Raw genomic sequence first — 60,948 nt, forward strand, 5'->3', positions numbered from 1 at the left:
GCCATGGACCGAGAGGGTGCTGACCAAGAACAAAGCTCCTGCTCTGAAGTCAACACCGTCAAGCTTGATTAAAATTTTCAGCATATGGATTAGCCAAATGCCTTCTGAGGAAAAGTTTTTTGGTCAGACGAGACAAAGATTGAGTTATCTGGTCACAATGACAAGAGATATGTTTAGAAGAAGAAAAGTGAGACCTAAGAACACTGTACCAACTGTAAGCATGGTGGTGGTAGCATCATGCTCTGGGACTGTTTTGCTGCCAGTAGTACTGGTACATTGCACAATTTGGATGGAGCAATGAAGGAAAACCACCTCCAATTTTAGCTCCACCTGATATCAACAGCACTGTTCCAAAAAATAGTAATGTCAAAGTATCTTACTGTATATTTTACAGTTTTGTACTGTCTTTCTAGAATATCATGAAATTTACATAAGTAGACTGTGATTTTACATGTCAAAGGTAAAATAACATAACATCACTGTAAATATAGTAAAACACAATTTACTTGTTTTTTAAATATATTTTTTTGTACATATGCATATTTAGATTGTTAAAATACATTCACAAATGTATCATGATTTCACAAATATCTGTCCGTTATTTGAAAGATCGAACTGTTGAATTCAAATGTAATGCTATGGAAAAGTATAGAACATGATTCCTATAAGCTTGTGTTACATCACATAAGTATTATTATTATTGCTATTTAGGGCGGTCGTGGCTCAAGAGTTGGCAGTTCGCCTTGTGATCGGAAGGTTGCCGGTTCGAGCACCGGCTCGGACACTCTCGGTATTGTGTCCGTGGTCAAGACTCTTCACCTACTGGTGAGGGGCCGATGGTGCGATATGGCAGCCTCGCCTCTGTCAGTCTGTCCCAGGGCATGCAATACATTATTATTTAAACCAACTGTTAACTGTATATTTCTGTACATTTACGTATTATGATTCATATTGCCACATTCATTGACCTTGTTTATAGGTAATTTCATTGTTTGATCACGTTAAAATGTTCCTAATTTACTGTCTAAAAGCACTTGGAAAAGGCAAAATCCCATGTAAAATTAGCGCAACAAACTGTATTTTCATTACTGAAAATGACTGTATTTTCATGAGAAAGTTATTTTCTGTTATTTTACGGTAGTATTTTGGCGCCCCAGCTGCTGGAATATTACCGTTTTTTTAAGATGTTTTTTGTAACAGCGAGCCTAATAGTTAAAACTTGGATACAACTGGGTGCTCCAGCAAGGCACACACATCAAAGCGTGTTTTGGAATAGATAAAAAAGGCTAACATTAAACTTCTGAAATGGCCTTCCCAAAGCCCCACCTTCAACTCTCTTTTGACCCTGCGTGGATTGGAGAAAATCCAAAATAAATTCAAACTTGTACATCTAATTCTTGTTTTTAAAGCTATTAAAGATGTATGCTGTACAATCCTTCCACTCTGGGAAAAGAACAGTTCAAAGAAATCATTGTGAATGGGTGCATGACTGGATGTGTAAAGCACTTTGGGGTCCTTAGGGACTAGTAAAGCGCTATACAAATACAGGCCATTTACCATTTACCATTAAAAGCTCAAAATTACTGTGACATTTATGCCCATGATGAGTGCATCTGCAGCTCTGACCACAACTATAATGTGAAAACTGCATTGTACTTAGAATGTCTCTTACAGTTCTTTTAATGCCCACACAGACTCCATAGTGCTTACATCAGATGTCTCTACTATAAAGCAGGAATGGGGTTTAGCAAGGTAACTTTAGACTTGGGTTTTCAAAGTTAAAGAAGAGGAAAAATAAGTCTCTAATAAGGATTTTAATTGCCTTGCAACATTTTGAGCTGTTCCTCAGACTTCAGATGCTTTAGAAGTCTTGACGCTTTACTTTGTGGATCTGTCTCTTTTTCTAATAGGCTAGATCTTTTTTTTTTTAATCTTTTTTTATTAAGTATCACTTCAGCATTCATAAAGCTGAATATTGGGATATATTGGTTGACTGTTCAAAAAATGAACATGACAAACACAAACTAATCTATAAAGTGATATCATATGCACAATGTAGAGCAGTCTCAAAGAAAGTGGATTCTACAGTGTAGTGGTTTACATTTTCACCTAAAATAACAAAAGCTCCCCAGTTTGATCCCACAAAGAGAAACCAGTCCCTTTGGCATTGTCTCAAGAAGGGCATCTGGTGTAAAAAATAAAAAATAAAAATCTGTCAAATCAAACATGTGGAGCTGCTTGCCATGATGAGCCCTTGTGTGCATAAGGGAGCTGCCGGGAGCAGCATTCATTAGAAAATGAAAATGACCTTTTTCTTCTCACTTCCTACGTCTGACTGCTCCCACCTTTACCCCAAGGGATCACATGCACCATCACTTGATTAACTGAAAGTACTTCTGTAGTCAACCACAAGCCCCTTGTGATTTCATGGTTTATTGTATGAGTCGTCCATCATAGCATGTGCTTTGAGGAGCCTTTGCATTAACAATAGCTTTATTTGTATAGCACTTTTTTAAAACACGGAGGTACAAAGTGCTTCAGAGTTTGAATGAAACCACACATTATATATAAGTGTACGTGTTCCAGTAGTCACACATATAGACTTTTATAGATACATCATATGGAAAATATTTCCAAAAAGAGTAAAACAAAGGATTGAGTAGATGCTGACATAATTAGTTTTCAGCAGTCATTTAAAGCAAACCAGTTCACTGAGTGCATCATTTGTCCAGTGGAGGTTCTGAAGTCTCATCAGCTCTTAAAGCCTGTCTCCATTTATCAAAGGCTGTCGGCTTTTTAAATAAAGGTCACATAGATGCATCAGATTCCAAGAAAGACTATTCTTATAGATTCATCGCTGTCAGTATTTACTGACTCATCATTATAAAAGTACCTCTTACTCTGTAATTTACAGTGCTGATTAGGTGAAAGTTAAATGAAAGAATCTTTGAGAAATTGGTGATTTGGTGATAAAGAGATTTATTATCTTAAAAATTATTTAAGTGTCTCTTATCCATACATCTAAGGTTGTTCCATCCATTCATTTTATTTCTGTCTGATTATAGCACATCAAGGAGTATTTTCCAAAATCGAGGGGGGAAAAGAGCAGCTATATTTCAGACAGAAAGTGTGTAGGCAGAAACAACAGCGTATTTGTGCCTACCTCTCATACATAATGCCATGTTTAGCCACCAGAAACTGACAATGCAGAAAACAATATGTCACAATTAAATTCATTTGAAATAAATCAAGTAGTGTTCTTAACTGACACATATTTAAACTGGAAAGTGCCACTTAAATTAAAGTCATCACTGGTATTATTCCATACATTTATTACATCAACAGAAAACCTTTTCCCCCCTTTCTTTTAAATTAGTTCTTATCTTGAATTTTAAAAAAAAGGCATATTCATCCTAATTCACAATTGGTTGTTATTAACTGGGACATATCCCGGACACCTTGAGCTTTTTTACTTTAAACACAATCAGCATAATTTTGAAGTTTTACCCTTGTAGTAGTGAAGCTGTTGATGAATTTGGGGATGTTTCCCCCCCCCAAGATGAAATAGATGGTCCTCGTTAAAGGGCACAGTCGTACTTAAAGGTCACAGATTGCAGAAATTTACTCCTACATCTGTCTTCCTGAACTGTCTGAACAAAATGTTACTGAATGACACTGGCAGTGCTTCAGTTATAGCCTATCCACACTTTTACTTTACAAAATAGCACCAAATAACCACATGCAGCCGAAGCTTTGGCCCTGACCTCTTTTAAGGTGAATAAACTTAACAAGATGACATTGTTAGGTATTCTTAGACACAGCAGAGGGAATATAACACAATTCTGGCCAACACAGTACGGCACGGTTCACAGCCGGCAAAGAGTTTGTACATTTCAGGCCATGGTTCACCATTTGAGTGTATGCAGGCAAGCGTGTGACGACTGTAATTAAGCCATCACAGCCAGGTCATTAATCACACCCTTAATCCATCCTTTCAGATGACTTTCTGTAGGCTCACTGCCAATCCAATTAATGGAAAATTAATGATGAATTATATCTTATCCTCAGTCTGGATAACACATTTGCCTGAAGCTTTGTTTTTTCCGTGATCCATGTTTATTAATATTCTGTCACACAGTGCATATAAACAGTAGGTTGCATTGTATGGAGCCCATTAAAGTGACTCTTGATCATGGCCAATTTTTACCCTAAAGTCAAACTAAAATAATCTAAAAATTATTATTCATGATTGAAATCGAAAGCTTGGAATTTATTCAAACTCTACAACATCAGTAAGAAGTTCCGGGTTTGTTTGATATATTTTTGATGTTTCCTGGCACCGTGACAAATGATCTGGAGGATAGATGGACAGGTGCCTTGAATTATGCCTTTATTTAACAATGAGAATGTCAGTGTGTAGCACAGTGATAATCCTTTCATCATTTCTCGAAGATCTCTCGGTAAAGAGGCAACTATGAGATGGTACGTTAATGTTTAAAACAGTTATGGAAAAAAAATAACATGAAATTTCTCTCTAGGGTATATTTCTCTCTTTGTAAAATTAATCACACATCAGGAAAAGTGCTCCAAAGAGCACAAAACCACAAACACAGTCAAGAGATCCAGTCCATTCATGTGAAGTAGCTGAGATGAAGCAGTGCATAGTTCTCTGCCTGTGTCATCACTCATCTGCTGACCAAAATGAAACACAGACTTAGCCCTAATCAAGTTTAGGCAGATTTTTTTTTTTAAATCACTTCCTGTACTGTTGTTCGGGTAAATTTTTAGACCCAAAAGCATGAAAGAAGACCATGGCATCAGCTGCTAGTTTCTGAAGTCCTGGTTTAAAGCCTTTCAACCCTTCTTCGTTTTTCAGTTGCTCCCTCTTGGTTGCAAAAAAAAAACTGGATGTGATGAGAAAGGATTGGTCTGTCTTTGAAACTGCATACTCGTTGGCTAATGACTTGTGGTCGATAACTCATTAGTCAATGAGCGTGCAGTCCCAAAAAGATGGACTGAGACCAAAAACCCAACAGGAAAGTGTTTGTGGAGGTCATGACAGAAAGCTGTTTTCCCATATACTTCCATAGGACTGGAAGTCTTTTTGCACTGGGTTAATTGTTCCAACCTCAACAATTAAACCATGTTTTATTATGTCTAGAGGGTAAATTAGAGAAAAAACAATGTTCTCTTAACATGGCATCCTTGGGTAAACATAAATGTCCCGTGACGCGTATTTTAACTGGCACTTGTCCTTTATATGAATCTTTTAAAGACTACCAATATGAGTTCAGCGCTTCCAAACTGCCTTTTTTTATTTGTTTGTTTTTAGGTTAAAAGAGTGGTGACTATTAAAGAAACAGGCGGTCAAAGTAAATTCTCCTGAGCCTGTTTTGATGTCTTGGAGATTTGATTAAGACCACATGAAAGACTTTTTCGTGGAAATGCTAATAATTCACAGAAATCTGAATCAAGCGGTTTAGTTAATCAAATGCTATGCTGTTTTTTTTTTTGTTTTTTTAATCACTCAAGATGTTTGGAAACCGCTTAATCTTGATGATATAATATGTTGCAAGAGAAGTTCAGCTATGAGATAAGGGGCATGAAATACTATTTCAAATGAATTTAAACTCATAAAAAAGAAACAAGTACAAATAGCTCAGGATTTCCTAACTTCATTTAATGTAATTGTTAGCATTTTATTCTGGACTGGACCTCTGGGAAGTGGTACATCACTCCAGGGTGTCCTGTCACGCTGCTTAGCACTGATTTGTCCTAAAAGATTAATCCAGTGGCTTTATTATAGAGATGGGGACTTATACATACTGGGGACAACTGCTGGAAAATATACTTTCAGGATGAGGTCTGAATGGTTGAAGTACGAACAAAGGATGGTTTGTGTGTTACTTGCATGCAGACTGCGTGTCTCCTGGTTCATATCCTCTGATGATACACACAAGATGCTAATTTTGAGAAAGACACTTAACTTTGAGACTGCCCTTTAGGTAGCAGCCTTAGGTAACTGTAACTGCCAAGTATTTAGAGGTCACAGCATTCTAAGACATTCTGCTATATCTAATGTCGTCATCCACACTTGAAGAGCTTGACAATCAGCCTTTTTTTTTTTCTTTACTACAACACCAATAAAACTTGGCTCCATTAAGCACATGATGAGATGGTGACAGTAAGAGAGACGGTGGATCCACACAACAAAGTAAAATTCCCAATTGTTATTTATAATGTTTACACAAGAAGTGATTTATATAACCTGAAATTAAAGCAGGGATGGAACTGAAACTAAATGGTAAAGAAAAAAGGAGATGTTCCTTAAAATAGTAGATATGAAAGCAACAGGGGTGATGAAAAATGTAACAATATTGTAACAAAATAAACTAACAAAAAAGAGAATTAACTTATTCTGACCAAACTATGATTAAACTGAGATTAAAACAAAATCAAGAGGTTTGGGGAGGGGGTCAAAATAATACAAAAGCACCTGAGCTGCCATTAGTGCTAAATTAATATTGATAATTATGGATTGCAGTTATAGGGATTTTTTTTATGATATACAGGGCTCTAGACTAACTTTTTGCCATGGGCGTACAGGTACGCCTAACTTTAAAAAGTTAGGCGTACCGGCACAAAAGTTAGGCGCACACAAATTTTATAATAATTTATATAATATAATGTGTTTTTCTGGATACACTGTGCTTTTTCAGCATTCAAAGATTGATGACACCGTGTCAGAGCACTGGCTATGAATTTCAGAAGGATCAGGCCTTAACTTAACAGAAAAGTTAGCAATAGTTCTTTTCCTATTACAGCTACATCCACTTCTGTCGTGCCTAGGCTGCTCACTAGGGCTGGGTATCATCACTGATTTCTATAATCCATTCGATTCCGGTTTTCAAAGTCCCGATTCGATTCAACTTAGCCTCAGACAGTCAGAAATATTATAATTCTGATCATTTATCAGTACTGACTTCATCAGAATTGTGAACATCACAGCAGATGCCTTTGTGTGAAAGTAACTGAGAATAAAACACAGAAAAACATGAAGGAGATTTTCCTGGTCTGGCTTTTTATAGCAGATAACTTTAAAAAATATTCTACAATGTTCTGCATATAAAGTTTAAATTTCTTCAGTATTGAACAACAGAAAAAATAGGCTTTCTTGTCCGAGGTCATTTAAGTGAAAAAAAGAAAAAGAAAAGAAAAAGACAGCAGCCGACAGCGCTGTAAACAACGGTAGACTGGTGGGTAATAAGCGAATGAATAATACAGAAACCAGAGATTGGAGACGGGAAACTGTTCTTGAAGTACAGAGAGAGATAGAGAGAGAGCTAGCTGTGCATGAAGTGTGATTTTAATAGTCGTGGAAGCAAAACAGCAAAATTCATGACGACAATGCTGCTGGCTCGGTGAATTTTGGTTGGAGAGAGACAAAACCTGCAGCTCAGAATCAGCGCAAAAAGACATAATCACAGCGCGGACCGGACGCATCAGAATCGCTAAGCTCCGACAGCGTGTCCGTCTACGGGCCGTCGGGTGAGAAAGCCGAGAAAGACAAAGTTGATTCTGATGCGTCGGTCCGTTCTGTGTTTACGTCTTTGTGTGGAATCCGTGTACCTGCTCTCATTTACTGTTTGGTTGTTGTTGAAATGGTTTTGTGAGCTTTAATCTGAGAATCTGGCGTTTCTGGCAAAACACAGTTATATTTAAAAGTCGATTCAGGATTTAATGAATTGATATCGCTTTATTCAAGCTACTCACCTCCCACTTCCACCTGCACTTTCAACTGGACCACGGCCAATCAGAGAGGTCCCGCCCCTGACTATCTCTGATTGGTTTAGTCCACGATAGGGGCATAATGTGTGTCTGTGTCTGTTGTTGACCACAGGGAAGATTGCAGATTTTTTTTTTTTTTTTTGCTACCGGAACAGTTGGTCGCACATGTGCAACCAAATATTTTTTTTAGTCGCACCACTGAAAAATTTGGTCGCATTTGCGACCAAATTGGTCACACTCTAGAGCCCTGATATAGTAGTGAGGACAGTGTTTAATGATTGTAATGGTTATACAAAAAACCCTAATTGAAGATTTAAGAAATCAAATCTATTTATCATGGCTGCTATGTCTTAAGTAAAACAGCACATGATATCATGTCATAATAGGCCTTTTTCTCCAAGTGTTTCAAAACCACCCCCATGACTTGACATTTATTGATGTCAAGTCATACATTTTGTGTATATTTATTCTAAATTGATCTGTAGCTCAAAATTTGGCATACACATGAGGCAATAATACTGTGGAGGCATGAAATATAACCAAAATGCAAGAGTTAACCGGTAATGTTACAAAGAAAGGCTGCTTAAATGTACAATTACCACCCCTCTCCTTACCCTGCCTCCAACCAAAAACTGAATACCTGCACAAAATGACATTTATTCAGTTTTGAGTTGCATAAAAAATCAGTCAATTAAACTAACCCCCTAAATTAGATTTGCAACAATTAGGTTTACATCATAGCTGCCATAAATTAACAGTATTTATTTTTTTAACAGTATTTCGAATGACCAAAATCATTCTGTAATCGTTCATTCATCAGTATGCACAAGCTGTTTATTCAAATTTATTATTTTTAATGCCAAAATATAATTATTGTTGTTATCCACAAATGTTCAAATTAATTGCTTTATAAATATGCTGATAAAAAACAGTAAAGCACACTTTTGGATTAAGATCACACATTACAAATATTTACTTGCACTCCTAAACAGATAAATATTGTTTTAGCTGTTGTTTCAGTTGTACAGCACACTAGTGTGCCGGCTCACGTTTGGATAGAAAAACATGAATTTAGCTTTGTGAATTCAGTAATCTTTACTTGTTTTAAAGTAAACACTACTGGCCAGTCATTAGTGGCCAGTAGTGCCACCCATTGACAAATCACACTCAACCCCATGAGCTGCCCGAGGCCTTTACTAGACAGAATAGGAAAAGCCATTCTGTAATCTCTTTAAAACACTCCCTTCTTTTTCCTCCTCCCTTGTCTTTCTCTCCTCCTCGCCGAGTCTTGCTCAGACCTTCACATGCAAAATAAAGCTGCGTGGCGCTTGAACTCGTTGCTCAGCTATGCAGTAGTGAAGAGGATTAACTCAAGCCAAGCGCCAGTTTTGGCATTTCATCCATCATTTGGCAGACGGAGAGAGACTACCAAAAGCTTCCTCTTTGCCTCTCTTCATCTAAATCTCCTCTTTACTCCCTTCCTGTTCTCTTTTTCTCCTTCTGTCCTTTACCCCCCTCATTTTCAATTATGACTCTGTTATCAGAAGATCAGTCTGTGAGGCTCCAACCCTGTCGGATCTCTGAGCCTGGCAAACACATCAGCACTTCTCTGCACCAGTACTCAACAGACTGCAATGGCAGCAATGTGGACTACGTAGACAGTGTGGAAGACTCTGTCTTTGGAGCTGTGGAGCCTCACAGGCGCTCTCGGGGGCGCCTTATTCTCCACGGCCTGGTCATGTTTGGAAGGGAATTCTGCTATGCCGTGGAGGCAGCTTTTGTCACGCCGGTGCTCCTGAGTGTGGGCCTGCCCCAGAGTCTGTACAGCTTGGTGTGGTTGATCAGCCCCATCCTGGGCTTCCTGCTCCAGCCCATCATCGGTTCAGCCAGCGACTATTGCCGCTCGCCGTGGGGCCGGCGGAGGCCTTACATCCTGGCACTGGGCATCCTCATGCTTGTGGGAATCACCCTGTTCCTTAATGGAGATGCTGTCATCTCAGGTGAGGGATCAGTGAAGAAAACTTGAGGGTGAGGAATTCAGACAGAACAAGAGTGGAGGTAGTGTGCTATCTGTAATCTTGTTATGTCAGAAAATGCTTTGAGGCCACGCTAGCTTTGATTTAAAAGTATTCAGAAGATTTACTATCAGGCTCCACTCCTGTGGCTCCCAGTTTGGATTCGGGAAACAGGCACCCTCTCTACTTTGAAGAATAGGCTTAAAGCTTTCCTTTTTGATAAAGCTAGGGCTGAATCAGGTGACCCTAAGCACTCTTAGTTACACTGCAATAAGCTTAGGCTGCTGGGAGGGGCTTCCTGTGATGCACTTAGCATTTTTTCTTCATTCACCTCATTTCACTCTCTGTGTTTATACACCACTCTGCATCTAATCATTAGCCATTATTAATCTATGGCTCTCTTCCACAATAAATGAATGTCTCTTTCCCCTCACGCCCAACCAGTCAGGGCAGATGGTTGCCCCTCACTGAGCCTGGTGTGAGCCTCCTGTTAAAAGGGAGTTTTTCTTTCCCATTGTCACCAAATGCTCCTGTGATCATTGGGGTTTCTTTCGAATATTGTAGATTCTTTACGTTACATACCTTATATAAAACACATTGAGGTGATTGTTGTAGGAATTGGTTTGATATAAATACATATGAACTGAACTGATTTAGGTTTTGCTGTCTTCTTTTACCTGCAGGACAAGGTTAAGGGCAAGTTTCAACCTCTTTGTAAGACTTTTAAAGACTCTGAATCCAAATTTCTACTTGTGCACAGATTTTGGGGGATAAAATGATACATTCATCATGAAAGGAAAAAGTAGGGCCCAGAGTTGCTCCATTTGAATCCATTAGACTCCAAACAGCATCACAAGAGCGTCTGCACACAAAAGAATCTGTTACCATAAAAAGCAATATTAGGTTGGGTAAAAAGCCTTCTCTTAAAAAACAGAAACACTAACTGACTCACTGCTGGCAGTGACAGCGTGTGTGTGATTGTTCAGCATCCTGTGGAATCATTCAGAGATTAAATGCACATTTGGCCATAATTTAAGTCACTCTGATTTGAAGCACATCATCCACTTAACCCGAATCATTGTTTTTGATTGAAAAATCATGAAAGCAACACTCTGCAAAAATGTGACAAACTCAGATTCAGAGGTTTGCTTTGTGAGGAATAATGGAAATCGGTGTGTATGGGCCTCTGTGTGTTGGCCCTGCGACAGACTGGCGACCTGTCCAGGGTGTACCCCGCCTCTCGCCCTATGACGGCTGGGATAGGCTCCAGCGCCCCCCGCGACCCTGAAAAGGATAAGCGGAAGCGAATGGATGGATGGTGTGTATGGGCAGTTTTATTTGCAATTTGTAAGCTGTACATTTAAAATGCAGCAATCAGCTCAACAGTAACATTCGTTAAGTGTCTTAATTGTGTGTAGTTTGAACCTTTTTCACTCTCGTGCTTCCTTTGCCTGGATATCAGCTGTCAAAACACAATTAAACTAGATGCAGTATTGTTGTGGTTAATTTCCTTTTCAATCAAACTTAGTAGCGCAGATGTTGAGAGTTTTTATACCATGCTGAACATCACAATCACAAGTCACTGCTATGAGTTTGTTGGGTTTTTTACCTCTTCATTTATAATTTTGATGGTGCAAAAATAAATGTAAAAAACCACTCTGTTCTGATATACACACACAAAGAGAATTATTTTTCTTCAATATCATCCAAAGTGTTCAAGGTGGTTCAGTTTAGCCTGAAGCTGTTAGAGGATTTTTTGTGCGTGTTTTCGGGCAAAAATTACAAAAATAGACAAATAAACAGCCAAGGAATTAAAGATAAAGGCTCCTGGCTTTCTTATAGCGCTCTTATGAACTATAAAGTATGTCTCCTGACGTAGGCTGGATAAGCTGATTATCTCTCCATGTTCCCCGGGGCCGTAGTAAATGCCAAAGCGGTCGTGTGACATAATGTTTTCTATTGTCGTAGCTGCCCTCTTCTTAAAGATGAAAAACCTAACGCTGGCCTGCACCTCCCAGAGTTGCTCTTTTGGTGTTAAATTGTTTTTTTACTTTTTTTTTTGCCACTTCAGACTTTCTTTTAAATGAAGTGACAAGTTAAAAATCCTTCCTTCACCTGTCGTTTTAATGGAATGATAAACCTGTCTTTCAGTATTCACTTGTATCTCTTAATGAAATTGTAAAATTGTCTTTAATAACTTCTAATTACACTTTCTCTTGTGGTGTGATTTGACATCTTTCATATCTCTAAAAGAGCAGCTTAGTGTTCAAGCATTCAGGTTTTAAAATATAATTGCTATGGCGTCAGTTATAATAGGTTTTCTTTTTTTAATTATTGTATTGTTATTTTAAGTGCCTTCTGACGTGCTAGTCCTCTGAGGTTCTTGTGATGTGTATCAAGCCTAATTAAACTTGTGAATGTGACAGATAAGGTTCCTTAGTGTACTGATGTAGTCAGTGTATTATTATTTTAATCTTTCTCTGTGGTACGTGCTGAGTGCTGATGTGTACTGTTGTTTTCCAGCACTCGTCAGAGATAGGTCGCTGAAGAGCATATGGGCCATCGTGGTGGTGATGTTTGGAGTCGTGCTGTTTGACTTTGCTGCAGACTTCATTGATGGACCCATTAAGGCCTACCTGTTTGATGTATGTTCACATGAAGACAAGGAAAGAGGCTTACACTACCATGCTCTCCTCACAGGTATGTAACACAAACACTGTTTGGTTCTTGCTTCAATACTCACAGCTTTTGTGTTTTGTTTAGACTTATTAATGCCGGTTACGCTGGTGATTGTTTCCTTTTGATGGATTTGGACTTTAGTTAGGCAATAATTTTATGTTCATTCTGCATCTGAGCAACTCACAGTAACGCTTTATGGAAGTAAGCCTCCAAAACTTCTCCTGCTGTGACTGAGTGGGCGGAGATGCACATATAGAGGGAGTGTGAAAGTTTCAGTGAACTGTGTCTGTTTGCCGGCGTGTTAAACTGTGGGTGGAAGCTATGTCTGTTTTTTTTTATTTGTGAGTGCAAACAAGAGTTCACTTGGGAAATGTTCGATAATTTGAGATATATACATACATGCTTTTCTTAGTAAGTTTGTCTGTAACAATAAAAGTTAGGTCAGGCTAGGATAAAGCACAACTGATATAACAGCTGGCTGATGATATTAGCCAATATAATGGTATAGATAAATAATTTTCATTTATCAACTAATAAATGAATATGAATACATGCCGGTTTGCCATCATATTGCGCTGTCATCTTTAATTCCATCACTGTATGCTTCATGTATATTGCTAGAAACCAACAACATAAATAATACATCCATAAGTTACTTTCAATTTTAAAATCCTCTCATCTCCTGAACTGAAGTCAGGGCTGTGACAAACAGAACCATGCATGCACATGCTATTTTTTTTTTACTGATAATGTCATAATTGCTAGCCGTCAGCAGGTTAGATTTACCCTCCCATCTCCGGACAGCTGACAGCGAGCTGGCTAAACAACAATAGCAACAGCTCGTTATAAGCTAACATTATGCCAGCTAATCTTAGTGCTCGAGTGTTCTAAAAATCACCCTTTGATTAACAGTTTGATGATATTTCCACATAGTATGAGCTCTAACAATGTTAGAGCTACTGACTAACAGCAAAAACAGCAGCGCTTACTGCCTGGCTCTTGTTGTCAGGGCATGAACCACCACAGTGCCTCTTGGTGTTTCTGTCCTTGCTTGACTGTTTGCCTTCTAGTTTTAATTGTGGTGTATTTTGCCCTCTTTGAAGGCTGTTGGTGAGAACCATGCACACATGATGTATCAGAAGAATACAATGTGATGGATGTCTCAAAATGCAGTTGGTGGCACATATGAATTTCAGTTTGCTCCCTGTTTTTCCTACAGGGTTGGGACACCTGTCAATTCTCATATAAAGCCAAACATAAGATGTATAAATATCTACACAAATGTTTGTGTCATGTGCCTGAAGAAAAGAAATATCAGCCAATTTTTTAAATTTTTAAATCACCAAATGTTGGTCTGAAATTTTCTATATCAGTCAGGATCTACTGCCAAAAGCATTTGTTAATCTGTTTTCACATGCATATGAACTTAAGTGACATCCCATTTTTAAGATCTTGCTTTGTGTACTGGCGTACAGTCATGTTGGAAGAGGAACAAAGCTGGGAGCATGAAATTGTCCAAAATGTGTTGACATGGCGTTCATTAGCAGTTCCTTTCACTGAAACTAAGGGGCCGAGCCCAACTTTTAAAAAACAGCCCAACACCGAAATCCCCGTTCTTTTACCTAGCCTACCTCTCTGTGGCTCATTCGTTGTTGTTCCAATTCACTTGGGTGGAATGACTGTGGAATATGTAGCAAGGAAATTTCACGACTGGACTTCACTTAGCTCCTGAGAGCAATCCATTCTTTCACAAATGTTTCTAGAAGCAGTCTGCATGCATAACTGCTTGATCACCTGTGACCACGGTGACTGAAACACCTGAAATTCAATGATTTAAATGGGTGAATGAATACTTTTGGCAATATAATGCATCTAAAAGTAACAAAATAAAAAACCTGTAAAAGTCTCCAGCACATCTTGCTTTATTGTTTATATTCATTTGACGATATTTCCTTTTCAAATGAATTGCTTCTACGGGTATAGTGACTTATGTTAAGTTAAGCATAACATCTGTGTTTAGTAGAGAGGATAATGCCCTTTACAGTTTAAATGCTCTGGTCAATTTAAAAATTGAAAATACGCCAATATAAACTGTTCATTACTACTATAAGAAAAGTGTAAGCATTAACAAAGGATGGTGATTGTGTGTATGCATAAGGGATTGCTCAAATACTGTGGGATTTTAGTGTTTTGAGCTCAATTCTACAGTATGGTTTTACAGTTAAAAAGTCGAACACCAAACCAAAATGCAGGACAGGTGAATGAAAAATTGAGCACAACCCATCATTCAAAAGCCTGTAAAACCACTTTTAGGAGCAATAAATTGAGATGATCCACTACAGCATTTCTTATCAAATTGAGGTCTGGGCTGTTCGGCTATTTTGTTGTAGATTTGCTGTTGTGCTTGAAAACGTTGCAGTGTCTCATGACCTAATTTTGATTAATCTTTCGCTGTTGGGCAGATGGCTTGACATTTGACGCTGGAATACTTTGGTATACAAAGGAGTTCACTGTCGACTCAATGACTGAAAGGCCCTGTGGCTACAAAACAAGCCCAAATCATCAGCCTTCCACTACTTCTGCATGTTGCGATGTACACTATGACCAAACATCTTCACTTTGGACTGCTCTGTTCCAAAAGTCTTGTAGTTCACTCAGGTGCAACGTTGTAACCTGTGAGGTGCTCAGCGCAGGTTGTGGGATTTGTGAGTTTTGGGGCATAACCCTCTTGTCCAAGGCCAGAGCATGAAACTGCAGAGCTTTTGTGTGAGTGCTTTCGTGCCTTTCATAACTTTGTTCGCTCTTTGATGCAGTTCAATTAGCTTTTACCCAGCACTTCATGTTATGGCCAAATGGTTGAACTGATGAATAGATTTTCCCTTTTGCTGAGCAGGTTTGCACTACAAAAAGTTCTCAGGCACATATTGGATGTAGCATGACATCAACCAGCACATCAGTTTCTCCTATCAGTTTTCATTTACGTCTGATCTTTACTTCTGATTAAATAACACGTTTAGGCACACAAAGCTGCTGCTGTGCTTTTGACAAGACTCTTTGGCAGGATTGCGAGTTAAACGCTTTTCAGTGTGGTAAATTCATTTGCACCTCTTTGTCATCCAGTGGACCGTTTATCAAAAAAAAGGGGAAAAAGATTAATAATATCACTTTTTTACATTGCTGGAGGTATAAATTCAAATATCCTTTAAAAAGTTAGTATGTATACTAGCCTGCTTGAACATTAAAGTTAAATATAAAGTTGAATATAGTTTGATGTGCAGACTTTAAGATCCCCCCTGCTTCCCCTAATTTCCATTTCCAACATTTCTGGAAGGCAGTGTAATTCTTTTTAACAATTTGAACTGAATATAATTTGAATATAATTTTCATGTCGATACCCATAATATTTTCACATTGGATGAGTTCACAATGAACAGATAAAAATCGCAGCATACTGTAGTGCAGTAAATGTGATATTTTTGTATATTTTTGTTATTTCCGATGCACTAATGAAGCATTATAAACTTAAAGAATATTTCCCAAAGTAGCTCACAAAGAAAGACAGACAGGATCAAGCAAAGTTTCTTTCATGGACATGATGATGTTGTTTTCGGTCTGAGCGTAGTGGTGTGCTCAGCTCAAATGTCAGCAGGCACTGGGTGGTGTGAGCATTTGAGTGAGGCAGTAATCCAGCCGTGAGCTAGTCATGTGTTACAGTCATGGGTCTTAGCTGAGAGAGACCGGAGCCAGGCACATGACTGCCATGTCTGGTATGTGAAGTTTTAGTACTGTACTGAATACTTTTACATCTGAAAGTCATGTTTTTAAACCATGTTAATCAGTATAACATGCATATTATTACTGTACAACAGGATTTCTTAAATAAATAATTCCATCGATAGCAGGGTTGAGCTAAGTCAGAGATGGTCATATGAATCCAGTTTGTCAGCAACATACTAATAACTGTTTGATGAGTCATTAGTCAAGCTGAAGGCTAAGATCTCTATGTGCATGTTAAGTATTAATCTATAAAGATTTGTTTTCTAATGTTTTCTGACTTTTTCTGTGCCCTGAATCACCAGAACAGCGTGCTCTCTGTGGGTGTAGACCTGATTTCCAAATGAACCTCTGGGTTTTCCTCTCCTTCTTAACAAAACATAGACACAGTGGAGCTGTGACTCCCTCCATCGGAGGCAGGGGAGGGTTAGGCAAGGACAAATTTGCATGTTAAGATATAATTTAGTGCAAAGATATGAGTTTTAGGGTTGTAATTAATGTCAGGAGATGAACTTTATCTGTGGACTTTTGTTTGCAGCAGTGCTTTTTAAAGGTTGCTGTTTTGATCAGATGAGGTTGTTGGTACCCTCAGGGGTACTTTGGAGAATTGGAAAAGGTGTGAAACTTGTTTTTTTTTCCTTATTTATAACAATGTTAGTCCTGCATTATTCCTAAACTAATTAGGATTATTTTTTAAATGTAAATTTGATAAACTGCATTTGATATTCAGCATTCCTGTTTTCATTGCTACGGCAATGTGTGAGTAGGAACCCTTGATTCTAATATTTAATGAAGGATTAAATGTTACAACAGTATTCAGAGTATAGTGAAAGAACGCAATTGTATGAGGCCTTTTTTGTGCAATGACAAACGAAAGCAAAGAAATAAAAGAGACCAAGAAAAAGACCTAAGAAAGCATGTGATCATTGCAGAGAATGACAAAGACTTTTTAAACCCTGTTTTTTAGATTTGGTTCAATACAACCAAGATCTACCAATTCTTTGTCATAAATAAGGAGATGTTTTTTGAACTATTGTATGTAAGTGATTTTCATAACAGGTTTGTTGTTTAAAAAAGCTCAATTGCTCAATCCTTTATTGTACTTTTTGTGTTGGCAAGGGGGTATTTGTCCTAATAAAATACTTCACGCTGGGATGCAGTATTTATGATGACGAAAGTTTGATCGGGAATTGATCCCACATCAATCTTCAAGTCATGCAGACATAAGTGAAGCGTGACTCCTGAAGTGGTTATTACTGTACCTGCCAATGACTAAATGTAGAAAAATAGCCTCTATTGAGGTGAGCAACTATAGAGGGCTGCAGAGGCAAGAGTTAGTGGGCAAAGTTAGTGATTCAACAAAAACAATCAAGTAATTTTATAACACCAATTCATAAAAAGTTTGGATGCTGTGTAAAAACAAAATGAAACATTCTGCAAGTCTAATAAAGTTTCTTCACAATAGAGCACAAAGAACATTTTAACATTTTACTATAAGATATGAGCTCATTTTGAACATATCTCAAAATGTTCAAAGTAAGAGGTGCTAAAAAGAAAGAGCTGAATGAACATTTTACAATGAATTAGGTTATTTGGAAACATGTAAGTAACACGATTGGGTATTTAAAAAAAAAAGTGTCTTAGAGAACATCATCTACAGTTCATAGTATCCTGAAAAGATTTTGAAACTCTGGAGAAATCTCTGTGGGCACAGGACAAGGCTGAAAATCAATACTGTCTGCCCGTGAACGTCTGGACCTCAGACTGCACTACACTAAAAACAGATCATTGAAATCACTGCATGGGCTCAGAAACGCACAAAAAAGTCATATATGAACATGATCGAAGCTCATTTCAAACGGGCAAAGTGGAAATTAGAAAATCATGGGATTTTCTAATGTAGGATGGCCCCTACATCTTTATTTGTCCTCATTCTAAACATTTTACAAGTTTTCTGTGTGCTATTGTGAATAAAATAAAATTGATGAAATTTGTAAATCACTGAAATCTATTTTTTGATTGACATGTTACACAGTGATTGCCTACATTTTTTTTTGAATTGCTGTGTAATTCTGTCTTTTTAATTTTGTTATTTGGTTATTTTGCTTATGGCATGTGGTCAGTTAAACACATAATCACGTTAAAAAAGAAAACTCAGTCTCTTCCTGCTATTTTAGAAATAGGCGCTTTATAAGAATAACGTCATCACATTATAAAAACTATTAGTGGTGTATTTTTATGTGTTGCAAAAGCCACCAAGTTATAGAGAGGCAGTGATTCACTGAGGGTTCACTGAAGGTTCACTGAGCTATCCATAGCTCAGCAAAAATTATGACGCTGACATAAAGAGACAGCTGTCTCCACTAAGCAAAATGCCTGATAATGATGCGGTCCATCTCGAGTGTGGAGGCTGTGTCTTTAATCAAAGACTGGTGTGATATGTCTCTCCAGTGTTGTGTGCAGGTGATAATTCGCTTCATAATAGTACGCTGCGACGGTGACAGACAGGCTAAATCCAGATTCCTGATGAGACATATCCATTGCCTGGATGTTGATCTTAGCTTATGTCATCTAACCTTAACACTGACATTAAAGTACAGACAATCTACATTTGAGCTTAAGCACAAACACTTGTGTTAGAAATACTCTGATAAAAAAGTATTGATTCAGGTTCTTCATGCAAATAAAAGTGAAACACTAAAAGGTAACTCTTTTCAACTCCACAAACAGCTTTTGTGCAAACCTCATTGAACCTCCACCTGCCAATTTCATTTAACAAGCAACACTGCAAGAGTGCAAACCTTCACCATGGCAGTTCACTCTCTGGGCAGTATTTGTATTTACGAAAACAGTGTTGTATTTTTTATGAATTCTTTTTTTTTTTCATTGGGGTTTTTTAAACACACTTTCAGACGTTTGTAGTGCAGTGAAAAAATGGCAAAGTTCAGGCTTTTGTTGTTCGTTTTGTTGAAACCTATTTTGATATACTTGACAAAATTTTGAATATTATTTTTTTTTAATCAATTTTATTGTTATGGATATAGTACATGTGTAGCATTCATTTAGTATTTTTTAATATGCAATAATAAATGCCAAGTGAAAGTTTTTGCTCACCAGCTTATTTGGTTTTCCAAAAAAACAATACAATAAAATAAATTAAAAATGTATTCAGGAGCATTATACTGTAGTCTGTATAATGTATTTAAACAGTTAAAACCTGTAGTACACACTTGCAAGAATCATAGTTTCTAAGTTGTAAAGCTTTTTTGTCAATTTTTGACCAACAAATCATTAAGTTGACCTTGATGACCTTTTATTTGTTAGCCTGACCCCACTCTACACCCCTACACAGTTTTACCAGAATTCATTCAAAGCTTTTCAAGCTGTTGTGAAAAGCTATCGTGTTTACAGACAACATGACTCATGCTACCAAAAACGTAAACACTTTGGCAGAGGTAATAAAAATATTAATTCGTGGGAATATTTTTTCAGCCTTGACTCTAATGAATGTACTCTGCTTAAACATCTGCTATGTAGAACGCAAGCAGAGGAAAACAAGGGAATTAAAAAAATAACTCTATTTACTGTTACCTACATTATAGATGGGCCACTTTGCCTAAACAGAAAAAGTTAGGAGTGGATTCAGAAGTTGTGGGAACACTAAGATCAATTTTCAGTTCAATTCAATTTTATTTATACAACACCAAATCACAACAACAGTCACCTCAATGCACTTTATATTGTAAGGCAGACCCTACAATAATACATACAGAGAATAACCCAACAATTATATGACCCCCTATGAGCAAGCACCTTGGTGACAGTGGGAAGGAAAAACTCCCTTTTAACAGGAAGAAACCACCGGCAGAACCAGGCTCAGGGAGGGGCGGGGCCATCTGCCGCGACCGGTTGGGGTGAGAGAAGAAAGACAGGGTAAAAGACATGCTGGAAAGAGAGACAGAGATTAATAACAAGTATGATTCAATGCAGAGAGGTCTATTAACACATAGAATAGAAGAAGAAACACTCGATGCATCACGGGAATCCCCCGGCAGCCTACGTCTATTGCAGCATAACTAAGGGAGGATTCAGGGTCGCCTGATCCAGCCCTATCTAATTCAATTCAATTCAATTCAATTCAATTTTATTTATATAGCGCCAAATCACAACAAAAGTCGCCTCAAGGCGCTTCATAGATACAGAGAGAAACTCAACAATCATATGACCCCCTATGAGCAAGCACTTTGGCGACAGTGGGAAGGAAAAACTCCCTTTTAACAGGAAGAAACCTCCGGCAGAACCAGGCTCAGGGAGGGGCGGCCATCTGCTGCGACCGGTTGGGGTGAGAGAAGGAAGACAGGATAAAAGACATGCTGTGGAAGAGAGACAGAGGTTAATAACAGATATGATTCAATGCAGAGAGGTCTATTAATACATAGTGAGTGAGAAAGGTGACTGGAAAGGAAAAACTCAATGCATCATGGGAATCCCCCGGCAGCCTACGTCTATTGCAGCATAACTAAGGGAGGATTCAGGGTCACCTGGTCCAGCCCTAACTATATGCTTTAGCAAAAAGGAAAGTTTTAAGCCTAATCTTAAAAGTAGAGATAGTTTCTGTCTCCCGAATCCAAACTGGAAGCTGGTTCCACAGAAGAGGGGCCTGAAAACTGAAGGCTCTGCCTCCCATTCTACTTTTAAATACTCTAGGAACAACAAGTAGGCCTGCAGAGCGAGAGCGAAGTGCTCTAATAGGGTGATATGGTACTACAAGGTCATTAAGATAAGATGGGGCCTGATTATTTAAGACCTTGTATGTGAGGAGCAGGATTTTGAATTCAATTCTGGACTTAACAGGAAGCCAATGAAGGGAAGCCAAAACAGGAGAAATATGCTCTCTCTTTCTAGTCCCTGTCAGTACTCTTGCTGCAGCATTTTGGATTAGCTGAAGGCTTTTCAGTGAGTTTTTTGGACATCCTGATAATAATGAATTACAGTAGTCCAGCCTGGAAGTAATAAATGCATGAACTAGTTTTTCAGCGTCACTCTGAGACAGGATATTTCTAATTTTAGAGATGTTGCGCAAATGGAAGAAAGCAGTCTTACATATTTGTTTAATATGTGCGTTGAAGGACATGTCCTGGTCAAAAATGACTCCAAGGTTCCTCACAGCGTTACTGGAGGCCAAGGTAATACCATCCAGAGTATGAATCTGGTTAGATACCATATTTCTAAGATTTTCAGGGCCGAGTACAATAACCTCAGTTTTATCTGAATTAAGAAGCAGAAAGTTAGCGGCCATCCAGGTCTTTATGTCTTTAAGACATTCCTGCAGTTTAACTAATTGGTGTGTGTTATCTGGCTTCATGGACAGATAGAGCTGGGTGTCATCTGCATAGCAGTGAAAATGTATGCTATGTCTTCTAATGATGCTGCCTAAGGGAAGCATGTATAATGTAAACAGAATTGGTCCTAGCACTGAACCCTGTGGAACTCCATAATTAACCTCAGTGTGTGAAGAGGACTCTCCATTTACATGCACAAATTGGAGTCTATTAGATAGATATGATACAAACCACTGCAGTGCAGTACCTGTAATACCTACAGCATGTTCTAATCGCTCTAATAGGATATTATGGTCAACAGTATCGAACGCTGCACTGAGGTCTAGCAGGACAAGCACAGAGATGAGTCCACTGTCAGAGGCCATAAGAAGATCATTTGTAACCTTCACTAAAGCTATTTCTGTGCTGTGATGAGCTCTGAAACCTGACTGAAACTCTTCAAATAAACCATTCCTCTGCAGATGATCTGTTAGCTGTTTGACAACTACTCTTTCAAGGATTTTTGATATGAAAGGAAGGTTGGAGATTGGCCTATAATTAGCTAAGACTGCTGGGTCTAGAGATGGCTTTTTGAGTAAAGGTTTAACTACAGCCAGCTTGAAGGCCTGTGGTACATAGCCGATTATTAGAGATGGGTTGATCATATTTAAGATCGAAGAATTAATTAATGGCAGGACTTCTTTGAGCAGTTTTGTAGGAATGGGGTCTAAAAGACACGTTGATGGTTTGGAGGAAGTAATTATTGAAGTTAACTCAGAAAGATCAATTGGAGAAAAAGAGTCTAACTTAACATCAATGGTACTAAGAGTAGCTGTAGATAATATTACATCTGTGGGATGATTACTGGTAATTTTTTCTCTAATGATAAAAATTTTATTTGTGAAGAAGTTCATGAAGTCATTACTAGTTAACGTTAAAGGGATGGTTGGCTCAACAGAGCTCTGACTGTTTGTCAGCCTGGCTACAGTGCTGAAGAGAAACCTGGGGTTGTTCTTATTTTCTTCAATCAGTGATGAATAGTCAGATGTTCTGGCTTTGCGGAGGGCTTTCTTATAAAGCAGCAAACTATTTCTCCAGGCTAAATGATGATCCTCTAAATTTGTGACACACCATTTCCTCTCCAGATTACGAGTCATCTGCTTTAGGGTACGTGTTTGAGAATTATACCACGGAGTCAGGTACTTCTGATTAGAGACCTTAGTTTTCACTGGAGCTACAGTATCCAGAGTCGTACGTAGTGAGGAGGTGAAATTATTAACAAGATAGTCGACCTCTGTTGGGGTAGCGTTCAGATAGCTGCTCTGCTCTGTGTTGGTACAGGGCATTGAAGATGATAACAGTGGGTGGATTATATTCTTAAACTTAGTTACAGCGCTTTCAGAAAGACATCTACTTTGATAAAATCTACTCTCCACCGCTGTGTAATCAATTATTGTAAATGTAAATGTTATCAGGAAATGATCAGACAGGAGAGGGTTTTCAGGAAACACTGTTAAATGTTCAGTTTCTATGCCATATGTTAAAACAAGATCTAGAGTGTGATTAAAGTGGTGGGTGGGTTCTTTTACACTTTGAGAGAAGCCGATTGAGTCTAATAACAGACTAAATGCCATGTTGAGGCTGTCATTTTTAGCATCTACATGGATGTTAAAATCACCCACAATAATTATTTTATTTGAGCTCAGAACTAAATTAGATATAAAGTCTGAGAAATCAGACAGAAACTCTGTGTAAGGCCCAGGTGGACGATAGATGATAACAAGTAAGACTGGTTTCTGAGTTTCACAGCTGGGGTGGACAATGTTAAGCATCAGGCTTTCAAATGAATTAAAAGTCTGTCTTGGTCTTTCATTAATTAATAGGCTGGTGTGAAAAATTTCTGCCACACCGCCCCCTCGGCCTGTGCTTCGAGGTTTCTGGTAGTTAGAATGACTCGGGGGTGTTGATTCATTTAAACTAACATAATCATCCTGCTGCAACCAGGTTTCTGTAAGGCAGAGTAAATCAATTTGTTGATCAATTATTAAGTCATGTACTAACAGAGACTTGGAGGAGAGAGACCTAATATTTAATAATCCACATTTCACTGTTTTACTCTTTGGTTCAGATGTGGATACTGTACTGTTCTTTCTTTGTAATTGTTTATGTTTAAGTTGTTTGTTGCTGGTTTTTAGTTTGTTTTTTGTCTTTTTGGAAGCTGACACAGTCTCTATGGAGATGGGTTTTTGGGGGGGTAGCAGGAGGAGAGAAGCTGCAGAGAGGCGTGTAAGACTGCAACTCTGCTTCCTGGTCCCAACTCTGGATAGTCATATTTTGGGGGGTTTAATAAATTTGTCCATATTTCTAGAAATGAGAGCTGCTCCATCCAAAGTGGGATGGATGCCGTCTCTCCTAACAAGACCAGGTTTCCTCCAGAAGGTTTGCCAATTATCTATGAAGCCCACATCGTTTCTGGGACACCACTCAGACAGCCAGCAATTTAAGGAGAACATGCGGCTAAACATGTCACTCCTGGTCTGATTGGGGAGGGGACCAGAGAAAACTACAGAGTCCGACATTGTTTTAGCAAAGTTGCATATATATATATGCTTTAGCAAAAATGAAAGTTTTAAGCTAATCTTAAAAGATCAATGTTAGTGGTACAGCCTGGGACAAAAACAAAACAAAACAAAACACTAGAAGTAAGTCACATTCATTTCTTTTGTGAGTCCCAGTGGAGTTTGTGTGCATGACGTGATCAGTTGAGCAGCGCTGCCTTGGGTCTGATTTAACCCACCGAATTTAACAAGATATAACCACATGATCCAGAGTGGGTGATTTCCAGTCCCTACACAGCATAAACCTTGTATAAAGGTGGGATTCAGTGCACTGTAAAACCTAATAAGTTCACAGAACTCAAAAGTTGTTGTGTAACAGATTACACAACAATTTTTTAGTGATGTTTTTAAAAGTTTTAAGTTTAACTAAAATAAAAATTACATTTGCAGTTGCCTTAAATTATCTCAATGTTAACTTATAAATGTTGACATTCCTCAACTTATAATTAGGGAGTAATAAACTCAAAATGTTCAATATTTTTCAACTTAATGGAGGTGGGAAATACACTCAAAATGTTTGCATATTGCAACTCATACACTGTGGGAAATAAACTCAAACTTTTTGATATTTTTTAACCTATAATGTGGGAAATAACACTTAAAATTTATTAAAATTACAATCAGCTAAAAGTGTTAGAAAACATGAAAATGACAACACTGACAATTTAACAACTTTTTTTATTCAACACAATGTGCTTTTAAAAAGGCACAAATAACGGACCCCACTCATAACAAAGTACTTCATAAATAAAACAAAAGAAAAAGACTAAGGGTCTCCATCTCAATTCTAAAATTCAATAACATTTTCAGTATTAACAGCAATTACAGCTATTAGAACATTAATCAATCTTTATTTATAAAGCACTTTTCATACAAAAATGTAGCACAAAGTGCTTTACATGGTTAAAAGCAGCCCACCCCGCCCTCCAACTCACTCCCCACACTCTCATTAACATAAACGATCATGGATACAGCTAAATTAAAAAGGTGGGTCTTGAGCCTGTTCTTAAAAACATGTACGTTCTCTGCGGCTCTGAGCTCCTCCGGCAGGTTGTTCCAGAGACGAGGACCATACCACTGAAAAGCTGCCTCTCCGTGAGCATGTGTCCTGACTTTAGGAACAATCAAAAGGCCAGTACCAGAGGACCTCAGGGTCCGCGAGGGTTCATATGGTAAAAGCAAATCTGAGAGATAAGAAGGCTCAAGACCATTAAGACATTTAAAAACCAATAAAAGAACTTTAAAATCGATCCTGAAACACACGGGGAGCCAATGCAGCGATTCTAAAACCGGTGTAATGTGGGCCCGCCCTCTGGTCTTCGTCAGCACACGAGCTGCAGAGTTTTGTAAAAGTTGTGAGGGTGAAATATTCTTTTTGGGGAGACCAGAGAGCAGGGCATTACAGTAATCAATGCGACTGGTAATAAAAGCATGCATCAGCATCTCCGTGTTGGCCCGAGAGAGAATAGGGCGGACTCTGGCTATATTTTTTAGATGATAAAATCCAATTTTGGTAACATGTTTAATATGTGGGGTAAAACCAAGCTCAGAGTCAAAAATAACACCCAGGTTTTTCACTTGTAGCGAAGGACATAGTGAAAATGCCTGTAATTTAGACAAGAGTTTCTCTCTCTGAGCCTCAGGACCGACGATTAAAACTTCAGTTTTCTCCTGGTTAAGCTGTAAAGTTTTCTGCCATCCAAGATCTTATATCTAAAATACAGTTAAAAAGGGCATCCATTGGTCTGGTGTCATCGGGAGACACGGAGATGTACAGCTGCATGTCATCAGCGTAACTATGGAAGTTCACTCCATGCCTCCCGATGACACCGCCAAGAGGGAGCATATACAAATTAAAAAGTACAGGGCCTAAAACTGACCCTTGGGGCACACCACAAGTCATTTTATGGATCTTAGAGGAGCATGCATCCATACTTACCATAAAAGTTCTGTCTGTGTACAGCACCAGAGAGGCCCACCATGTGTTTCAGTCTGTTTAAAAGAATAGCGTGGTCTACTGTATCAAAGGCTGCGCTTAGATCCAGTAGCACCAGGACTGAGAGCTTTTGGGAGTCCCAGTTACATCTAAGATCATTTAAAACCTTTAGGAGAGCAGTCTCTGTGCTGTGGTTCACCCTAAATCCAGACTGGAATATCTCCAGAATCTGTCTATCATTCAAAAAGTCATTAATCTGAGTGAAAACAAGTTTTTCTAAAATTTTACTTAAAAATGGTAAGTTGGCTACAGGTCTGTAGTTATTAAAATCATTACAATCCAAATTGCTCTTCTTCAGAAGGGGCCTCACCACCGCTGTTTTAAAGGCAGCAGGGAAGACACCCAACTGAAGAGAGCAATTCATCATGTATAAAAGCTCTGCTTCAAAAAATCCATAAAGTGTTTTAAAGAGTAAAGAGGGGATTTAATCTAAAAGACATGTGGTGGGTCTCACTGTAGAGAAAACTTTCTTAAGGTTCTCAGCATTAACCAGGACAAAGCTGTCCAGTGTCTCCTCAGGTACAATTGAGCCCTCAGATGTGTTTAAAATCATATCACGAGAAAATAAAATATCACATCTGATGGCGCTGATTCTTCCCCTGAAGTGGTCTGCAAACTGCTCACAGAGTCTGTGGGAGTTCTTTGGGAGCTGTTAAAATCAGGGTTAAATAAATGATCTATGGTGGAAAAGAGGACCTTGGGATTATTTTTGTTATTACTGATTATTTTGGCGAAGTATGAATTTCTTGAATTCCTTAGTGTATTATTGTACATTTTCAGTTGCTCGCAAAGTATTTGATGGCTGATTGCATTTTTATTTTTCCTCCATCACCTTTCTGCTGCCCTGCAATTTCTTTTGAGTTTTTTGACTCGTTTCTCCATGGTGATGCATGTTTTACGTTAATCTTTTTGGTGGTGAGTGGAGCAACGGAGTCAAGGCTTTTCTTCAGTTTGCTGTTAAAATGATTAAAAATAAAATCACAGGGTGCAGGTAGGCATTTAACACTTAGTGTACCTTGACAGCTGCAGCTCACTTTCTTGTTTTAAATACATTAAAAAAAGTACTGGTTTCCACTGCCGTACTTCATAGGGAACAAACATCAAGGCAGTGCATCAGGGTATTAGGCAACAGAACATTAAACATGAATAGTGCATGAACTGAATAGTCATTCATCTTAAATGTGAGGTAGAAGAGGCAAATGGTAAAAATGGTTTAAAAAAACAAAACAAACAAAAACAAACCCTTCAATACTCAGCTTAACGAGTTGTCCATTCCGAGTGATTCACTTGAACAAATTCTTCTGCATCAGTAAGCGACCTAACAGTGGTTTGTTGTATTCAAGGCACATCACAACCTTCTGGATACATGTGAATAAATGCTCGAGAGCCTTTGCGTATTGTAGGTCTAGTGCACAGAACTACCCAAAAAGCAGGAGAAATGAGGATCCAGAGTTGTACTGGTTTATACAGCTGTACATAACTGGGAACAAACATCAGATAGTGCATTAAGGTGTCAGGCAACAGAACATTAAACATGAATAGTCCACGAAATGAGCAGTCCTTAACCTTAAATTTGAAGTAGAAGAGCCAAAATGATTATTCTGGATAAATGTGAATGTAAGCTCAATTTCCTTTGGGTATTGTAGGTCTAGTGCACAGATGTACCCAAAGAGCAGGAGAAATGAGTCAGCCAGATTTGTGGGACCATTCAAAAGTATTTCATCCTCAACGACAATGCAGATGCTTTCGGGACTGAAGAGGGCCAAATCAGTAGTGTCATCCGTGACAACTGTCAGCAGAGCCACAGGAGTGTCAGTGAGGTCTGGACTAGGGATGCACCGATACCACTTTTTTGGAAACGAGTACGAGTACTTGCATTTCAGTACTCGCCGATACCGAGTACTTAATAAAAAAATGATTTAAATTTACAGGTAACAGCTTTAGTCCTATAATTTAACAAAAAACAAACAAACAAGGGACTAGTTTGGAATTAAGAACATTTATTTAAAATGAAAAGCATGTTGTATGCAACATATTACAGAATAAATAATTATAAAAAAACAAAATTTAATTTTCAATTTGTTCGTCTGTTTCTCTGTTTAGAAGTCTCACTAGCACAGTCACAGCTGGGATGACATCAGAGGCTAGTGCGTCGTAGCTGCTCACTTTTTTAGTTAGTTCCTCAAAGGGGGCGAGGATGGCAACAGTCGTCTCCATAAGAGCCCATTGGTGAGCGGTGAGATAGTCAGGTCGGACACATACACGCCCAGCACTCGCCCAGCACTCGCTTTTGCTCAATGAGGGACTGGAGCATGTAATACGTGCTGTTCCAGCGCGTCTGTACGTCCTGCTGCAGTCTCTTTATTGGCTGGTTGAGCTGTCCCTGAACGTCCTCGAGGCGGGAGTAGGCTAAGGCGGAATGTTTAAAATGCCCAACTATTTTCCGTCCCACTGCTATAGCATCAGCTATGCTCCTCTGTGCTAATAAGCGTGGGTAAACTCTCTGTACTCGTCGTGTTGGGATTTTAGGTGATTGATTAAATTGCTTGTGTTAAATGCGCTACCTTTTGAGCCTCCTCTGGACAATTTCGCTGAGCACAATTTGCAGTCCGCCTTTGTTTTCGCGTCTTCGTTCACTTTGAAATAGTTCCACACGGCTGACTTGTCTCGCCTCGCCTTCTCCCAGCTCTGAGATGCAGCCGGGGCCTGGGGGCGGGCACTCGGCGCCTGTGATTAACCCCTTACATGCCGCTCAAACATAGCCAGGTCTCAGATCGTAGTATCGGTCCTCGGTATCGGGGGACTTTTAACGAGTACGAGTACTTTAGAAAATGTGGTATCGAGGCCGATACCCGATACCGGTATCGGTGCATCCCTAGTCTGGACCATCTGCTGACTGCAAAACGCAAATAATACAAGAATGAGTTCAGCCCCTCAAGGACACAAATCATGCTATTGATTAGAGGTGTGAATCTTCAGGAGTCGCACGTTTCTTTTAGGATTAATTTGATATTGCAATACATCATGACGCATTACAATATTCTTAATTTGGGTTTGGTTTCAATACATATGTTTAAATAAATGTTTTCAATAATAAATATATGTCAAGATATTTGTTTTTGTTATTTACTAAACATTTGTCTGACCACAACATGGCACCTCCTGAAAAAAAAAAAAAAGAACACTTGAATTTTAAAAGGCAGATAGTTTTTATCTGCGGTTTTGTTTTTGTAAATAATTGTTCAACTATTTTCATGTTTTCTGGTTTATGCATAACAATCTTCTTGCAATCTTATTCAACAATAGTTGATAGATGGGAGAAAACAAGTCAGATGAGGACTGTGTTGAACCTCCTTCCTGATATACACCCTGGTTCTCCTTGAGTTCTGAGTGATGTCAAAAGATAAATCTTGGGAAGTGCACTGCGGTCGTGAGTTCTCAGAACCTGCTCTTTGAGCAAAAAGAATGACAACATCACGGAACGTAAGTTTGGATAACATCATAGAAAACTCATGGCTCTCCGACGGGAGATTGAGAGACCAGTGTTGGACTGTTAGAACAGCTTTGAAATTCATGAGTTGTTCGCACTAAAGTAAAAACCATCATCCCTTCATGCGGAGACCCCTTCGGCGCCAGCTGCGGTCTCAAGGCTGGAGCTGAACAAAACACCCTGATAACGACTGTGTTTAGACTGTTCCCCCCATTCCATGCAAGGCCACCTGGGTTGGCTGGAAGACTGTTTACTTAGCCTGGCGGGGCGAAGGACACTGTCTCTGTCACGAAGTACAAGGTGGACTCACGCGCTGGACTCCGGGGATGATGCACACAAGAGAATTTATTAAAGAACAATGTCCAATGAGTGTATATACACAGATACGGGGCAGTGCTATTTACAAGGGTGCGGGGCAGTGCTATGTACAAAAGGTGAGGGGGGCAGGGCTCCGGGGAAAATCCAGGGGAACACGCTCGTCTCTCTCCACACAATCCAAACACGAATCCACTCGCACACCAGGGAAACAGTCCAGGGAATGCGATTCTCACAACGATCCAGCGAAGAACAGCCGTTGCTTCTTGTCTTAAATACCACACTGATGAGGCACAGGTGTTTCTTCCTCCGAGGGCGTGGGCCAAGGGCGTGAACCCATAATGAGTTCAGCCCTGGCGAGAGAGAGGGAGAGAGAGAGAGAGGACTAGAGAGAAAGAGGGAGAGACAGCTGATCAGCGACCAGCTGAACCCCCAGGCCGTGACAGTCTCAGCTGAACTCTGGACACACACACACACACACACACACACACACACACACACACACACACACACACACACACTCACACTGATATGCACACACTGATCCCCCCTCCCTTTCCAAACGCCTTCGATGCTTGTGCCCTACCGGGGAAGATGGCAGCCGACTGGACCAGTGCAGACATGCTGCAGGACCGGATGCGCTGTCTACACCGGCTCTCTCTTACCCTTTATCCGCCCCTGTTGCTTGTCTTGTGTTTCTATGGTGTATTGATAGTCATGTGCTTTTTGTGCTGAGGTGTTTTTTCTGTTATCAAACTGTTCTCCCACTAGGAGCTCAGTCTGAGTGGAGTTTTTTTTTCTCCTCCTCTTACCTCATGTTATGTGTTTTCGTTGTTTTTTCCTATCAGCCTACCTTTCTGACATGTCTCCCCAATGTGATGTTTGTGTAAAGTTGGTCAGAAGGTTCCTTTGTAAGTGCGCATGCGCCACTAGCGTGCTGCCTGCTGTAACCCTAATTTCCTTCGGGATTAATAAAGTATTCTGATTCTGATTATGTCATATAGTCGACTGAACAGCTAGGCAAAGGGGTTGATGCAGAGGCCAGTACACTTACATCAAGTGTACTACAAGTCCTGAAGAACTTGGAGGCATCTTCACGCAGGTACACAGGAAGTGCACGAAGGACAAGGGCCCGTCTTATATTTACATCACGCTGTTCCTAGATGAACATACAATATCTATTAGAATAGTAGTTACACAAATGCAGAGCAAAAGCAAAGTGTTGGATAGCCATATTCTGATTGTCATTGTTATAGATCAGGGGTGTCCAAACTTTTTGTGTAACGGGCTAAACTTGTCAATCTAGAAGGGTAACCCTACCCTACCCTAGCCATAGATGGTAAATTCAGTATTTTGGATAACCATATTTTTAGTAATACACATTTTAAATTAATAAGTTTCCATTGTACATACTTCAATAACTCACAAAGGAAAAACTTCCAAATGTAAAACAATTTTTACAAAAACAGTATATATTAGGGGTGCAACAATACACAAAATTCACGGTTCAGTTCGGTTCGGTTCGATACTTTGGTGTCACGGTTCAATATTTTCTCGATACAAAAAAATGTTCATGCTTTTTTAATTTGTCATTTATTAAAATTATAAATATATATTTTAACTCAAACGTACAGTTTTTAAATGTAATGTTGCTGAAACAACAAAGGGATAAAATAATAAATCTATCTGATCGAGAAATCACTCATCTTTGGAAAAGAGAGTTTATTACAGAGAAATGTCTCTTTCCAAAATAAAAGCTATACTATACTCTTCTTCTGGGCTGTACTCTCAGCAGCATATTAAACATATTAGGTCCCCATAAGGAGAATCATGTGCTAACGGCTGTCTAAATGACTCGGGTAAAGTTTGTAGCATGCGTGCTTGTTGTTTTTGTCTGCTTCCACTTGTCTTTGCACTAGGATGTTGTCGGAGTAAATGTGCAGTCATATTCGTTGTGTTCCCACTAGTGCTGTCAGCGTTAATCTGAAATGACGTTAACGCCACAACACAGCAAATCTCCGTTAACGAGCTACCGCGGATCGCCCCGTGCGTGCACAGCAAAATCTCCAGTGTTAAATTAACACTAGAGAGTGTCTATATGGGTCCGCACCTCTGAGTGTTAAATACAACACTGTTGAGTGTTAAATTAACACTTTTGACAGTGTTATATGTTTAAAAGTAACCTAGTCAGTTTTGAAGATTAACAATGACTAACACTGAGCAGTGCTGATTTTCTAACACTGGAAAATAACTCAAAATGTTAGAAATATTCCAGTGTTAGAAAATCAGCACTGCTCAGTGTTAGTCATTGTTAATCTTCAAAACTGACTAGGTTACTTTTAAACATATAACACTGTCAAAAGTGTTAATTTAACACTCAACAGTGTTGTATTTAACACTCAGAGGTGCGGACCCATATAGACACTCTCTAGTGTTAATTTAACACTGGAGATTTTGCTGTGTGGGGCTGGACGACGTCAACACGTTAACGAGCAAACTGCGCTAACGCAGTAGTTCCCACCCATGTAATTGTGCATTCGACATACTGTTTTACTTTTGTCCATGACCCGCTTACCTTCAGGGTCATACGTCACATGAAGACCAAAATAGATCCAAAGGCCAGATCTGAATGAGGGTGGGGGAGGTTCTATTTGCCATGTTGCAACGAGCTTAGCTTCTCTCTTGCTAGCTTGCGCTGCGCTCAGTGGATCTGCACTCGACAGTGCAGCCTAGGCGGAGTAGTCGAACGCAGATCCACTGAGCTCTCAACACAGACAGCATCGTCAGAAGAAAAGTTGATAAAATAAATTAAAAATTTTGTATTGTTCGATACATATGCGTACCGAACCGAAAGCACTGTATCGAACGGTTCAATATCGATACGAGTATCGTTGCACCCCTAGTATATATGTATATATACATATATATATATAAATAAAAAATTCCCCACTCGCCCCTACGGGCGGTCAATCCTTCAAGCTTGGGTCCTCTACCAGAGGCCTGGGAGCTTGAGGGTCCTGCACAGTATCTTAGCTGTTCCTAGGACTGCGCTCTTCTGGACAGAGCTCTCCGATGTTATTCCCGGGATCTGCTGGAGCCACTCGCCTAGTTTGGGAGTCACCGCACCTAGTGCTCCGATTACCACGGGGACCACCATCACCTTCACCCTCCACATCTTCTCGAGCTCTTCTCTGAGCCCTTGGTATTTCTCGAGCTTCTCGTGTTCCTTCTTCCTGATTTTGCTGTCATTGGGAACCGCTACATCAATCACTACGGCCGTCTTCTCATGTTTGTCTACCACCACTATGTCCGGTTGGTTAGCCACCACCATTTTGTCCGTCTGTATCTGGAAGTCCCACAGGATCTTAGCTCGGTCATGTGTGTGTGTGTGTGTGTGTGTGTGTGTGTGTGTGTGTATATATATATATATATATATATATATATAGACATACATATATCTCGCTTTGTGGAATACCACTCTAAACTGTTAAAAGGATTTCGAGATTATCTCACAACCACATATTTGAGACTACTAAAAAATACAAACATGTGCCTAATTGCCATCATGATAACACACTCATGTTGTTTAGCGTTGTTCGTTTCATGCTAGCACACATACACATAGCTCAACAGCGTGAACTACTGACTGTGTAACACGGACACTTATTGAAATAAGTATACAGCAGGGATAACAAGTTTTCGGCTTTTGGCAGAAAGTTCAAATGCATGGAGTTAGAACTGATACCGTCAACTTCCCGGGCAAGAATGCAATGCATTATGGGAAATGTTGTCCCCCACGGAAAACCGCCAAAACATTACACCGTTGTAATTTGAAGTAACATTAGGTATTTGTCACATTCGATAACTTCTAAAGTTACAATTACTTGGATTCGAATTTATTTATAACAAACATTCACTGTGCACAAAGTACGAATATATTTCCAGTTAAAAATAAAAAAAGACTGTTTATCGAAATAAATTTAAACAAAACAAAACAAAACAAAAAGTTAGACTTACCAAATTCAGGACTGCTGATGAAAAAATTAAGGTGGTGGTCGTGGTGGTTTGAAGTTGGGGACCCTTAATCCACACGGGCTGGCCAAATCTTCCCCGCATCAAGGTAAATTCAAGATGGCTGACTCAGCTTTCCTGAGGGAGCGACAAGACTCCACCCACCAGAACGTCACTAATATATGCTTCTTAAACTTTTTGAGCGTTCTGAACAGCTAAAAAATATTGAGCCCTATTCAATTAAAGTTGCATAAAGGCCAACAGAGCTCAATACTTTATAGTTTGCTCAACTACAAAACGACATTTGAGTGTTATGAGCTTATTAGCTTTGAGCTAGAACAACTGTTAGGGATTACAGTGTGAGTAAATCTAATAAGCATTATCATCTTAAATTCATATTGATGCCTGCTACCCTTGGTATAACCAAACTCTCTGCACCAGTCCAACAGTGCATCACTGTAAACTTCACCACAGCAATGAAAAGTAACCAGTGTAGCTTGCACTAAATTGCCCAGTATTTTCATGTTATCTTTGAATAGCGCAAAGATGGTATACTTAAAGTTGTTTTGCAGGATATTTCACAGTATGAAAAAAAAAAACAACCTAATTTCATCAACACATCAGGTATAAAGCTGATATCAAAAGCTTATGAAATTGAGGACATTACCTTTAAGATTTAAATTCGGAGTCTATCAAATGTCACTGAGCAGCACCTGCATTTAAAAACAATCTCTCCTCCTCCTCTCCTCTTTCCTCATCGTTGAGTAAACTTCCCTCTCATTCTTTTCTCACCCTGGGAAATACAGCAGTGATCATTCACACTGTCTGACAAACTGCACAGACTGTTGTGTTTGCTGACATTTGTTGAGCTCTTTAAAAGATGCATTTAAAATGACTTGCCACTTAAAAAAATATTACTCCCTTTGTGCTCGCTCCTCTTCTGCAGCGCTATTTCATCTCGTCATGTGTAATAAGAACCGATGTGGGATACACCAAAAGGATTCTCTTTTATATGTTACTGTTTCTCCATATACAGTGAAATCAGTTTGATGTCTGGAAGGTGAGTGAGGTCAAATAGCTCCCGTTTGAATAAACCTAAAGTAACAAGTGTTTAAATACTCAAATAAAGCACAGGTATCCAAAAACTCTATGTAAGTACAGTAACAACATATTACTTTTCCCACATCTGAAAATATTCAATATATTTCTGTTCTGTTATGAGTTTTGAAAGGTGCTTGTCCAGTGGTGTGTGCCAGTAAAAGTAATAAAATGACTTTTCTCTTCATTTATGGAACATACTGTATGTACAGTTACATTTAGTTCTTTTAAAGAGTGTCAACAGATAAATGCGGTTTGCTTGAATAATATGTCAGATAAAATCCACTTTTCAATCAGTTATTTGATCCAACTAATTTAATAATTTAATTTTCTTTTATGGAAAAAGTACGTTTATTCTTGGCACCAGAAGCTGTTAGCAAAAACTAGCTTTTGTAGCATGTTTCTTTTGATTATTTTTCAATGCATAATTTCCAGGGTTTCAGGGTTTTTTGGAGGGGACTGTCTTTCATGTGCTGCCTGTTTCAAATCCATCACCTTACACTTTCCTGCAGATGGCCTCTAATCATCTTCTTCTCTTCACTCTTTGATATGATGCAAAATTCATAGTCGTCTCAGAGATCGCAAACACACCAGCCCCTCAGGCACTGAAGCAAAAACAAACCAGAACATTTCTACCATTATAAAAAAAATGTCAAGGCATTGAGTCACATAATTGTATGTTCAATGACATGTTCACCAAATGTTTTCTTTTTCTTTGCACCCTTTCCATAGAGGTCAAATTTAACCAGTCTATTCCTGATGACATACAGATTTAAGAATTACCTGATGGAAGATTTTGGGATGCTCAGAATCTTCTTCTGGATGCTCTTGATTTAAATTTGGATAAACCGGTTTAATAATAAGCAGAAGCCCACTTTTTTTTCTGAAGTTTTTAGCCTGGATAAAAGATCAGTTAGAGATTTTTAGATCTTGGTATGATGACATCACCAGAACAGTAGGCCCTGGATGTCAGAGGTTAAAAAAGATGGGCTCCACTGCCTACATAACAAAAGGCACTAGATAATAATGTGAAATAGGTTTATCAGAGGAGAAATTCAGAGTTACAGCTAGTAACACCTTAACTGCTTTGTAACTGTCAAAGGTGTCATGGAGTCATTTATCCACATTATTACAGCTTTAAGCAACTACAGAAAGCCCGATAAAGACTAAAAACAGAGCTTAGAAGCAAGATGTTTGATTTGCATTCTTTAGTTGGTCTTAACACAACACACAAGAAATGTCAGTGCAAATAACTGTTTTCTAGCTACTTCGCCATATCAGTTCAAAAGGAGGTTTCCCAACTCTTGATGCTGTCCCCAAGTGGTTGAAAATAGTAGTTATTTCATCAGTCACCACTCTAGTCACCATGTATATAACTAATAGAGAACAAGTGCATTTGGTTCCTCCCCTTTACCTCTCACTGCTCTCAGCCATGCTTCTAGAACAATTCTTGGATCTACGTATTGTTTTAATCTTTCATTCTGTGTGCACCAGGCCTGGGCGGAGCATGTGGTTACCTGGTGGGAGCTATGGACTGGGGTCACTCCGCGTTGGGCCGTCTCCTTGGATCCGAGTACCAGGTCATCTATTTCTTCTCAGCGCTGACCTGGGGCATCTTCCTCACTGTGCACCTCTTCAGTATTCCAGAGCAACCTCTGGGCAAGGCACCATCTCCGTCTGATTCACCATCCAGCCCTCTTCGCCTACTGAGCTCTCATAGCAATAGTTATGGAGCACTTAAGGAGCCTGTCTCTCCTGTAGTCTCCGCATCTGTCACAGATCTCAGGCCCAGATCTTTCTCAGCCCTGGGAGAAGCCAATTCAGTGACCTCAAGTGTCAAACAGCCAAACAAAGAGGTATGTAACATGCATAAAAAGTCTTTCAGGGAGTTTAGTGCATTACCATAAGTGAATTACACAATACAGAGAGCCAATAAAACTAGTCAAACCTTGAAGTTGCCACAGACTATATTGAGATTCAAATGGTTAGTCAGGGTACGCTTGGCAGAGGAAACTATGGAAATAACACACTGAGTCTTAGAGGAGTTTGAATACTTTCTCTACAGTAGTAAATGCTGATGTGAGATGCAGTATTCAGGGAGTTTCAAGACTATTGATACACCTGCCAGTTCATCTTACTATTCCTGCTTTGCTGAATGCTTTGCAGAATATCTTAGTATTTGATCTGTTCCCCCCTTTTGCTTTATTGACACCAGCCATACAGCTGGCATAAACTCTCCAAGTTTGTATAAATCCTGAAAAACTATGCTATCCCAGCAGGATCTAAGAGGGTTCCACAGAGTATCCCAAAGGCCACTGAGATGCAGGAATGCCTTTCAAGAACCCCTATAAGTATAGAGTGAGGCTGGGGTCAGTGAGTGTTCAGGAAAGACCAATAGAACACATCTACCCGAGTGTCATCTCAACGACTGCTTCAGTGCAGACAATACAACTTCCAACTTTATAACTTCCTGCATTAAAAGTATATCCAAACTTTCCAAAGATTTTCTAGACTTATATATTTGACTGATGTGATCTCAGTCTTTTACATTTCAGAGGGATTGATGTGATCACCTTCCTCAAAATCACCTTTACAGTTTTCATTTAAGTGTGTTTGATGAATTATCTCTACGATGTTGACCTTTTGCCTGAATATTCCTCCTCCTTCTTTTGTAGATTCAGCTTTCTATTGATGCTTCACATTTGTTTATTTTTTGCCTGTTATGTTAGAAAGGTTTAAGAAAAAAAGATGCTAAAAGAATTGCTCTGTATATAACCTGCTACACTAGAAAATTAATAAGGGATGATTGTTCCAAAGAGCGTATTTGTTTTTTTCTTTTTCAAGTCTTCCTTTTGCTTTAATCATCTCCTATCGTTAATCCTAAAGCCAACTCCTTAGTAGTAGACCTTTATGCTGAATCCCTTCATTCAATCTAATTACAGCCTTTTATGGGGCATGCATGTTTTTTTAATTGTAGAGTCTTTTGAAGTGTTGTCACTCATGGGCTAAAAACACCACTAGCCGTGAAATACCAGCAGACTAATGAGCACTCTGAGAGGTTTTTTTCCTTCTGTCAGTTTTTTAGCTGCTGGCACTGATGCCTGTGATGTTTTTGTGTATTTGCAGGACCAGAAGAAGATGACGTTCAGGTTGCTGATAAAAGCTATTGTCAATATGCCAAGTCACTACCGCTGCCTGTGTGTCAGCCACCTGCTGGGATGGACAGCGTTCCTCTGCAATATGCTTTTCTTTACCGATTTCATGGGACAGGTATTGATTTGCATGTGTCTCCAGTGAGCTTTTTAGAATTTCAAATAGTAACCAATCAATAATCTTATTTAGAAAGCTGGGCCATTTGCGACCTCATAAAGGTTACAGTTCTACTTGATATTTATCATCGCTGCGTCCTTTCTTTCACATGTTGCTGTCAGATTGTGTTTCTCGCCAAGGCCTCTGTCTGGTGGAATAGATGAGAAAAAAGTCTTTATTTTTCTAAAGCCTTGAGTTTAGAATTACAGCCAACTCACCACAATGTTTTTGAATGAGGACTGCTAAAATGCCAGCTGTTGCTAGACAGCTGCAACTATAAACTGTACCAATAAAACTTCAGAGCAGATGTCTTCAGCTGGATATTAGTCCAATTAACCACACTGCAAGTGTTATATTTGCACTAAAAATGCTACAAAAGGCACTAACAAAAATGGATCCAGTTCAATTTCTCAAATTAACTGAGCTGATTTCTAAGGTCTACCAATCAACTAATTCTCAAAGCACTTAATGATGCATTACTTTAAGCAATTTACATACCAACAAGCAATTTAAGCAAGTTAAGAAAAACATTTTTTTAAAAAGGTCATGAATAGAGCCCAGCCAACATGCAATATTTGATTAATTAAAAATCAAATATTTTGATATATTGCTGTTTTTCTTCTTTTAGATACAGGAAACCTAAAAAAGATTCCCCTTACATTAATACTTATTTATTTACGATATTACACACCATTTGTTGTTCGTGGTGTTCTGAACACGTCTTCCCGACAGGAAATTGCAGAGTACCCGTTGGTGGATAAACTGAGCATCTAAAATCATGATTAGGTTGTAGAGCATTTTGCTTTTTCACTTTTTCTATTAGCAATATAAAAGCCAATACCAGTAGATCAGCCTCCCAGTAAATCGACTGGGCTCTAGTGAGGAAGAATAGAGTTAACTAGGTGTAGACATCATTGGTCATGAGGATTAACTTGCTTTTGAAGCTGGACTCAAGTGGTGTTATAAAGAATTACTGTTATTTTTTGCATGTCCAAGTGTCAATTTTTTAAACAGATATGCCTAATATCGGAACAATAGAGGGTTTTTTTTTTCCAATATAAGGTTCTTTTCTCTATTTTATCATTTGTTATAAAATGTGTGTGTGTGTGTGTGTGTGTGTGTGTGTGTGTGTGTGTGTGTGTGTGTGTGTGTGTGTGTGTGTGTTGTGATCTAAATGTGTCAAGTAAAATATAAAGGTGCTGCTTTTATTCCAGTCTGTTACAGCTAGTGGTCCGTCTATAGGTGACCATTTGCTTTTGGAAGACTCCTTCCTTCACACTCATTGGCTAACAACGTAGTCATTAGCAATGATTTTTGTGATGTCAGACTGTGAGCAGCATTATTGCTTGTGAGCTTCTGATTGGCCATCAGATCTAAGAGTCAGGGTTTAATCACCACCTGTTCATTGGCCTTGGCGTGTTCTTGACGGTGATTTTTTTGAATTTTCATATGAACAGCGATAATTTTTCCAAATAAAAACAGAAAATCCTTGTACATGTGGAAACCGTCTCAATAATCCAAGCAAACAAAACAAAAACAATTAACATATAATTATCTAATTTACTCAGTTAGTTTGGTTTGTTTTGTTTGAATATGGCAATTTAGTCTTTGGCAGAAACAATTAACAAAAATCATATCAGACTTATCTGATATCCCTTAAAATGACTTACGTTCAAATGAGGTAAGGTTCAAAGCAATTCAAAGCAATAACATTAGAGAGGAAAAGCAACACACTGCAACATGTATCTGCGTTCAAGCTCCATTAAGCTGCCTGCTTGTTTGGGGGCAGATGGAGGGTGAAGGGAGGTGCAGCGTGTTGTTATTGTTGTGTGCAATCTTCTGTTGACATGTGCCATTATGATGAATGCTTTACAGTGTCACAGTGTGAATGCTGATCAAAGGATGCTCTTCACACCATGACTCTGCCTTGCTTCATTAAGCACAGATGCACCAACTTATCTAAAATTGCAGGCTTATTTCTTATCAGCAATGAGAAATGCATAGTCAGGCTCCCTGTTCTGCAACAGGGCTACAGATGTTTTGTTCATAAGGAAAATAAAAAATAAAAGCCTGATTTTAACAAGAAGTTGGCCAGTATCTGATATACAAATCCTTCCTTTTTAAATGACCCTCCTCTCTTTTCAGATTGTGTATAAGGGGAATCCGTACGCCGATCACAACTCTACCGCCTATGCCACATATGAGAGGGGAGTAGAAGTTGGCTGCTGGGGATTGTGCATTAATGCAGTGTCCTCTGCTCTCTACTCATGTAAGTGGCAGTAATGTGTGAGGGGAAGCTATGTGAGAGAGTAGGAGTGGCACGTGGAAATGGATAACAAAGGGAAATTACTGCTTTTGCTTTGGGATTGCAGGGAACTCCCTTAGCATGCTTTTGCCAAGGCATCCTGACCTGCGTTATTCTGAACACGTAAGTCCACATGTATGCTTCAAACATCCCCTGTTAAACAGCACATGTGAACCTGAGAGAACTGTTGTGCTACATACAGGGTAAAGCTCAGCCAAATAATGAAGGCTGGGCATGAACTCAGCTTTTTTAGTCTTTTGCTGTTGAGAAGGAGAATTGGCTTCTAGGAAATGAAAAACGGCCTGTCCAATTATATGTACAGACGGTTTTGGTACATCTAATGTACGCTAATCTAATGTTCACATAATTATCTACCCTGACTCCACACGCCTCATGCGGGTTTGTTGATCCACCAGTAATTTTAACTTTCCGTGACGTACAAGTCTGTGTGTTTTCAGATGTGCAGCGCTTCCTCCTCTCATACATCGGGCTGAAGGGATTATATTTTATGGGCTACCTTGTGTTTGGATTGGGCACCGGCCTGATTGGCCTTTTCCCCAACATCATAGCAACGCTCGTCCTCTGCAGTGTGTTTGGTGTTATGTCGAGCACACTCTACACCATCCCATTCAACCTGATAGCAGAGTATCAACGTGAGGAGGAGGTAATAAACTGGCAGTAGAAACACTCACTAGCTAAGGAATTGTTCAGGTTTCCTCAGTTTAAAAGGATCACATGGTTCTTAAATGAGCACATTTGTATATTGTACACGATACTGCATAACTATAGTATTGATTTTCCGTTTTTTCCACAGTGTAAAACATGTTTTGTTGTCAGTTTGCAGGTAAATAATAACCCCATACTCCAAAATAATTATCTTTTTCCTAGTATAACTTTTGGTTTTGGGAATGAATCAAATGTAGCCCTAATGTGTCCTTATGTGAAACTGTAACAGGCACAAATTGATTGACAAGCAATCAATCAAGAAAATAATCTGCAGATTACAGTAAAAACATAAAAAGAAATTATTATTTCTGGTGTTTTTTTTTTTTAAAAAAAAGCATACTGTAAGAATTAAGATGATCGAACATTTCTGAATGATGTGAATGAAAGCTTCGATTTAAAAGGGTACATAACGACTGGAACATTTAGCGTAGCTACTTCCTTTAATCATGATTTCCGATCAAAATTTGAGACTAAGATCAAGCATTGCAGTGATGTGCAAAATCTTAAGCCACACCTCAATCTTTATATTTTCGTCAGAAAATGTGCAAAAATATGTCAATATACATGGGAACACGGTATGTAAGGCAAAAACAGAGTGTGTCTGATTCTAATTAGTTTGAAAGTCAATGTTTGGTACGACCACTTTTGTGCTTCAATAGGGCCTGAGCTCTCTCAGGCGGCTTTCTTGTCATTTCTTTAAGTAGTCTTCAGGAAAGTTCTCCAGGCGCCTTGAAGGACATTCAAAGCCCTTCTTTGGATGTTGGCTGCCCTTTATTCCATGGTCTGTTGAGATGATCCCACACTGCTTCATTTATGTTGAGGTCTTGGCTTTAGGGGGGGGTCCTTGGTGGCTGATTTTATTTTGTGTTTTTCTATTCGATTTTTCTACCCTGCACTGGCAATGTCTTTGGGATCATTTTGATGCTGAAAAATGAAACCTCTGCAAATAAGCAACTTTTCAGATGGTATTCCATGGAGGATTAAAATCTGAGGGTACTTTTCTGTATTAATAATTCCATTAATTTTGATAAGAACCCAGACACCTCATGCAGAAATGCAACCTATCACAGAGCCTCCGCTGTGTTGTTACAGATGGCTGTACCAGTCACTGTTGACCATGCCTCCTGACCTCCTCTTTACATTCTGATGATGATTTGAACCAAAATTTTCAAATATGGATCCATCACTGCATAAGACCTGCTGCCACTGATTTTCCAGTTTTTATAATTTGGCATTCCTCTGCCTTTTCTCCTTTTCCCTTCCTGCTACCCTTCGACTGAGAACATTTGCATTGAGGCTGCTAAATCTGTCAGGTATGTCAGGTCTCTGCTGGTTTCTTTTTTTTTTATTATTTCTTAAGGACATGACTTTCAGATACTGTACATCTGCTGCAGATTTTTTTTATTTTTCCTTTAGGCCTGCAACTTTTGTCCTCAACTTGGTGTATAGTTTTCTTAAGCACAAACTGCACACCATGGTGAGATATTCTGAGTCTTTGGATGTTGTGTATCTGTGTTATCTTTGGCATTTTTCATAGATTCAACTAAGGAAATGAGGAAAACAATCCAAAGTGTTTTCATCAGGCTGCTGGTAACAAAGTGTTTAAAGTAACAAGTTAAAAACTGGTTCTTTTTTTGTCTGATATGTGTAGACACGACGCTGGTTCATCTCTTGAGTTAGGTCTCTTTGTATTCTTAAACAAGGACAGTCAATCTTCAAAAAATGTGGACTGAAAATGAGTGAAAAGGTAGCCAGCATGCACAGACAAACTCTGAAAGATCTTCAGAAAGTCTAAAGAACTATTGCAGGAAAATCTGGCTCCTTGGAAGCAACATATAAAGAAGTGAGGTGTGGCTTAAGACTTGTGCACAGTCCCATATTTTACTTCTTTAAAGTTCAAGTATTTACAAAAGACAGATCAAGAATGAGACACTTTAAAGCCCCCGAAAAAACTATCCTAACTATTAATCCCATAACACAACTGACTCTACTCCTTCTGGCGGTTTTCTGTAGAAGTATTTAAAGTCCGAATGGAAACCAGAGATATTCACGAGGCTCTCCAAAACCATAAAGCCAGATATGTCATTATTTATTCATCAATACCGTCCCAAGTAGAACGAACGACTGAACTGACGTTTTTGTGTTAAATGGTTGTAATGTACCTTTTATACCTGTTAAATGGGGAATTAATTGGTTTAAATATATCAAACAGTAGAAATCATCTGTCAGTCAAGTACACAGGCATTCATATTTTATTGTGAATTTGAAATTGCATCATTCAGTGTTACATCATTGTTAGAGGCTGTTCTGCAGAACAAGATTTTTGGCAAGATTTTGCCACTTATTTAAGTTACATTTATGCATTTAAATACCAAAAAAATAAAATAAAAGATCAGATTTTCAAGTTTTGGAATAACACTAAACTTTTTCCCCTTTTTTTAAGTGTCCACATAAATGTTTTAATACCGCTTATAGTATTGCTGCAACATTCTCAAACAAGTTTATATAGTTCATGTCATGATCCTGGGTCGTTGACCCAGCGTTTTGTGTTTCTTTTTGGGTTCATCTTGTGTTTGGTGTTTATTCTGATTCTGTATTAATTCTTTGGGTTGGTTGTCGTGTTATTATCCCTACCTGTGTCTCCCCTCTGTGCTCCGTTCAGGTCCCTGCGTTTTGTTGTAAAACAGTCTGTGTGTTTCCGGTTTTACTTTGTAGGTCTGCTTCTCATCATGTCCATTAGTGTCAGCTGTGTCCACCCCTGCATGTCATCTCCTCATTACCTAGTGTGTATTTATAGTGTGTGTTGGCTTCTGTTCATCGTCGGATCGTCTGTGTTTCTCGGTGTAACTACGGCTCTCTGCATTCTCCGCTCCCCGTTTCATGCTTAGGTTTGTCATTTAGTTTTCCCAGTCTAGGGTTTTTCAGTCATTCGTCTTTTCTCCCTGCTTGTTCAGTCGCTCCACTTCTGTAAATAAATCATCACTCTCATCACCAGTCAACTGCCTGCATTTTGGGTCCTTTTCCTCTTACACCTCACGGCTCACCCCGCCAGCCGTGACAGTTCATCTATAAAACATAAACTGCAATGTCATTCATAAGTGGTTGCCTCAAAAATCAATTGTTTATTTTTTTCTGTCACGGTCAATCAATACCTGATTAAACTAAATCAGGTGAGAGTTTGATGGAATTCAACTTGCAACAACTGAAGCGAGGCTGAAAAGAATCTATCTTTTTAAGAAGCTGTTTCTTCATATTCTCAGAGCCGTCTGTTTATCCAGCTGTTTGTTTGTGTTTTTTGCCACAGCCTCTCTGATTAAACTGAAATTGATGTTTCCATATATTGCTCTCTTGTTTTCCCCTCCCCGCCATCCTCCTTTTCTCTAATAAACCTACAACCTCCTGTGCTTCCAGCAACAACTGAAGCTGCACGGAAGCAATAAAAGTCCTCGAGGTTCGGGAATGGACTGTGCCGCCCTCACTTGCATGGTCCAGTTGGCTCAGATCATCGTGGGCGTGGGGCTCGGTGCTCTGGTCAACGTGGCAGGAAGTGTGATCGTGGTGGTCCTCTCGGCTTCGACCATGTCTCTGCTCGGCTGCATCTTCATTGTCCTCTTCATCAGATATGTGGAATGAATGATTCTGCTCAAATACAAATTTTAATGATATTGTTTTAAATAAACAATGATTGCTCATTATATCATCATAACGTCTGCAATTTTTAATCTTACCTCAGTGGCCAATTAACTGCTAATTATGACAATTTTTTTTAGGTTTCTGTGGTCTGATAGATCCTAAAAATGGCCTTTTTTGGCTAAAACAGCAACTGATATCTTCTTCAGCTCTTGTCTCGTGGTGCTGCGGGCCAGATATTTGCCACATTACAATGCACATAAACAATTTCATGTAGCTATTGATACTGTTAGTTCATTAAGCAACAAAGTTTCACAGCAGTAGTCTAAAGTGCTTGCAGGCATCTGGATCTCTTTTAGCTTCTTGGAGACATTTCACCACCCATCTGCAAAGGGTTCATGACATGAAGACACCAAACCAAGAGGGGTTTTCACTCAGCTGAAATGCACATTACTGAATGATCTGTGCGCCGGCATGACTGGTTGACAAATGGCCCGGAATAGTGAAGGGACCAATAGTGAAGGAATTGGACAGGAACAGATCAATAAGATCGAAAAGATCAGCAGCACAGCAGAAGTACAGACAGTGGTTGCAGTGGATGACTTCATTACTTTTAAAACTCTGTTTCACTTCAGCTCTTTGTATGCTATAACTTCACTCATCTCTGCTCTGCCACGTCTGAGCCATAATATCATTCATTTCATTTCATTCAGTATTACGAAAAAGCCAGAGTAGCCTTGCAGGTCAAATTTTATCAGTCACACCTGTTAATGCAGCTCCCCTCCCCTAGATCGTGGCACTTGTTAGTGTGGGTTGGTTTTACAGGCTTGTACAATAGGCCCCAATGGAAGATATTACTTGGAAAGGCTAGAACAACCAATTAGAGCTTTTTGGACAAAGGGTAAGACACCTGGACGTCAAGTCAGGCTCGCCCACATCAGCTCCAGAACTCTGTATTATCTACAAGGTAAGACTCATAGATTAAGACTTTTTATCAGAGAGCCAAAATCAACTTCCTGTATAGGAGTTTTGTGGGTGTACTGATCAACAGTATAAAGCATTACCAATAAGAGCAGAGGATCCTGCAAACTGATGCACGACATGGTTGTAAATACTATCACTAGGATTTTTTACGGCAATGACGGATCTTGGAGCCTCTCTCCTGGAAGTTAGCATACGCTATCTACGTTAGCATACGCTAGCAAAGACATGGCAGCAAAAGGTTAAGACATTAGCAAGCAAGGCTTTATATTATCAGCACACATAAATTACAATAATTTGTGCCTGAAAACATGTTAGTTGATCAATCACCAATGACGTACAATAGATCTGGGACTTACAGATGAATTGCAGTTAGCAATACTAAACAATACTACCCAGTAAAACTATCCAATAACATCTATTTAATTTTAATCTACCTACAAATACCTGTAATTCACCATAGTTGATTTTAATTAGAGATCTTGTCTTTATCCCTTTTTTCTAGTATTCATGTTCAGCTAAGCCGAACAACTGGTGACTTTAGCCCTTTCAGTGTTGTACCATTGTGAAAGAGAGTGTTAACAAGTTTCATGACAAACTATTCATTTACGGACTGCTGTTTTTTTCTTCTATTCGGGTTGCAAGGAGTGTTAAATTTGCAGCTGCATCATTAGAAATCATGTCAAATTTTGACATATTTTCGATTTATTGTCCAAAGCTATGTCCCACTTTGGTAATTAAAATATTTCTCAAAGGCTCTCAGGTTAATTTTTTGAATCTAACAGACAATTTTTTTGACTCAAGGATGAACTGATTACAGTTAGTTAGTTATCAAGGTGACTCCCACACAAAACACAGTGAAAATTTTTAACAACAAATATGGACATTAGGACAAAATATCACACCACTGTCTAAAATGATCAAATAAAGAAGTAACAGCATTTTGAATCAAACCAACTCGTGTTTATGTTATTGTTTTTATTATTTATTTAGTGCACACCCAAGAAGGGTAGAGACAAATGCCCTGTTATATTGTGGTTCACCAATTACATGATAAATAAAACAGAAAATCTAAACTCAAGAGAATGCAATTTGACCCACGTATGTTTGCCCATTTACAGTAAACATATTTCTAAAGGTGCTGCTGAGATTAAATTTTCACCAGATGTCGGTAACAACTCGATCCAAGCATGCAAAGAAATCAAACTATAAATGTCACTTAAATTGAACTTGTTAGATGCCATAATACACCATGTTTGGAGGTCAAGAGGCACTGCAAATCACCCCCAAAACACCATACCAACAGTCAGGGGCGATTTTAGCCCATTTTTGGGGGTGCTTCAGCACCGCCAAAATGAATCAAAGCACCCCCAAAGATTTCTTACTTTTTTTGACAATATTTGCTGTTTGTGGGACACACTACTAAAAATATAAAAAGCATACAGTACTTAATTGAGATGGAACATTTTAACAACAAAAGTATAGATAACCCCTCCCAAAATGGTTTGTTCCAACTCTCCCCTGCTCTGGCTCTAGCGCCATTGCTGCCAGAGCGATAGTGGCTGAGACGCAGCGGAGCGGAGGTGTTAGTGCCTGGCTTAAAACAGGACATATTAGCTGCATTTAACCTTCAGTTACTCTTTATATAGTTAGGTAGGAGTCAGACCATGTTTCTTTTTAGCTGAAAAACATTACACCAGGTAACCTGCTGTGTTGAAAACGTGTTTCCCGACTATGTTTGCTACCCTACAATCCGTCCTGCTCTGTAGTAAAATCAGCAATATTTGACCGTCCTGTTGCTCCCATTGAAATTTATACAGCCTATTTAAAATCTAAAACAACATTGTCCGTAGCCTGCTGTTGTTACCACTGTCCTGTTTGAAATCTAATGAGAGAAACTGGTTATTTTGTTCATATGTGCCGATATTGAACCCAAGGTACTAACTAGCTAACTGACTGGATGCCCATTAACCTTATAACTCCTGTTGTGTGTGTGTGTGTGTGCACAGAGAGACAGCCAGGTTCAAAGAGGTTTTTTCAAAAAAAGGAGCCACATTCAGTTAGTGTAAGATCAAATGATCCATCAATAAAGGATAATGTTGGGTCAGTGTTTCAATATTTATATCTTTTATTAGATGTGCATGTGGTTTGGTTATTTGCCTTTTGGTTGAAAGTACACTGAGAGAGGACTTTTTTATTAGTGATCTTAATAGTATTTTTTAAAAATCTAATTGAATACAATCTATTTGTGTATGATTGTCAGTCCAAAGAAAGAGAGGAAAGAGGAGAACATGAGGAGAAAGTACAAGGTCAGGAAGAACCAGGTATAAGAAAACAGGCAGGGAACAGTGACAGGCACAACAGAAACTGTTAAACTGGCAAAGAAAAAAAACAAAACTAATTTTACTCGTACAATCTGGAAGTTGTGTTCTCCCTATATTAAAGCTGCTATATAGAGTCTGCAAAACAAACTGGGTTGTCAGCCCTGGCACTGCATTACCATGTTGAACTTCAGTCAGAGGAAGTCACGGTTGCCAAAGACTTTTTGAAGCTCAAGAGTGAGGCTGGTGCCATCCCAGATATGTTAACATTGTACAATCTTCTGGATAATCAGATCTTCCCCACACTGAAAACTGTTATTCAGGTTGCCCTAACAAACCCAGTTAGCAGCTGTAGCTGTGAGAGGTCTTTTAGTGTCTTGAGTCAGCTCCATACCTGGCTGAGAAGGACCATGGGTCAAAGCAGACTCCAGCACCTGGCTGTGATGTCAGTTGAGAAAGAGATGCTTGAGAGACTTGACCACCAAAATGTGATAGACAGATTTGCCAACCTCAAGTTGACATAGGATAAAAGAAAAGAAAAAATCTGCAGAGCCATAGTAGTATCTGCACTAAACATCTTTTCATACATTGTATACATTGTACCAAAGGCCAAGGTGTCTCCATTTTTCTAATTTTTTAATAGTATTTTGTACATTTCAAGGACTCTATTTTTGGATTGTATTTTTTATGTATCTGTATTATATTATACATACACTTTAAAAGTGAATCTCTGTCCAAAAAATGCACTCAGTTTACTTTTTACTCACTATGATCACCATTCATCATTTTCCCCCAGTAATTAAGGTTAGGATATGTATTTTATTTTATTTTTTCAAATTCCAATCCATTCTTCTTTAGCAGCATTTAAATAACCTTTATCTGATTTGATGGTTTTGTTACAGACTGGTCAAAAAAGTGTTTTGCTTTTCTTGCACAAATGTGGGATTAAATTGTGTTAAAATGTACAAAACAGTGATGTCATGTTTTGTGACGAGGACCCAGGCACAGAGAGACTTGATGAATTTAAGAATCTTATGATTTAATAAAGAAATTTGCAGACTTACACAGAGATGGTAAAATTATGATGACTGATAATGGAGATGAAGACAACAGACGATGAGTACAGGGAGGAACAGAGGGAACTCGGGACAACTGGAGACATTTAAGGATGCAGGGACTGACAGAGACAGGGAAGAAGGCTCATCGTGACGAGTAAAGTTTATCTTGCCTGGATGGGCAGCTCTCTGGGTGCTCAGCACCCCCAAAGCTCTGATTCTAGAATCGCTCCTGCCAACAGTGTAGTTTGGAGGTGGGAACATCCCGGTGTGGGGCTGTTTTTCAGCATACGATGGACGAATGAACGGAAAACGCACTGAGACGTTCTTGATAAAAATCTGCTGCCATCTAGCAGGATGATGAAGATGAAACGAGGGTGGACGTCTCCCGTTTCAAGACAATAATCCCAAAAACACAGCCAAGGAAACTATCAAATGGTTTCCGAGAAAGAAAATTAGGTTGTCATCTAGAAAGTATTAAATACATTTCATCAAGCTTGCTCAGTACTTTTTCTCTGTGTCATTTCTCATTATCAAACATAATTTATCGACATCTATGGTTTAATTTCATTGCATGTGTGGATTGGATCGGTTGTCACCGACATCTGGGGAGAATCTTTAGAAATATATTTACTTGGCAAATTGGTGACATATTAAATACTTATTTTACCCACTTCCTATATGTATTTGGAGATTATGTATCGGAATTTCAGGAGCGTGGCCACGCCTCCAAACCCGCGCCTTCCGGTTGTCATCTATATAGGTTCCCCCCTTCGGGGCCTTCCCCAGACCGCAGCTCAATTCATGTCCAAGCTTTCACCTTTACCTACTAAAACCTAAAATGAGGATGTGAGCCCAGCTAGTGAAATATAATAACTGGAAAGTTGACATCTGACACAAACGCAGTATTTCACAGATTTGAGGTAATTCCAAAAAAGTTGTGAAGAATGTAAATAAAAAAGGATACGCAAATCCCATAAATCCAGATTTTATTCACAATAGAATATAGAAAACATGTCAAGTGTTTGAACTGAGAAAACATTCAAGCGAAACATTAGTTCATCTTGGGATTTGATGACAACAGCATGTCTCAAAAAAGCTGGGCAATAAAAATGAAACGCTTGAAAAACATTTGGTGCTAAAAAAGAAACGCTTGGAGAAACATAATAAACTAACTAGGTTCATTTGCAACAGGTCTGTAGCCTGAGTGGGTATAAAATGAGCATCTTAGGAAAAGTTCCACGTGGACAAAAACTGCAATTCGGGCCTCTAGATATCTTTAAAAAACTGCTGTGCTGACATACTGGTGAAATTGCACTTCTTTTTCTTATACTAAAATTTACTGGTTTCACTGGTCTGGCCGTATGTGGCCTTGGATGCAAAATGAGTTTGACGTTCCTGGTCTATAATATCATCAAAAAGATTCATAAAATCAGAAAAGTTGATTTGAATTAGACTGAGGCAAAGTGGAAAACTGTTCAGTGCTCGTATCAGTGCTCATTTAAAAAGTCTGCATCTCTGATGGAATTAAGGTGCATTAGTACCTATGAAATTGGCGGATCTGAAAAGACACCATCATTGATGAAAGCTTTTAGAGCAGCACTTCCATCCAGGTGACATCTTTTTCAGCGAGGTTCTCATGTATTTCAGCGAGACAGTGTAAAACCACATACTGCATGTATTACAACAGAATTGATCATAGTAGAGTCCAGACACTGAACTGACCTGTCTGCAGTCAGACCTTTCACCGGTTGAGAACATTTAATGCAACATGAAATGGAAAATATGACAAAGAAGAGCCAGGAATGGAGCAACATCCCTCTCCCAACTACTCTCCTCAGTTCCCAGCTGTTTATAGACTGATGTGAAAAGAAGAGAGGATGCCACACAGTGGCAACTTTTTAGACGTGTGTTTGATGCAGACAAGTTTTCCTCAGTTTATTATGTCTTCTGCGTTCTACTGCGAATAAAATATGGCTCTACAAATTACTGCATTCTGCTGTTATTTACATTTTGCACAATGTCCCAACTTTTGAAATTGGTGTTGCACATTTATAGCCAATTGAGTGAATAAGATAAATAGAGTTCACAACAAAAAAGCCTTTGCAGATTATCTAATCATATTTGCATCAATGTCCTTTACATCCAGACCCATGTGAGGCGGAGATATTAGATCACCTTCTGAGCAATGAATATTACATTTAAATTTCTAATCATGATTTTAATTCAAGTCATTTTTTATTACTTCCATCAAAGGGGATTTTACTTACTTTCCACAGGTCCCATGATATGTGTGCTTGCACTGTGGGTTTTAGATTGAACACCCACATGAATCATTTCTCTGGTGTACTAATTTAAAACCAAGGTCCTGGAGCTGTTTGGCATTCACTTGTAATTAGATTAGCCTGTTGCCATGTGTATATATATTCTCTTCATCCCATAATGTTGGTTATTTTTGTGGGTTTGCAAGACACCTGTTAGTATTATTTTTTATTTTTTATTTTTTTTTTTTGGGGGGGGGGGGGGGGGGGGGGGGTTCAATGTGGACACATAAATAGCTTTTCAGGGAGGATTTTATTCTGCTCACACTGCATCATTAACACGTGAGAAAGGGAGGAGAGGGAGGAGACTGAAGCTGTCAGTGAAATGCCATTTTTGACTGCTTTTAAATTCGATTTATATTTACTGAGAACTTTGCTCTCTGTTTATTAAAAGTCATCGCTGCCCTCTCAGCGAATGGATGTGAGTAAATGAGATCTGATTATGTGCTCCCATCTAGCAGTCACAAGTGGTGGGGTTGAGTGGGGTGGTGTTTTTAAAGGAATTATTACTCATTCTGTGATTGGTTGTGGTCACTCTCATTTTGGCATGTAAAGGTATACGTTTGTATTTTGATTTCTAAATAATGGAGCTTGAAATGAAAACACTTTTAAAAGCACGTTTTTCTAAATTCATCAAATTGCAAAAAAGCAAAACAAAAAACAGCTAAATAAAAACGAATCTCCCATTTAATTTATTTTTAAAATTCAGTAAATTCTGCTGTAGCAACAAATGTATGCAGTGTCCGTCATACTTAATTATAACACCTCTTCTCCATATGCATCAATCAAACTTTGCCACCCACAGTTCAAAACATCAGTCTATGCAGCCCTCCGTGGACCCCCCCTCCCCCCAACACACACACACACACACAATCAGAACAGGTCTGTGAAACATTCTCTGTAACATTATAGTGGCATTTAACAACTAAATGTCATTCAAGATAAGGACGGGGCGAAGATGAGCAAATGTCTCACATTTTGTTGATGCACCTTACCTGCACATTTAATATGTGTTTTGACACCTTATTAAAATATGCGTATTTTATTATAGGTAAGAACGCCAGTAAGTTGGCTTTTTAAAATCTCAACCAGGGTGAAGCCAAAGTAGCATTTCTGTGGACAAACATGAGTCATAAGCGCTTCTGTTTGACGTTTTTCCTCCTCCAACTTGGACAGCTGTGAGGCAAACAAAACTGACCTGATTGATGTAAATGTGTATGAATACAACATCACAGAGGATTTAAAACGTGCCTTAGATTAAGCGCTGTTCTGGGGTAGGTCTCGCCTGTCATTGTAAATCACTTCCCCGGGAGGATAAAACACCACTGCGGGCTCCTCGGGTGCGCACACGGGGACCAGGACCTTCCCTTGCTCGTCCGCCTCCGGCTTTGTGGTGGCTGTGATCGGTCTTAAGGTGGTCAGAGTCGGCGATGTCATCCGCCAGAAGAGTTTTTTCAGCGCTTTTCTGAACTCCCGCCTCATAAGACAGTACAGGATGGGATTCAGGCAGCTGTTGGAGTGCGCAAGGCACACGGACACGGGGAACACGTACACTTGCATGCTGTAGTACTCGTAACTGAAGTGAACCACGTTGAGTTTCACAAGGATGCCCCAGGCTGTGAGAGCCTGGTTGGGCAGCCAGCAAAGAAAGAAGGACAAGACCACTATGGTGACGGACTTTGTGACTTTGGCGCGTCGCTTGGCGCTCGAGGTGTTGATGTTTTTGGAGGTGATGAAGCGCAAAAGGAGCAGGTAGCAGGCTGAGATGATGCCCAGGGGCACCACGAAGCCAAGCAACACTTTTTGAGAGTGATAGAGCGCGAGCCAAAACTGCGCCGATCCGTTGGTTTCCGGGAATTTGACGAGGCACAGGTCCTCGTTGGAAACTGTCACCGTCGTGGAGAAAACCGCGTGCGGCAGAGCGGCGGAGACGGCGGAAACCCAGATGATAACGGTGATGGACCGCGCGGAACAGCAGTGAGCCCGCCTCCGCCTGCCTTTCAGGGCAGACGCGAGTGACCAGTACCTCGCCACGCTCATGGCGGTCAGGAAAAAAACGCTGGCGTACATGTTCATTGCCGTCACATAGGACACTATCTTGCACATCGCTTTGCCGAAAAGCCAAGTGAAGTCCAAAGCGTTTTCCACAGCCCAGAAGGGCAGAGTCAGGACGAACTGGAAGTCAGTCACCGCCAAACTAGTTACGAAAAGGTTGATGGAGGATTTTTTCCACACATGTTTAGACTTCATTAAGTACAAGACCAGCAAGTTTCCAACCAGACCCAGCGCGCAAACCAGAGAGTAAATGATCGAGATGATAATCCTTACAACAGCGGCTCCATCTCCCACAGAGTCAGCTTTCTCAGAGTCTGACAGGTGGAGGTAGTCCTCGTACGAGCTGTTGGTCGTGTTGAAAACATAGCTCAAGTTAAAGGAAGCAGCATAGACAATCCCTGGCGAGCCTTCATAAGCAGTGTCGCTAAATTCTCCAGACATTTTTTAATTAACTTTTATCCACGAGAGTGTTTAAGTCATGATCAGATCCAAATGACTCGCACCACTGAAATAATCTTTGTATTTGGCTCTATGTGCGAGTTTTCTGCGAAACAAAAACAAATAAAATGTTTCTGTGCGCACAGGCGACACAGTTCTTCACGAGCTTGTTGTGTTGCTCTGGGATTTTGTCAGTGCGCCTCATCTCTCCAAGAAGCTTCCTGAAGCAGCTCACGTATAAACGTGGCGCTGTCTTTGGTTCTGGTCCTTGGTGCAGATACCACGAAGAGGGTGGGGGTGGAGGGGTGTTCCACGGACAAGAAATTTCAGAGCATGGAAATAAATTGTTAAAAAAAAATTGAAGTGTCTTTATTTTATGCATGAATGTATTTATTTCTTCAGATCGTCTGGAACATTTTCTTCCTCAAATCGCACTCTCTGTATCATGCACAAACCCTACACACAAACATAAACACCGATTGTCAGACACAAAAAAAGACGATTTCTTGAAAGCAGTGTTTTATTATGGATCTTTTTTCTCTTATACTGATTCCACTTCAGAACAACCTTGTGCGCAAGTAACCTGAAAGTCAGAGAGTCACCTGCCTTAATGCCACATGCATGTGACACGACAATGCCGTTCATCATACAGTCGCACAACCTTCAAAGACACACTATCGTGTGGAGTTTTGAGGACACGCGCTTGGCAACATAAACTTTAAATATCACTGGAACCTGCTATTATTCCTGCACTACATTAAGAGCCGCCAGAGTGGTCCTCACAGCTGTTCAACATGCAGCTGAACGAGAAAAAGAGTAGTTACGATATAATTGCCAGTTTTTTGGATCAACTTGTGTATCAAATTCACCTCTTCTTTTCCCGTTCATCAAAAAGTAGCCACTGAGGGGATAAACAACCAATTCTGTACCCGTTTCTACAAAATAGATTACTCAAAATGTGAGCTATTACTCCAAAAGACAAATGGAAAAAAGGATCTTCTATGAGTTCACCTTGCAGTCTCAATTTTGTCTCATTTTTTACAACATGTTTGAAGTTCCCACATCAGCTCATCTAAGCTTCAAAGAAAACAAAAATTAACCTTCAGAAAGTTGCACAAAAATCTTTCGAAATGAATTTTTTCTAGGAATGAACAAGCCAGTGTCACTTGCATGCCACGTTTCCTCCGTTGTGTAATCCACAGTGGTAAAGAATCTTTAGATCTTTTGTCAGAACGCAGCAGACTCTTTCTTACTGCTGACAGTCTCGTCCTACGTGTTTTCACTAACAGTGAATTCCTGCTGTATCTGACTATTATGTTTCAGAGTGGAAGTGACTGCTATTGTGCATCGGAGTGAGTACTCTTCAGATTTACTATGTATTTATTTATTTTTACATTCTAGTTTGCAAAGAAAAAGAGCACTTATTGTATATTTGCATGTGAGGTGAAAATAGTTTTATTTCATCTCACCACAGATGAAAATAAATAAATAAATTACATAGCACTGGACACAATCCAGGCACAGCAGAAAGAGCATTAATAAATGCCTAAGTATCCAAATGTTTAGTATATTATTTGGCGAACTTCATCAAACAAAGCAGCTGAGAAAAAATCTATATATACTTGAGAAGTTTCTACCAGCAAGTTTGCGTTTCAATACCAAGACTGTATATAAAAGATGGGCGTAGCTTCAGCGTCTCAAAAGAGAAGCTAATGCAGAAGTGCCTGTAAGCCTGAATTCTTTTTAAAGGCCACCAGGGGGCAATAGCAACAGAATTCTCTCACAAATTCATGGCTTCAGTGACTCATTTTTGGTCATACTGATTAAGAAATTATCCATTTTGTATATTTTGATCACCCTAATTGTCAGTGATATGCTCACTGACTCTTAACTGACAAGTTATTAACCAATGAGCATATGGTTTCTGCAGATCCCTCGCTCCACCATGTCTGTTTTTAAAGCATCAAGACGGTAATGAAAAAATGTTCATCTTAAGGTTTAATAATAGGAGTTCACGGACCGACGGCTGTGTCACATTAGTAGTAGTAACTATCTGGTTCATTTAAATCTACCTCTGGTTTGTCTTCCACCTTGGTGTGGTTCACGTGGGCAGGTGTGAAGACGGTAATTGGACTTAAGCGTGCACCAAAACCACAGGGCCAAGAAGACCTTTAGAGAAGGTGGCCTCAGTCCAATTCCAAAAGACTAAATGCCTTCCCATTGCTAGGTATGCTTTGCATTCTGGGATGTAGCAGGTTGCCACAGATGTGCAGCGTACACAAACAGTCAGCCATAAAATTAATGTAAATTGTAATCCAGTATGCCAGAACACAGCAACTTCTTCCTGCATTTACTTGTTTGTTCTTGGTGTGAAAACACCTGCAGATTGCTAATCTGATTTAGGGTTTATTCCTGTTTTCTTTATTTGTTTAACTTTTTTTTCATAAAGGTAAGATTTGAATTAACCAAACTAAGATCGTTCCATGAATCAAATTCACTGCCAGCATTTTCCATTGTTGGACACATTCCCATTTAGCTTGATGGGCACCACCTGATAAAATTGGTTTTAATGTGATCTAACAGCAACTTACCCGCTGCTAATGCAGAAAACCCAATGCAACCCAAGTTTAATCTCTTATTCCAAGAAAACAAAATCTGAAGACAAATCAGCTTTTAGTTCTTAACCTCATGTGGAGTTTAGGAGCGCTAGGACTGCTTGACATTAGTGCTCTACATTTTTAAGCTAACTTTATGTCGCGGCTGGGGCAGCAGTCGTGTGGTAGAATAAATGAGGACCCAAAATGCAGACGGCGGTGGAGATGCGAGGGGAAGTTTATTTACAGTGAAAATAACAGAGGTGAGGGCAGAACTGAACATAAACCTAAACTGGGTGAAACTAACAAACAAACCTGGGACATAAGGTCAGCGGGAGAAACTCAGAGGTGGCAGATGAGGACGGCTAGACAGAGAGAGCTGCAGAGGACCCTAGAGAATAAACACAGACAATCCGACGACGAGCAGAAGCCAACACACACTATAAATACACACCAGGTAATGAGGAGATGACACACAGGGGTTGACACAGCTGACACTAATGGACATAATGAGAAGCAGACCTACAAAGTAAAACCGGAAACACACAGACTGTTTTACAACACCAAACGCAGGGACCCAAACGGAGCACAGAGGGAAGACGCAGGTAGGGATAATAAACACGACAACCAAACCCAAAGAACTAATACAAATTCAGAATAAACACCAAACACAAGATGAAACCAAAATGAAACACAAAACGCTGGGTGAACGACCCAGGACCATAACACTTTAATTACAGTCTTCACACCATTGGGACTGTAAGTGAACATAAATAAGACATTAAGTCAAGGCCTTGATAGTGAACGTAACCTTCACATTCTTTGGTTTTTACAGAAAGTCCAGTCCAGGTATAAATCGTCCCTTTGGCTGTTACATTTAAGAGAAAGGTCAGGAAAGGTCTCCATTTGCCAAATCACACAACAATCTGTCGGCTCAAGGCAAGAAAAAAAAAAAAAAAACATTTAATACATGGAAACTACATCACATTGTTACACAGTGTTTACTTTACACGGTGCCCTTGAGCCAACACTAATGTGGATATATAAATCAATACAGCTCTATCAAATGATAGCAAGAGGAATAACAAAGACCATTATACAGACTTTCTGTTATACAGATTCTATTGGCCTGTTTTTGAGAACAATACATGCTCAAGGGAAGGCTGTAAACTCTCAAGAGCCTCAGGAGAAAGAAGGCAAGAGAAACTTTGAGCAAGAGCGTAATGGTGTAGAAAATCTCAAAAGAGACAGTCGGTGCATCAGGAATGTGGAGAATATGTGAGTGTCATGCCGTAAGCACTTAATAAAACAATGTAGTTTTCTGAGATTTGGTTCGAAAACATTTTGCTATTTTTTTGTGTGTGTGCTTTAATGTTATTGCCAGTGAGTAACTGACTACTTGAGGCACGTAGGCCAAGTCACAGTGTTCTGGCATCAAGTTCTTGATGCCAGGTCTCTCTTGGAAATGAGATTTTTAATCTCAATGATATTTTTTTACCTGGATAAATAAAGGACTAATAAAAAAATCTTGATCCTGCAGCACCCACATTTTCTTGTTTTTTTTTATTTGTTAGCAGCGTGGGGCCTCAGATAAAACTGGAATGGCTGATTAATAATTTACATATGGCTTATCAATTCTAGCAGTAAGTTAACCAGTTCAAGCAGCAGTTTCGTTGGATAAGACACACAGGATCAAAGGGGTGAAATGAGGAAACCAATGTAAACCAATGTATAGGACACACTAGGAACCTCCACGGCACTGAGGATAAAATACAAATAAAAGCTGTGTGAGAGGGAAAATCTTTACTGTTACAATCACAACTGCCTGCCTTCTCATTAGATTTCAACTTGTTTTAGAAAATATCTTCACACAACAGCTAGAAAAAGTAACTTAGAGAATGACACCTGTACCAGTCTATGCCTAAATCAGGTGTTTCAAACATAAGGTCAGCAGGCCAGAATCAGCCAGGCAAAGACTCCACAACCCAGGCCACTGGATGGCTTTGGAAAGTGGGAAGGAGGGCATAAATTTTTGACTTTCAACTGTATTTTGATAAGTTTCAATGTTTTTCTATTGATAAAGACCCCTCCCAAAGCCATGCGACACCAAAGTAAGTAACAGATATAAAATTAAATGACCGAAAATTATAATTATTATATATAATGTATAATTATATATGTGTATGTGTTGAATATGGAGCTACCAGGTAGGAGGAAAAAAAGAATAACTCGGAGAAGAATTATGGATGTGGCGAAGGATGACATGTGGAGGGTTGGCGTGACAGAGGAGGAGGCTAGGTACACAGTGAGATGAAAGCAGATGAGCTGCCGTGGCGACCACTAAAGGGAACAGCTGAAAGAAGAAGAATTGAATTTAAAAGAATTCAAAGTTCTGATTTACCTACTGGCTCTATGTTAAGTATCACTGGTGAAAAACAGTAGTAGTTTTCTTCTCAAATATAGCAGATCAAATATGAACCAGCGTTAAACTGGAATAAAGTTAAGGACATACAGGCCTAGTACTGTAAAAATCATGTATCTAATGTAAATATTTAGAACTGCCTTCCAGATCACATACTTTTCTACTGCAGCCCTTACAAAGTGTGTGTATGCACACATTTAGAATAGTCACATCATTGCACCTTCAATTTTAAGTCTCTTGCTGAGTATGCAGAGGTCTGTGAACATATGACTTACTGAATTATGATTATTAATTTAAATGTGGTTGTGCTCTGCTGACCTCCACTGGCATTATTAGGACCTACAGCAGTTGAACACAAACTGGTTGGAAAAGTGGGAGGATCCAAAGCCCAGCAACTCTTCCTGGACAACTCCCCAAGCTTGCTTCCAATGCTGATTTAAGTGGCATCCGGTGTTTGGGAGTTACAGCACAGCTGTTGGAGCCCCTATAGCTGGCAGAAATACCAGAGAACAGATGGAGCTGATAGCAGTCATGGTGGAGAGTGAATCAAGATAGGCTTGTAGTTACATTTCATCAAAGGTCTAATGTCCACCGGAAATAAACAGGCACAGTCATTTAAGGTGTTGTTTATGAAAGAGGTTTTTACTGCCTCTCTAACAAATTAAACATCTACAACAGTTTGGCAGGTTTCTGTCTCTCTTATCACATTCATTTCTAAGTACAGCAGACACACCCCTCATATAGAAACTCCAGCATACACTGGCTCTCGCACTTTTGAAGTCAGCTGCGTGCTCTGGCCCAGTGAAATTAGGTCAAAGATACTAAACTTTCACTGTCAACAAAGTCTAGCAGAGATTTCCACAGACATTTTTTTTCACAGTGTGATTGGTGTTCAGAGTATTTTTAGTGCTTATTAATCAGTTGGTTTCATTTATGCGGATAAAAATGTGAGAATTAGCCCACTTTTCAGACATCCTAGGCAAAGCATTTCATTGTAGCAGAAGCCAAGAACAAGTCAGTCTTGTCTCCACCTGCAACCAAGACCGTTTTTCACATGATCAAATTCAAACTGACTGTGACCAAAACAAATCACTGAAAACAGAGATTCAAGGGGCTTAATCATGGCATTGCATGAAGTCCTGCAAACTACAGCTGCTGAGAAGATTGCACAACCAATCACACCTATACACCAACCAGTCACCTGAGGCTGGCTCCACAAAAGTGAGTCAGTCAATAAAAAGTCCCGTGTCAGCTTTACTTTTTACTGCACTAAAAAGTATGTTTACAGCCTGGTACGAAAAAAACAAAAAATAAAGAATGTCTATGGAGAGCTGGAATGGGGTGGGCTTTTGGATAATGGAGTTTGGTTCATGGCTGCTTTGATTGACAGGTGTCTAGACACAGCAGCTGAAGTCAATAAATGTCTCTAGGCTTCAGCTTTGCTACTTTGAGCCATTAAACTGTACCATACCATCATTTGTTGGTACCTTGGAAAGTTATCAGGCTTTATTTCATTTTCTAAGTCAGACAGAAGTTTTTGATAGGATATAAGGGTTGTTTTCTTTCTTTCATTCCTTCTTTTAGATGATGTAGCAGTTTTACACATTTGCTTAACAAGTGAAAGGATCCCTGTTTTAAGCCTTGGAGTAGACAGAAATCCCGTGGGGCTAGTGTAAAAATGTGCCA

At 39.2% G+C, this 60,948-nt stretch overlaps 2 protein-coding genes across 4 annotated transcripts; one reads left to right on the forward strand and one right to left on the reverse strand.

Annotated features, from left to right (window-relative positions):
* Positions 1 to 8,864: 8,864 nt before the first annotated feature.
* Positions 8,865 to 45,140, forward strand: slc45a2 (solute carrier family 45 member 2). Of its 3 annotated transcripts, none has more exons than XM_084935497.1 (7): positions 8,867 to 9,788; positions 12,327 to 12,503; positions 36,600 to 36,961; positions 38,232 to 38,375; positions 40,560 to 40,683; positions 40,787 to 40,842; positions 41,178 to 41,301. In XM_084935497.1, the coding sequence occupies exons 1-7, from the start codon at positions 9,317 to 9,319 to the stop codon at positions 41,211 to 41,213; spliced, it is 1,371 nt and encodes a 456-aa protein (XP_084791623.1). In that variant the 5' UTR covers positions 8,867 to 9,316; the 3' UTR covers positions 41,214 to 41,301. The 3 variants fall into 3 exon arrangements, with proteins under 3 accessions (XP_084791622.1, XP_084791623.1, XP_084791621.1); XM_084935495.1 differs by lacking the exon at positions 40,787 to 40,842 and adding an exon at positions 44,857 to 45,140 and having other exon boundaries at positions 8,870 to 9,788; positions 41,178 to 41,383; XM_084935496.1 differs by having other exon boundaries at positions 8,865 to 9,788; positions 40,787 to 41,286.
* Positions 45,141 to 47,019: 1,879 nt separating this feature from the next.
* On the reverse strand, positions 47,020 to 54,462 carry rxfp3 (relaxin family peptide receptor 3). Its single transcript, XM_084935499.1, has one exon. It carries the CDS (start codon positions 54,247 to 54,249, stop codon positions 53,011 to 53,013), a length of 1,239 nt encoding a protein of 412 aa, XP_084791625.1. The 5' UTR covers positions 54,250 to 54,462; the 3' UTR covers positions 47,020 to 53,010.
* Between the last annotated feature and the right edge of the window lie 6,486 nt (positions 54,463 to 60,948).

Source organism: Perissodus microlepis, chromosome 7, assembly GCF_051167445.1.
Source record: "Perissodus microlepis isolate ML-2025 ecotype Zambia chromosome 7, ASM5116744v1, whole genome shotgun sequence".
NCBI lineage: Eukaryota > Metazoa > Chordata > Actinopteri > Cichliformes > Cichlidae > Perissodus > Perissodus microlepis.

Coding starts and splice junctions, on each gene's coding strand:
- rxfp3 (XM_084935499.1), bottom strand. CDS start 54,249: ATGTCTGGAGAATTTAGCGACACTGCTTATGAAGGCTCGCCAGGGATT.
- slc45a2 (XM_084935495.1), top strand. CDS start 9,317: ATGACTCTGTTATCAGAAGATCAGTCTGTGAGGCTCCAACCCTGTCGG. Junction 9,789..12,326: donor TGGAGATGCTGTCATCTCAG/GTGAGGGATCAG, acceptor GTTGTTTTCCAG/CACTCGTCAGAGATAGGTCG. Junction 40,684..41,177: donor GTCCTCTGCTCTCTACTCAT/GTAAGTGGCAGT, acceptor GTGTGTTTTCAG/ATGTGCAGCGCTTCCTCCTC.